At 42.2% G+C, this 72089-nt stretch overlaps 2 protein-coding genes across 2 annotated transcripts; both read left to right on the forward strand.

The window, feature by feature from the left end:
- Positions 1 to 18977: 18977 nt before the first annotated feature.
- On the forward strand, positions 18978 to 23698 carry LOC135573892 (uncharacterized). Its single transcript, XM_065024098.1, has 6 exons — positions 18978 to 18988; positions 19138 to 19608; positions 19983 to 20069; positions 20214 to 20782; positions 21064 to 22637; positions 22703 to 23698. Exons 1-6 carry the CDS (start codon positions 18978 to 18980, stop codon positions 23696 to 23698), a joined length of 3708 nt encoding a protein of 1235 aa, XP_064880170.1.
- Positions 23162 to 32477, forward strand: LOC115120231 (mucin-5AC-like). Its single transcript, XM_065024729.1, has 10 exons — positions 23162 to 23792; positions 23995 to 24059; positions 24256 to 24410; positions 24823 to 25454; positions 25624 to 25688; positions 25848 to 26002; positions 28732 to 29126; positions 31191 to 31249; positions 31339 to 31472; positions 31602 to 32477. The coding sequence occupies exons 4-10, from the start codon at positions 24894 to 24896 to the stop codon at positions 31703 to 31705; spliced, it is 1473 nt and encodes a 490-aa protein (XP_064880801.1). The 5' UTR covers positions 23162 to 23792; positions 23995 to 24059; positions 24256 to 24410; positions 24823 to 24893; the 3' UTR covers positions 31706 to 32477.
- The last annotated feature ends 39612 nt before the right edge of the window (positions 32478 to 72089 follow it).

Below are 72089 nucleotides of genomic sequence, written 5' to 3' on the forward strand. Positions count from 1 at the left end.
CATCACCATCGTAGACAATATTTTGAAATGCATTTATGAATTAGTTCTTGCCATGTTTATCATATTACCCACACCTTAATGCATACTTTTAAATTACGTTACACAAACATTTTCCTTAAAGTATAATTTTTTGAGATGTCTAATGTTACTCACCCCACTACAAAAAAAGAATAATAATTTTGTCCTTGAAACATTTATTTGAAATACAGAAGAAACCCATTAATTCCTATGAGGAATTGCTCCGATGGTAAATGGGAATAATATGGCCGAACGGTGGCTTCAAAGCCTCTCAATGGCCAATACATAGCAATTAGCAATCAAGGGTTTATATGCATCATTGATTGATACCTGTTCTGAAAATTGCACTGTCTGGAAAATAAGTTATTGTATATTGCATTATGTGATAATGAAGGATCCAACACCAAATGTTTGCAGTTCTATTGTGACATTGAACGTGATCTGAGGATATCGAGGGTTCTATTGTGGTTAAATACACATCGTGTTCTTTGGAGGAGGTGGGGTTTTATAGTCTTTAAAGATATAACAACTTGGGCTGCATTTCCAAAGAGGTCAACTGTAACCGTGAAGGCAAAATTTGTGAGCGGCAAATATTATTCTTCTGTAAAAATGTCAATTTACTTCCTGATTGACTGGGATCATTTGAGACACCATTTATACAATAACATGTCCTTCAGCAGCGCAACGTGTACTGGCCAGCAAGTTTGTCAATATGGGGGAAAATTCTAGTACAGAGAAGGATGACGCTCATTACCTTAGCAAGAATTAGTTTCACCAATAATTTGTACAAAGTCTGCCCCAAATATCCTGCCCCCAGGTTTGACACAGCTAGTGACTTGACTGTTTTCTGATCGAAAGTAAAGAAACAGACACCTTAAACAGACACCTACACTAATGAGGTCATTTTGTTGAGTAATGTGAGTCATTCAGGATGTTCTCAACTTGTTCATTGAGTTTTTACTTCAGTTGTTCAGAATTAGCTCAGTGTTTGTATTATTTATTTGATATAGTATTTTTTGCTGATCTTTATCAGTGGTGCCAATAGTTTTGGACCTGACTGTATCTATCAAGGTTTAAAGATGATAGGTTGATAGCACAGATAAGACCGGCAATATTTGATGCATAGTTTAGTTGCTTTGATATCAAATTAACCATCTTGTCATGAGAGAGTGAGAGAGAGTTGGCATTATCACTCATCCTCTCCAAGACTGGTTCTGTCAGCTTTGTTCGATTGCCACACATTTCCACCCAACAGGTTTTAATGTGTGGCTATAAATGGTTCTCATCTTTCAGCAGCACTGGGTGTTTGATAGTCCAGATATAGATGACAGGGGCAGATGACCTAGAAATGCAAAGTAGGCCGATGTTGAGCTGAGATAAAACAGTAATGGTTTTGGTCCATCTCTCTCATCTGTTTTAGAGTCTACCAAATATAGGAGTTGTAACAGCCTTCAGAACACTCACTAAAATAGGATCTACAAAGATTACACAGTAACAAAGAATGGGATTGTGCAGGTTTGGATGTTGTGTTTTGAAGTTCTGATCTGGTTGGATAAACTCATAACTGTGTGTGTATATTACAGTATGTACTGTCAGTGAAATACCAACCTACGGTTTGTCATCGTAGGTTTGGACATACTTGACGATAACTGACAACTGCAAGCAGGCTGGTGTCACCATAGGTCCCAGAGCAGTGGGGCAATTTTTACCTCTTAGCACCTGGAGTTTTTCCTTATATGTTAACCTAACTAGGAAAACTCTGGACCCTATATGGTATGACAGTGATTAATCAGTTGTAAAAAGGTTTTATATGGGCTATGATGGGACCAGTGTTCCTAATCTTGTCACATGGTTTAAAAAAAAACTCCTGGCCCTGGGGGGAATGAAAGCCCTGTCAAACTGCAGATACCTTATATTGTTCATATACATTATATTTAGACCAGATTATGAGGGGGATTTCCTCTACCCAGACACATAGACAACAACTGATAGACAATATAACTCAGAGGGCTGAGATTGCTTTAAACATGTTTGTATCATGCAGGACTATGCGACTGTATTATTTAAAAAAAATACTTACATCTGCCATCACTATTATATCGATTGATTAATTCCAGGTAATAATTTTGGATTAAAAACGTATAGGCAGCCTAGCCTGCCCAAATTTGTATATAATCTAAATTTGATCACATTCACATTTTCTCCTGACACACATAAATACATAATGTTACCAATTAGTTTACCCTGACCATAGGCTGTATGCAGCTGCTCTTATTACTAGCCTACAGTTGATCAGACTGAAAAATGGTCTTGTTTTCATCCCATACATCATGTCAGATTTCTAATATTTAGGTGTAGCCTAGGCTACTGCAACATTCATGTCGTGAGTTCTGCTTGTGTCTGTCCGGAGTGATTATGTGTTTTCATCTTTGCTCAATAAATACCGGAGGAAAGTGCAAAGCCTACTTGAGCGCACGTGATTTTTTTTTTGCGTCAACCTCTCTCTTTAATCAAACTTTTAATGGATGATGCGGTGGAAGCTATCAAATCATTCGGAATTGTTTTCGACAGAAAAGATGATCAGCGTGTAAAGTATCGTAACGTGCAATTACAGGCGGCTCGATGATAGTTAACCAGCTATACATTTGATACCTGTTGGTATTGAAAGCTCTCACCTTTTCATCCTTCTTCATGAAACTGATCTCAGGCAGAGGTCGACCCTCGCTTTTAATTCGCACCTTTTCCGTGTACCCCAGAGAATGAAAGGGGTTCTTCAACATAGAACCCCCATAATGCTCTGTGGCATAATCCCAATACAACACACTTGGTTCGTTCTCTCATCCTACATCTATGATTGGATGGACAACATGTCAGTTCATAATGCAATAGCTCTGATTGGTTGGAGGATGGTGGGGCCTACCAGCCTCCTAGGTTTTGTATTGAAGTCAATGTAGCCAGAGGAGGACTGAAGCTAGCTGTCCTCCGGCTACACCACGGTGTTAGCCCAGACAGTGCTGTTGAAGATACTGTAGACCTTCATTGCAAAACAGTATATTTTAACCAATTGTTTGGTGACATAGGAATATATATACTATAGTTTAATCTAAAAATGCTAACTTTTTTATGTTTTCCCTTCCTTCTCTGAGGAGCCTCAGAATATGTGTAATGAATTTCCTTGAATTTCCGGCGCCGACAGAGATGGCCGCCTCGCTTCGCGTTCCTAGGAAACTATGCAGTTTTTTGTTTTTTTACGTGTTATTTCTTACATTAGTACCCCAGGTCATCTTAGGTTTCATTACATACAGTCGAGAAGAACTACTGAATATAAGATCAGCGTCAACTCACCATCAGTACGACCAAGAATATGTTTTCCGCGACGCGGATCCTGTGTTCTGCCTTACAAACAGGACAACGGAATGGATCGCATGCAGCGACCCAAGAAAACGACTCCGAAAAAGAGGGAAACGTAGCGGTCTTCTGGTCAGACTCCGGACAAGGGCACATCACGCACCACTCCCGAGCATTCTTCTTGCCAATGTCCAGTCTCTTGACAACAAGGTTGATGAAATCCGAGCAAGGGTAGCATTCCAGAGGGACATCAGAGACTGCAATGTTCTCTTGCTTCACGGAAACATGGCTTACTGGGAAGACGCTATCCGATGCGGTGCAGCCAACGGGTTTCTCCACGCATCGCGCCGACAGAAACAAACATCTTTCTGGTAAGAAGAGCGGCGGGGGCGTATGCCTCATGACTAACAAGACATGGTGTGATGAAGGAAACATACAGGAACTCAAATCCTTCTGTTCACCTGATTTAGAATTCCTCACAATCAAATGTAGACCGCATTATCTTCCAAGAGAATTCTCTTCGATTATAATCACAGCCGTATATATCCCCCCCAAGCAGACACATCGATGGCTCTGAACGAACTTTATTTAACTCTTTGCAAACTGGAAACCATTTATCCGGAGGCTGCATTCATTGTAGCTGGGGATTTTAACAAAGCAAATCTGAAAACAAGACTCCCTAAATTTTATCAGCATATCGATTGCGCAACCAGGGGTGGTAAAACCTTGGATCATTGTTACTCTAACTTCCGCGACGCATATAAGGCCCTGCCCCCCTTTCGGAAAAGCTGACCACGACTCCATTTTGTTGATCCCTGCCTACAGGCAGAAACTTAAACAAGAGGCTCCCACGCTGAGGTCTGTCCAACGCTGGTCAGACCAAGCTGACTCCACACTCCAAGACTGCTTCCATCACGTGGACTGGGACATGTTTCGTATTGCGTCAGATGAAAATATTGACGAATACGCTGATTCGGTGTGCGAGTTCATTAGAACGTGCGTCGAAGATGTCGTTCCCATAGCAACGATAAAAACATTCCCAAACCAGAAACCGTGGATTGATGGCAGCATTCGCGTGAAACTGAAAGCGCGAACCACTGCTTTTAATCAGGGCAAGGTGTCTGGTAACATGTCCGAATATAAACAATGCAGCTATTCCCTCCGCAAGGCTATTAAACAAGCTAAGCGTCAGTACAGGGACAAAGTGGAATCTCAATTCAATGGCTCAGACACAAGAGGCATGTGGCAGGGTCTACAGTCAATCACGGACTACAAGAAGAAACCCAGCCCAGTCACGGACCAGGATGTCTTGCTCCCAGGCAGACTAAATAACTTTTTGCCCGCTTTGAGGACAATACAGTGCCACTGACACGGCCTGCAACGAAAACATGCGGTCTCTCCTTCACTGCAGCCGAGGTGAGTAAGACATTTAAACGTGTTAACCCTCGCAAGGCTGCAGGCCCAGACGGCATCCCCAGCCGCGCCCTCAGAGCATGCGCAGACCAGCTGGCCGGTGTGTTTACGGACATATTCAATCAATCCCTATACCAGTCTGCTGTTCCCACATGCTTCAAGAGGGCCACCATTGTTCCTGTTCCCAAGAAAGCTAAGGTAACTGAGCTAAACGACTACCGCCCGTAGCACTCACTTCCGTCATCATGAAGTGCTTTGAGAGACTAGTCAAGGACCATATCACCTCCACCCTACCTGACACCCTAGACCCACTCCAATTTGCTTACCGCCCAAATAGGTCCACAGACGATGCAATCTCAACCACACTGCACACTGCCCTAACCCACCTGGACAAGAGGAATACCTATGTGAGAATGCTGTTCATCGACTACAGCTCGGCATTCAACACCATAGTACCCTCCAAGCTCGTCATCAAGCTCGAGACCCTGGGTCTCGACCCGCCCTGTGCAACTGGGTACTGGACTTCCTGACGGGCCGCCCCCAGGTGGTGAGGGTAGGCAACAACATCTCCTCCCCGCTGATCCTCAACACGGGGCCCCACAAGGGTGCGTTCTGAGCCCTCTCCTGTACTCCCTGTTCACCCACGACTGCGTGGCCACGCACGCTCCAACTCAATCATCAAGTTTGCGGACGACACAACAGTGGTAGGCTTGATTACCAACAACGACGAGACGGCCTACAGGGAGGAGGTGAGGGCCCTCGGAGTGTGGTGTCAGGAAAATAACCTCACACTCAACGTCAACAAAACTAAGGAGATGATTGTGGACTTCAGGAAACAGCAGAGGGAACACCCCCTATCCACATCGATGGAACAGTAGTGGAGAGGGTAGCAAGTTTAAGTTCCTCGGCATACACATCACAGACAAACTGAATTGGTCCACTCACACTGACAGCGTCGTGAAGAAGGCGCAGCAGCGCCTCTTCAACCTCAGGAGGCTGAAGAAATTCGGCTTGTCACCAAAAGCACTCACGAACTTCTACAGATGCACAATCGAGAGCATCCTGGCGGGCTGTATCACCGCCTGGTACGGCAACTGCTCCGCCCTCAACCGTAAGGCTCTCCAGAGGGTAGTGAGGTCTGCACAACGCATCACCGGGGGCAAACTACCTGCCCTCCAGGACACCTACACCACCCGATGTTACAGGAAGGCCATAAAGATCATCAAGGACATCAACCACCCGAACCACTGCCTGTTCACCCCGCTATCATCCAGAAGGCGAGGTCAGTACAGGTGCATCAAAGCTGGGACTGAGAGACTGAAAAACAGCTTCTATCTCAAGGCTATCAGACTGTTAAACAGCCACCATTGAGTGGCTGCTGCCAACACACTGTCATTGACACTGACCCAACTCCAGCCACTTTAATAATGGGAATTGATGGGAAATGATGTAAATATATCACTAGCCACTTTAAACAATGCTACCTTATATAATGTTACTTACCCTACATTATTCATCTCATATGCATACGTATATACTGTACTCTACATCATCGACTGCATCCTTATGTAATACATGTATCACTAGCCACTTTAACTATGCCACTTTGTTTACTTTGTCTACATACTCATCTCATATGTATATACTGTACTCGATACCATCTACTGTATGCTGCTCTGTACCATCACTCACTCATATATCCTTATGTACATATTCTTTATCCCCTAACACTGTGTATAAGACAGTAGTTTTAGAATTGTTAGTTAGATTACTTGTTGGTTATCACTGCATTGTCGGAACTAGAAGCACAAGCATTTCGCTACACTCGCATTAACATCTGCTAACCATGTGTATGTGACAAATAAAATTTGATTTGATTTGATTTGATTTGATTTGATGAATATAAATAAGCATTACACAGCTTTATCTAAATATCTTCATTCAAAGACTCAATCATGGACTCTTACTGACAGTTGTGGCTGTTTTGCATGATGTATTGTTGTCTCTACCTCCTTGCCCTTTGTGCTGTTGTCTGTGCCCAATAATGTTAGTACCATGTTTTATGCTTTTACCATGTTGTGTTGCTACCATGTTGATGTTATGTTGTGTTGCTACCATGCTGTGTTGTCATGTGTTGCTGCCTTGCTATGTTGTTTTCATAGGTCTCTCTTTATGTAGTGTTGTCTCTCTTGTTGTTATGTGTATTTTGTCATATATATATATTGTATTTATTTAATCATTTTAATCCCAGGCCCCCGTCCCTGCAGGTGTCACGTTCGTTTGTAGAGACGGAAGAATGTTGAGATCCACATCATTTATTAATAGTGAAACTTAGCAAAGCAAAACAATAAACTAACAACAAACTGTGACTACAGAGGTGCTATGTGCAGTTACTCAAAACAATATCCCATAATACACAGGTGGAAAAAAGGCTACATAAGTATGATCCCCAATTAGAGACAACGATAGCCAGCTGCCTCTAATTGCAAATCATACCAAAACACCAACATAAAAAAAACTAGAACCCCACATTGAAAATACAAGCAAGACTAAACCCCTAGTCACGCCCTGACCTACTCTACCATAGAAAATAAAGGCTTTCTGTGGTCAGGACGTGACAGCAGAAGACATTTAGCCTTTTGGTTGGCCTTGCCTAGTTAAATAAAGGTAAAATAAAAATAAAAATAAAAAAATAAATCCAATATATACGATTTTGGAATATTGACTGATCTCACATATTGTTAATGTTAGTCCATATGATATGAACATTTCTTCAACATTGGTTAATGTAAGATCTAATTGGGTTCATTGATGATTGACATAAGTTAACATATTATGGAACAATTAATTATTATTTTTTAATTTTACTAGGCAAGTCAGTTAAGAACAATTTCTTATTTTCAATGACGACCTAGGAACAGTGGGTTGTGCCTGTTCAGGGGCAGAACGACATATTTGTACCTTGTCAGCTCGGGGATTCGATCTTGTAACCTTCCGGTTACTAGTCCAATGCTCTAACGACTAGGCTACCCTGCCGCCCCTAATATTAGTCTATATCATGGATCATCAACTAGATTCAGCTGCGGGACGATATTTTCTTGAGCAGATGGTCAGGGGGCCGGAAACATAATTACAAATAATTAGTTGACTGCAAATTGATAGCAATAATTGAACACAATAAATTGAACGCAGTAAATTGACTGCAAATTCACACCAAACAGATATAATATTTGAAAAAACAACACCTTAAAACTTCTTTACATTTGTATACGGTCACATATATCTCTATATTATCGTAGGTAATACTTCGGAATAGATTTCCAAAATAAAAATCTATTTAAAAAATATATATTTAAGACTGTTTTTACAGTCTTTTATGAAATGTATAAAATTGAATCAGAAAACTTAGGGGGACCCTGGTCTATATCCTAAGTATTTCAATGTGGGTTAATGTGAGATGTAATGGGCTTAATTAAATATTTGATGTGCATGGATTGATGTTGTATACCTCTACAGGGACATGGCAGATATGGAGCCTCTGATCATTCTCCTTCTGCTAGCAGGTAAAACACTTGGTGTGTGTGTTTTGTGTGTATGTGTGGGTAGTTATATGTGTGTGTGTGTGTGTTTTGTGTGTGTGGGGGGGTGGTTGTGTGTGTGTGTGTGTGTATCTGTGCATGTTCTTTTGTGTGTGGGGGGGGTGGTTGTGTGTGGGTGTGTTCCTCGGATTAACCTGACATGTTCCTCAGGGGTTGCAAAGCAACCTTTTACCACTATAGTTGGAAATAATAATTATGACTTTATTAGCCTACTTGGTGTTTCTTGTACAGTGTATAAGGCGGATGTATATATTGGACTGGAATGTATCGGCTTGTCTTACATTTTTAGAAATTGTTTTCTAACAGGACTAGCAGGGAAGACATCAGCGACAGACACAACAGCAATAGGTAATATACCTTCATATGAATCAACATTCCAACGACTTCAACACAATCCATTGAAACAAACCCCAATGTTAATTGATGCGGTCAAAATCCCTGCCTCATAACATTTAGAATGACAATATGCAGTTATCAACACAGCTACTGAACAATGCCACAAACAGATGCTACCAAATGGTTAGGGTAAACGTACCAAAACAATCTATTCTATATGTCAGATATACAGGCGACTTTGACACTGACAAACTGAGCATCTGAGATCAACAAAAATGACCCTGTTTTGAATCCGTCAATGGCCTAGGTGTGTGAAAACACATATTGTACAACATTAAGATCAAATTATAGTCCTCAAAAAGCTTTCCAGTTTCACTGACTCACCAAATGATGTGCAGCTCACTCACCAATGCACTGGTGAAACAAAAGCCCATCTCTCTTGTTTTACTTTCTAAAATAATGTTCTTCACTCAATAGACTTTTTGGAAGTTGATTACATATTTGGTAGCCTACAGACAGATTAGTCTTCTCTTTTCAGCAGGAGCCATTTGCTTTCCAACCTGTGTTTTCCTTCTATTTTATTTCAAATATTGTGAAAGGCTTGTTTTGACTTCATGCTGTTCACTGACGTCCCAACTTTAGCTAAATAAGCTTTTGATCCTCTGTGGCTAAGTCATAGGTCTACTCCTGGTGTAGTATTCTGAGTAATTCATTTTCTTTCTGGACAGCTGTAATTCTATAACTATGGTAAATACATTTCTATTCATCAGAGGTGTTCAGCACTTTCAGGACCCTTCCAGCAGCTATGATTCTATGAGGAAATAAATTAAGTACAATGCTGGACAGATGAGAGTTGCAGGCTCATGTCCTTAAGAGCAAGGAGAGAGACGTCATGGAAACCATAAACCCGGGCCGGACCAAAACAAATACATTCTTAGAATATCAGGAACATTTTTAAATTACATTTATTTTACTGTCCCCAGTGAAAGATGCGCCCCTGCCTATAGGGCGCAACATATCTAGGACCATGGCTGGCAAGTGAGCTGCATCACATACGCCTAAAATAATATTGCGGGACTGCAGTTGGGTTTGGGACCACATCTTGTGGTAGTGGGTGGGAGTCGGACAGAAAGAAAGCGGGTGCTGGTGGAGTGGGGTATGAAAACCTACTGGTGTGGGCGGTAGTGGGATGAAGAAATCAGTCCCTCACAGACCCCTACCTCTAACTACACATATCATTGCAATGACGTCATATGCTAATGCTACATCGACAATAAAAGCAACACTTTCTCCACAACCAGGCAACAACTCTACTTCCACAACAACAGCCTCTCCACCACCAGAGGTTAATCTGGAGTTCAAATTGGAGCAAAACTTCACCGCAGACTTGAATAATGCATCATCACCACATTTTCAAGCATTAGCAGCAAGTGTGGCTACAGTGGTAAATTTGATTTAATATTCCATCCTTTTCAAGCAACGCCTTTACTTTTCCTCACCAACAGCCTTTAAAGGAGCAGATATTACATCCATTTTTTGTTTTTACTTATAAATTAATTATAATATATTTTGTTACCTAGTGTTACCTATTGTAGCAAAAATAAATGTAAACAATCATGTATAGCCTCAAAACATGGTTAAAACTATTATTTTTGATATATTGGATGGTCAGTCCTTGCATCCCTAGCTCTGGTCTATGAACTTGAGAGTGACGCCATTTCTCCCGCCCCACCCCTCAGCTTCCTATTGAAACTGTGGCGGGAAGTCGCTTTGTTATTGTTTCAAACTGCTGATTGGTCCTTTTTGAAGTCACTTTCAGTTAATTCAATTAAGTAAAAGTATTTCAAATTGTATTATTAATTCAATGAATAAAAGGCCACTCATTATTTGAAGGTACTACTTTCTGTGAACAAATATGGGAGCATATTCTATATGATTTATAAATAGTATTTTATCATGATAAGCAGTTAATAAGCAGACCTTCAAATAAAGTCAATGATTTTGATTAATGATTAGTTATGCCAATTTTTTTTTAATGTTATACTATTTATCTTCAGCTGTACCTTCTGATAGATTTTCAATGTTTTAGGATCTATTCATGACTAAATATTATATATACCACTTATATTTACAGCTGGACAGTGATTACAAACACAAATATGGATCCAGTTTCAATCGCACAGTGGTTCTTGGTTTCAGGTAGGTAGTTAGTTATTGACATTGGAACATTCTTGGGTTTCATTTGTAGATTCACATTATATTCATCAATTCATTTAGAGGTTATTAAGTCATGTATTTGAATGTATATAATTCCAACAATAATAATAATATGAACATGATTTGCTGATGGACTAATAAAAAAGGTTTTGTTTTGCAGTGAACGTTCGGTTGTGGTATATACTGTGCTAGTATTCAATAATAACACAGCTGCTCCCACAACAACCACAGCTGCTCCAGCAACAACCACAGCTGCTCCAGCAACAACCACAGCTGCTCAAGCAACAACCACATTTGCTGCCACAACAACCACTTCTGCTCCCACAACAACCACAGCTGCTCCAGCAACAACCACAGCTGCTGCCACAACAACCACAGCTGCTCCAAGAACAACAACAGCTGCTCTGACCACAGTTACAACTGGTTCTTCAACCACTATCACAACACCGGCCCCTCCACCACCAGAGGTTAAGTTGGAGTTCAAATTGGAGCAAAACTTCACAGCAGATTTGAATAATGTTTCTTCACCAGAGTTCAAAGAATTAGCAAATACTGTGGCTGCAGCGGTAAATACTGTTTTACTTTCATTTTCAACCCTTTTAATATCATACTTTTAGATTCCTTAACAAAAAAGGCTTAGTCTAGTCAATTCAGGAAACAAAATATCATGTTATTAAATCAGAGAATAAAATCTAAAACTTTTCTGCTCAATGATTGCTTCGACTGAATTTAAATGATTGATTGATATATTGATTTAAAAGTAGTTTACAAGTAATGAAGAAAACATTTCATAATGATATGCAAACCTTTAAATTAGGGTTAGGGTGAGTTGTAAAGTATATTTCAATGTAAAACCTTCGCAATGTCTCAGGACATCTTCATGTATAAAATATGATATATTCATATTATTTTTTTACAGCTGGAAAATGTGTACAAAAGTAAATATGGATCCAATTTCGTTCGCATAGAAGTTATAGGTTTCAGGTAAGAAGTAATTCTAAGTAATTCTATGTTTTTCTGACATTGTGTTTGGGGTTCTATTTAAGGTAGAAGTCATTTGTTTAATTGTTCATATTTATCATAGCATTTTAACATGAATCTGATCTGTTGATGAAATCATAATTTAAAATAATAATTGTGGTTGTTTTCCAGTCAAGGTTCAGTTGTGGTAATCACTAAGCTGGTATTTAACGATACCAGCGTAGTCCCTGCGAACAGTGATGTGGCTGCCACGATGACAGAGGCAGTTTCAAGCAACAGCTCTAATTTCTCTCTCCCAGTGAACACAGCCTCCATTGTGGCAACAAGTAAGACTCACATATTATTTGCACTAGTTGTTCATCACAGATTTCCTGTTACTAATTTGTTATAACATGTCAGTTGATTATAACTTGCATATGCAAGGAATGGTTCATTCAAGACTGTGCAATTCTATTAAAATAAATCACAACGTAGGTGGTATGATCCGGTCCCAAACAGGTGACGAAGGTCATTTACATTTAACTACGCAGCCTGGAGTTGATTATCTGTCTTTTATTATTGATACTTGACATAGAAAACAAACTAACAAATGTGGTTGTAAAAAAATTATATTCTGAAGAGAAAACACATTACCTTCTTATTAACTTATGCTCAATAACAAGAAGCAAAACTGAGTAACCCTATGTCCTCAACATTGTTGATGAAACTTCTGTAACTTAGTTGACTGTAAGAACTTGTTTAGAGTTGTACACAATGTTTAGCCACTGTACAGTTAATAAACATTGGGTATAATTAAATCCTATAAAACACCCTTTGATCAATCAGAATATAATACCTAACAATCCATTTTATAATTACAGAGGTCATCGAAACAACACAACCCCCAGCAGCCACAACACCAACTTCAGCTGTGGATGCAACAACCACAGCTGCTCCCACATCAATCACAGATGCTCCCACAACAACCACAGATGCTCCCACATCAACCACAGCTGCTCCCACAACAACCCCAGATGTTCCAAAAACAACCACAACTGCTCCCATAACAACCACAGCTTCTCCAGCAACAACCATATCTGTTCTAACAACAGTCACACCTTCTCCCACAACAACCACAGCTTCTCCCACAACAACCACAGCTGCTCCAACAACAACCCCAGCTACTCCCACAACAACCACAGCTGCTCTGACAACAACCACAGCTGCTCTAACAACAACCACAGATGCTCCCACAACAACCACAGGTTCCCACATAACAACCACAGCTGATGCTACGACAACAACAGTTGCAGCTATAACAACCATAACTGCTCCAACAACAACCACAGCTGTTCCAATAACAACAATAGCTGCTCTTACAACAACCACAGCTGCTCCAACAACAACCACAGCTGCTCTAACAACAACCACAGCTGCTCTAACAACAACCACAACTGCCCCCACAACAACCACAGGTTCCCCCACAACAACCACAGCTTCCCTCATAACAACCTCAGCTGATGCTACGACGACAACAGCTGCAGCGACAACAACCATAACTGCTCCAACAACAACCACATCTGCTGCCCTAATAACAACAGCTGGTCTCACAACAACCACAGTTGCTCCCACAACAACCACAGCTGCTCCCACAACAACCACAGCTGCTCCCACAACAACCACAGCTGCTCCCACAACTACCTTAGCTGTACCTACAACAACCATAACTGCTCCGACGACAACCACAGCTGCTCCAATAACAACCATACATGCTCTTACAACAACCACAGCTGCTCCAACAACAACCACAGCTGCTCCAACAACAACCACAGCTGCTCCCCTAACAACCACAGCTGGTCTCACAACAACCACAGCTGCTCCAACAACAACCACAGCTGCTCCAACAACAACCACAGCTGCTCTAACAACAACCACAGCTGCTCTAACAACAACCACAGCTGCTCTAACAACAACCACAGCTGCCCCCACAACAACCACAGGTTCCCTCATAACAACCTCAGCTGCTGCTACGACGACAACAGCTGCAGCTATAACAACCATAACTGCTCCAACAACAACCACAGATAGTCCCCTAACAACCACCGCTGGTCTCACAACAACCACAGTTTCTCCCGCAACAACCACAGTTGCTCCCACAATAACCACAGCTGCTCCAACAACAACCACAGCTGCTCCAACAACAACCACAGCTGCTCCCACAACTACCTTAGCTGTACCTACAACAACCATAACTGCTCCAACAACAACCACAGCTGCTCCCACAACAACCACAGCTGCTCCCACAACTACCTTAGCTGTACCTACAACAACCATAACTGCTCCGACGACAACCACAGCTGCTCCAATAACAACCATACATGCTCTTACAACAACCACAGCTGCTCCAACAACAACCACAGCTGCTCCAACAACAACCACAGCTGCTCCCCTAACAACCACAGCTGGTCTCACAACAACCACAGCTGCTCCAACAACAACCACAGCTGCTCCAACAACAACCACAGCTGCTCTAACAACAACCACAGCTGCTCTAACAACAACCACAGCTGCTCTAACAACAACCACAGCTGCCCCCACAACAACCACAGGTTCCCTCATAACAACCTCAGCTGCTGCTACGACGACAACAGCTGCAGCTATAACAACCATAACTGCTCCAACAACAACCACAGATAGTCCCCTAACAACCACCGCTGGTCTCACAACAACCACAGTTTCTCCCGCAACAACCACAGTTGCTCCCACAATAACCACAGCTGCTCCAACAACAACCACAGCTGCTCCCACAACAACCACAGCTGCTCCCACAACTACCTTAGCTGTACCTACAACAACCATAACTGCTCCAACAACAACCACAGCTGCTCCAACAACAACCACAGCTGCTCCAACAACAACCACAGCTGCTCCAACAACAACCACAGCTGCTCCCCTAACAACCACAGCTGGTCTCACAACAACCACAGCTGCTCCAACAACAACCACAGCTGTTCCAACAACAACCACAGCTGCTCTAACAACAACCACAGCTGCTCTAACAACAAACACAGTTGCTCTAACAACAACCACAGCTGCTCTAACAACAACCACAGCTGCTCTAACAACAACCACAGCTGCCCCCACAACAACCACAGGTTCCCTCATAACAACCTCAGCTCCTGCTACGACGACAACAGCTGCAGCTATAACAACCATAACTGCTCCAACAACAACCACATCTGCTCCTCTAACAACCACAGCTGGTCTGACAACAACCACAGCTGCTCCAACAACAACCACAGCTGCTCCAACAACAACCACAGCTGCTCCCCTAACAACCACAGCTGGTCTCACAACAACCACAGCTGCTCCAACAACAACCACAGCTGCTCCAACAACAACCACAGCTGCTCTAACAACAGCCACAGCTGCTCTAACAACAACCACAGCTGCCCCCACAACATCCACGGGTTCCCTCATAACAACCACAGGTTCCCTCATAACGACCTCAGCTGCTGCTATGACGACAACAGCTGCAGCTACAACAACCATAACTGCTCCAACAACAACCACATATGCTCCCCTAACAACCACAGCTGGTCTCACAACAACCACAGCTGCTCCGACAACAACCACAGCTGCTCCAACAACAACCACAGCTGCTCTAACAACAACCACAGCTGCTCTAACAACAACCACAGCTGCTCTAACAACAACCACAGCTGCCCCCACAACAACCACAGGTTCCCTCATAACAACCTCAGCTGCTACTACGACGACAACAGCTGCAGCTATAACAACCATAACTACTCCAACAACAACCACAGCTGCTCCCCTAACAACCACCGCTGGTCTCACAACAACCACAGTTGCTCCCACAACAACCACAGTTGCTCCCACAACAACCACAGCTGCTCAAACAACAACCACAGCTGCTCCCACAACAACCACAGCTGCTCCCACAACTACCTTAGGAGTTCCTACAACAACCACAGTTGCTCCAACAACAACCACAGCTGCTCCCAAAACAACCATAGCTGTTCTCACAACAACCACAGCGGCCCCAACAACAACCACAGCTGCTCTAACAACAACCACAGCTGCTCCCACAACTACCTTAGCTGTACCTACAACAATCATAACTGCTCCAACAACAACCACAGCTGCTCCAATAACAACCATAGCTGCTCTTACAACAACCACAGCTGCTCCAACAACAACCACAGCTGCTCCAACAACAACCACAGCTGCTCCCCTAACAACCACAGCTGGTCTCACAACAACCACAGCTGCTCCAACAACAACCACAGCTGCTCCAACAACAACCACAGCTGCTCTAACAACAACCACAGCTGCTCCAACAACAACCACAGCTGCTCTAACAACAACCACAGCTGCTCTAACAACAACCACAGCTGCCCCCACAACAACCACAGGTTCCCTCATAACAACCTCAGCTCCTGCTACGACGACAACAGCTGCAGCTATAACAACCATAACTGCTCCAACAACAACCACATCTGCTCCCCTAACAACCACAGCTGGTCTCACAACAACCACAGCTGCTCCAACAACAACCAAAGCTGCTCCAACAACAACCACAGTTGCTCCCCTAACAACCACAGCTGGTCTCACAACAACCACAGCTGCTCCAACAACAACCACAGCTGCTCCAACAACAACCACAGCTGCTCTAACAACAACCACAGCTGCTCTAACAACAACCACAGCTGCTCTAACAACAACCACAGCTGCCCCCACAACAACCACAGGTTCCCTCATAACGACCTCAGCTGCTGCTACGACGACAACAGCTGCAGCTACAACAACCATAACTGCTCCAACAACAACCACATCTGCTCCCCTAACAACCACAGCTGGTCTCACAACAACCACAGCTGCTCCAACAACAACCACAGCTGCTCCAACAACAACCACAGCTGCTCTAACAACAACCACAGCTGCTCTAACAACAACCACAGCTGCCCCCACAACAACCACAGGTTCCCTCATAACAACCTCAGCTGCTACTACGACGACAACAGCTGCAGCTATAACAACCATAACTACTCCAACAACAACCACATCTGTTCCCCTAACAACAACAGCTGGTCTCACAACAACCACAGCTGCTCCAACAACAACCACAGCTGCTCCAACAACAACCACAGCTGCTCTAACAACAACCACAGCTGCTCTAACAACAACCACAGCTTCTCCAACAACACCCACAGCTGCTCTAACAACAACCACAGCTGCTCTAACAACAACCATAACTGCTCCAACAACAACCACAGCTGCTCCCCTAACAACCACAGCTGCTCTAACAACAACCACAGCTGCTCCAACAACAACCACAGCTGCTCTAACAACAACCACAGTTGCTCCCACAACAACCACAGTTGCTCCCACAACAACCACAGCTGCTCCAACAACAACCACAGCTGCTCCCACAACAACCACAGCTGCTCCCACAACTACCTTAGCTGTTCCTACAACAACCACAGTTGCTCCAACAACAACCACAGCTGCTCCCAAAACAACCATAGCTGTTCTCACAACAACCACAACGGCCCCAACAACAACCACAGCTGCTCTAACAACAACCACAGCTGCTCCCACAACTACCTTAGCTGTACCTACAACAACCATAACTGCTCCAACAACAACCACAGCTGCTCCAATAACAACCATAGCTGCTCTTACAACAACCACAGCTGCTCCAACAACAACCACAGCTGCTCCTAAAACAACCATATATGCTCTCACAACAACCACAGCGGCCCCAACAACAACCACAGCTGCTCCAAGAACAACAGCTGCTCTGACCACAGTTACATCTGGTTCTTCAACCACTATCACAACACCGGCACCTCCACCACCAGAGGTTAAGTTGGAGTTCAAATTGGAGCAAAATTTCACAGCAGATTTGAAGAATGTTTCTTCACCAGAGTTCAAAAAATTAGCAAATACTGTGGCTGCAGCGGTAAATACTGTTTTACTTTCATTTTCAACCCTTTTAATATCATACTTTTAGATTCCTTAACAAAAAAGGCTTAGTCTAGTCAATTCAGGAAACAAAATATCATGTTATTAAATCAGAGAATAAAATGTAAACTTTTCTGCTCAATGATTGCTTCGACTGAATTTAAATGATTGATTGATATATTGATTTAAAAGTAGTTTACAAGTAATTAAGAAAACATTTCATAATGATACGCAAACCTTTAAATTAGGGTTAGGGTGAGTTGTAAAAGTATATTTCAATGTAAAACCTTTGCAATGTCTCAGGACATCTTCATGTATAAGATATGATATATTCATATTATTTTTTTACAGCTGGAAAATGTGTACAAAAGTAAATATGGATCCAGTTTCATTCGCATAGAAGTTATAGGTTTCAGGTAAGAAGTAATTCTAAGTAATTCTATGTTTTTCTGACATTGTGTTTGGGGTTCTATTTAAGGTAGAAATAATTTGTTTAATTGTTCAAAATTATCATAGAATTTAAACATGAATCTGATCTGTTGATGAAATCATAATTTAAAATAATAATTGTGGTTGTTTTCCAGTCAAGGTTCAGTTGTGGTAATCAGTAAGCTGGTATTTAACGATACCAGCTTAGTCCCTGCGAACAGTGATGTGGCTGCCACGATGACAGAGGCAGTTTCAAGCAACAGCTCTAATTTCTCTCTCCCAGTGAACACAGCCTCCATTGTGGCAACAAGTAAGACACACATATTATTTGCACTAGTTGTTCATCAAAGATTTCCTGTTACTAATTTGTTATAACATATCAGTTAATTATAACTTGCATATGCAAGGAATGGTTCATTCAAGACTGTGCAATTCTATTAAAATAAATCACAACGTAGGTGGTGTGATCCGGTCCCAAACAGGTGATGAAGGTCATTTACATTTAACTACGCAGCCTGGAGTTGATTATCTGTCTTTTATTATTGATACTTGACATTGAAAACAAAGCAACAAATGTGGTTGTAAAAAAAAAATATTCTGAAGAGAAAACACATTACCTTCTTATTTTATGCTCAATAACAAGAAGCAAAACTGAGTAACCCTATGTTGATGAAACTTCTGTAACTTAGTTGACTGTAAGAACTTGTTTAGAGTTGTACACAATGTTTAGCCACTGTACAGTTAATAAACATTGGGTATAATTAAATCCTATAAAACACCCTTTGATTAATCAGAATATAATACCTAACAATCCATTTTATAATTACAGAGTTCATCGAAACAACACAACCCCCAGCAGCCACAACACCAACTTCAGCTGTGGATGCAACAACCACAGCTGCTCCCACATCAACCACAGATGCTCCCACAACAACCACAGATGCTCCCACAACAACCCCAGATGTTCCAAAAACAACCACAACTGCTCCCATAACAACCATAGCTGCTCTGACAACAACCACAGCGGCCCCAACAACAACCACAGCTGCTCTAACAACAACCACAGCTGCTCCCACAACTACCTTAGCTGTACCTACAACAACCATAACTGCTCAAACAACAACCACAGCTGCTCCAATAACAACCATAGCTGGTCTCACAACAACCACAGCTGCTCCAACAACAACCACAGCTGCTCTAACAACAACCACAGCTGCTCCCACAACTACCTTAGCTGTACCTACAACAACCATAACTGCTCCAACAACAACCACAGCTGCTCCCCTAACAACAACAGCTGGTCTCACAACAACCACAGCTGCTCCAACAACAACCACAGCTGCTCCAACAACAACCACATCTGCTCTAACAACAACCACAGCTGCTCTAACAACAACCACATCTGCCCCCACAACAACCACAGGTTCCCTCATAACAACCTCAGCTGCTGCTACGACGACAACAGCTGCAGCTACAACAACCATAACTGCTCCAACAACAACCACATCTGTTCCCTAACAACAACAGCTGGTCTCACAACAACCACAGCTGCTCCAACAACAACCACAGCTGCTCCAACAACAACCACAGCTGCTCTAACAACAACCACAGCTGACCCCACAACAACCACAGGTTCCCTCATAACAACCACAGGTTCCCTCATAACAACCTCAGCTGCCTCTACGACGACAACAGCTGCAGCCACAACAACCATAACTGCTCCAACAACAACCACATCTGCTCCCCTAACAACAACAGCTGGTCTCACAACAACCACAGCTGCTCCAACAACAACCACAGCTGCTCCAACAACAACCACAGCTGTTCTAACAACAACCACAGCTGATCTAACAACAACCACAGCTGCCCCCACAACAACCACAGGTTTCCTCATAACAACCTCAGCTGCTGCTACGACGACAACAGCTGCAGCTACAACAACCATAACTGCTCCAACAACAACCACATCTGTTCCCCTAACAACAACAGCTGGTCTAACAACAACCACAGCTGCTCCAACAACAACCACAGCTGCTTCAACAACAACCGCAGCTGCTCCAACAACAACCACAGCTGCTCCAACAACAACCACAGCTGCTCTAACAACAACCACAGCTGCTCTAACAACAACCACAGCTGCCCCCACAACAACCACAGGTTCCCTCATAACAACCTCAGCTGCTGCTACGACGACAACAGCTGCAGCTACAACAACCATAACTGCTCCAACAACAACCACATCTGTTCCCCTAACAACAACAGCTGGTCTCACAACAACCACAGCTGCTCCAACAACAACCACAGCTGCTCCAACAACAACCACAGCTGCTCCAACAACAACCACAGCTGCTCTAACAACAACCACAGCTGCCCCCACAACAACCACAGGTTTCCTCATAACAACCTCAGCTGCTGCTACGACGACAACAGCTGCAGCTACAACAACCATAACTGCTCCAACAACAACCACATCTGTTCCCCTAACAACAACAGCTGGTCTAACAACAACCACAGCTGCTCCAACAACAACCAACAACAACAGCAGCTGCTTCAACAACAACCACAGCTGCTCCAACAACAACCACAGCTGCTCTAACAACAACCACAGCTGCTCTAACAACAACCACAGCTGCCCCCACAACAACCACAGGTTCCCTCATAACAACCTCAGCTGCTGCTACGACGACAACAGCTGCAGCTACAACAACCATAACTGCTCCAACAACAACCACATCTGTTCCCCTAACAACAACAGCTGGTCTCACAACAACCACAGCTGCTCCAACAACAACCACAGCTGCTCCAACAACAACCACAGCTGCTCCAACAACAACCACAGCTGCTCTAACAACAACCACAGCTGCTCTAACAACAACCACAGCTGCCCCCACAACAACCACAAGTTCCCTCATAACAACCTCAGCTGCTGCTACGGCGACAACAGCTGCAGCTACAACAACCATAACTGCTCCAACAACAACCACATCTGTTCCCCTAACAACAACAGCTGGTCTCACAACAACCACAGCTGCTCCAACAACAACCACAGCTGCTCTAATAACAACCTCAGCTGCCTCTACGACGACAACAGCTGCAGCCACAACAACCACAGCTGCTCCAACAACAACCACATCTGCTCCCCTAACAACCACAGCTGGTCTCACAACAACCACAGCTGCCCCCACAACAACCACAGGTTCCCTCATAACAACCTCAGCTGCTGCTACGACGACAACAGCTGCAGCTACAACAACCATAACTGCTCCAACAACAACCACATCTGCTCCCCTAACAACCACAAATGGTCTCACAACAACCACAGCTGCTCCAACAACAACCACAGCTGCTCTGACAACAACCACAGCTGCTCTAACAACAACCACATCTGCCCCCACAACAACCACAGGTTCCCTCATAACAACCTCAGCTGCTGCTACGACGACAACAGCTGCAGCTACAACAACCATAACTGCTCCAACAACAACCACATCTGTTCCCCTAACAACAACAGCTGGTCTCACAACAACCACAGCTGCTCCAACAACAACCACAGCTGCTCCAACAACAACCACAGCTGCTCTAACAACAACCACAGCTGACCCCACAACAACCACAGGTTCCCTCATAACAACCACAGGTTCCCTCATAACAACCTCAGCTGCCTCTACGACGACAACAGCTGCAGCCACAACAACCATAACTGCTCCAACAACAACCACATCTGCTCCCCTAACAACAACAGCTGGTCTCACAACAACCACAGCTGCTCCAACAACAACCACAGCTGCTCCAACAACAACCACAGCTGTTCTAACAACAACCACAGCTGATCTAACAACAACCACAGCTGCCCCCACAACAACCACAGGTTTCCTCATAACAACCTCAGCTGCTGCTACGACGACAACAGCTGCAGCTACAACAACCATAACTGCTCCAACAACAACCACATCTGTTCCCCTAACAACAACAGCTGGTCTAACAACAACCACAGCTGCTCCAACAACAACCACAGCTGCTTCAACAACAACCGCAGCTGCTCCAACAACAACCACAGCTGCTCCAACAACAACCACAGCTGCTCTAACAACAACCACAGCTGCTCTAACAACAACCACAGCTGCCCCCACAACAACCACAGCTGCCCCCACAACAACCACAGGTTCCCTCATAACAACCTCAGCTGCTGCTACGACGACAACAGCTGCAGCTACAACAACCATAACTGCTCCAACAACAACCACATCTGTTCCCCTAACAACAACAGCTGGTCTCACAACAACCACAGCTGCTCCAACAACAACCACAGCTGCTCCAACAACAACCACAGCTGCTCTAACAACAACCACAGCTGCTCTAACAACAACCACAGCTGCCCCCACAACAACCACAAGTTCCCTCATAACAACCTCAGCTGCTGCTACGGCGACAACAGCTGCAGCTACAACAACCATAACTGCTCCAACAACAACCACATCTGTTCCCCTAACAACAACAGCTGGTCTCACAACAACCACAGCTGCTCCAACAACAACCACAGCTGCTCTAACAACAACCACAGCTGCTCTAACAACAACCACAGCTGCCCCCACAACAACCACAGGTTCCCTCATAACAACCACAGGTTCCCTCATAACAACCTCAGCTGCTGCTACGACGACAACAGCTGCAGCTATAACAACCATAACCGCTCCAACAACAACCACATCTGCTCCCCTAACAACCACAGCTGGTCTCACAACAACCACAGCTGGTCTCACAACAACCACAGCTGCTCCAACAACAACCACAGCTGCTCTAACAACAACCACAGCTGCTCTAACAACAACCACAGCTGCTCTAACAACAACCACAGCTGCCCCCACAACAACCACAGGTTCCCTCATAACAACCTCAGCTGCTGCTACGACGACAACAGCTGCAGCTATAACAACCATAACCGCTCCAACAACAACCACAGCTGCTCCCCTAACAACCACAGCTGGTCTCACAACAACCACAGTTGCTCCCACAACAACCACAATTTCTCTCACAACGACCACAGCTGCTCCCACAACAACCACAGCTGCTCCCACAACTACCTTAGCTGTTCCTACAACAACCACAACTGCTCCAACAACAACCACAGTTGCTCCCACAACAACCACAATTTCTCTCACAACGACCACAGCTGCTCCCACAACAACCACAGCTGCTCCCACAACTACCTTAGCTGTTCCTACAACAACCACAACTGCTCCAACAACAACCACAGCTGCTGCCAAAACAACCATAGCTGCTCTCACAACAACCACAGCTGCCCCAACAACAACCACAGCTGCTCTGACCACAGTTACAACTGGTTCCTCAACTACTATCAGAACACCTGCCCCTCCACCACCAGAGGTTAAGTTGGGCTTCAAATTGGAGCAAAACTTCAAAGCAGATTTGAAAAATGTTTCTTCACCAGCGTTCAAAGAATTAGCAAGTACTGTGGCTACAGCGGTAAATTTATTTTTTACTTTCCACTCTTTTAATAATACTGTTCATCTTCAGTTGTACAGCTGTCAGGTTCTTAAAGGGGCATTTCATCCCCCAAATAGGTTTTTATATTTGTCATTATGTCAAACACATTCGCTCAAATTGTTTATGTCAACGTTTCAGTTCTCAAGATAAATTGCTAAAATTGCTTATATTACTTTTACAGCTGGACAGAGTTTATCGAAACAAATATGGATCCAGTTTTAATTGCACAGAGGTTCTAGGTTTCAGGTACGTAGTTATTCTTGAGTTTTTATTTAGATTTTGGGCCATTATTGGAATACATTTTAAGATAATTGTATTCATCAATTAATTTAAAGGGAAATCATTAAATTGTGGTAGTGTTCATATTTGTCATAGCATTTAAATATGAATTTGCTTTACTGATGGTATCATATTAATTGTTTTTCATTTTTTCATTTTCCAGTCAAGGTTCGGTTGTGGTAGATGCTAAGCTGATATTTAACAATGCCAGCTCAGTCCCTGAGTCCAGTGCAGTGGTTGAAACCTTGATAGAGAATGTCTCAAGCAACAGCTCTGATTTCTCTCTCCCAGTGAACACAACTTCTATCGTGGCAACAAGTACGACACCTTAATATTCTGAACTCTAAATGACTTAGTATTTCCCTGTACTCTCTCTACGTCAAGTGTTTTAAATATCAAGTTACAATACAGCTGCACTTTCTTTATATATCTGCATTTTACTTTCCTATGTTTGAGTATACTCAATTAATTATATTAATCTGGTCTCTATATTAGTTAACTCTTTAACATTCTAAGAATATTATAACTGAAACAAATTCCTATAAACGATTATTGATTGGACATCAAGTAATCTATTCTATCTTGTCATGTCACAATACAATTCTGATCGTTAACAGTGATCAGATGTTGTCAAAGCTGTGTGCGATGCTTAATGTTGATTTTTTCTTTAAGATCAATACATCTTCTGTTATACACACATAATGATATCTGATGATTTGCTGTCTTCCAGGAGTCGTTTCAACCACAGCTACAACTACTACTTCTACTCCAGATCCTCCAATATCAACACCATATACGGTCATGAACGCAACTTCGGCCCCCTCAAACAGGTCAACTACAAATATGGTCGTCAATGCAACATCGGATCCTGTGAACCTGTCAACAACACACATTGTGCCCAATGGAACATCAGTGCCCATAAATGTGTTAACATCAGCCCAAAGTTCTGTCAATGTCACATCAGGACCTGTAACACAAAGCAATACAACTTCAACACTATCAACTACAACCCCATCTTTGTCAACTACCCCAATAGTCAACACAACAGCTCCTTCAACTACCCCCATAGTCAGCATAACAGTTCCTCCAACTACTGCAGTAGTAAAAACATCTCTAGCTCCAACCACTCCGATAACCAATTTGACCGAAGTACTAACTACCCCATTACCAACTACGCTGGTAGCAACTACCCCAGTAACAACTACCCAAGTACCAACTACAACGGCATCCCGTGCAACAGAGGCGCCACTGACCAGCCCACAACTGTCACTGAGGTTCAGCCTGACATCTACCTTCAATAGCTCTCTGAGCAACAGCACGTCACCAGAGTTCCTGGCTTTGGCAAATCATGTGACTACACAGGTAACTTTCATTCAATTTAATAGAGTGTCGTTAGTTGTTTGAAAGACGCATGACAAAAAAATCATAATCATGATCATCTTCGTCATAATTCATCATATGGCATCTTGATACCAGCCTTACATTGTTGAATTGTTATTATAATATAACTTTTGGATACATTTTTTTTCAGCTGGATAATTTGTTCAAGGCTCTATTTGGAGTCAGATTCCTTCGAACTGTTGTCAATAGTTTCAGGTGGGTACATAATTATCATCTGAATGACTTTGAAACAGTGTGGATGATGGAGAAAAATAACATTTCAATGAGCATTCTTATTTAGTATGCCTTGGGAATGGGTTGTTACCGAAGTAACGCTTGTAAAAGTTCTTAACATTTTTCTCATATTATTTTCAGGTCAGGGTCAATTGTGGTGGATTCTACGTTGATATTCAACAACATCAGCTCAGTGCCTAACGATAGCCTGGTAGCACAAACTTTACAAACTGCCATTACTTCCAACACGTCTGGCCTGACCTTACCTATCAATTCATCCTCCATTGTGGTCACACGTAAGACAATTCATCAACACATCGCTTTACCTATTCTCACACACTCAAAACACTAGATGGCGCCGAAAGATAGGGCTGCCTCGCTTCTAGTTCTTAGGAGACTTTGTAGTGTTTCGTTTTTTTATGTATTTTTTCTCACATTGTTTGCCCAGAAAATATTTGTGTTATTTATTACAGCTGGGAAGCACTATTAGATATCAGAGCAACGGTAACTCACCAGCACTACCAGCATTATGACCAGCAATATGACTTTTCCCAAGCAGCTCCTTTGTTTGCACCACCGAGGGCAATTGAACTGATTCCAGAGGCTGACCCAAAACAACGCCGGCAAAAAAGGGGTACTTGGAGAGTTCTTCTAGTCCAACTTAGAAGGCGCGCACATGACACACCTCTCCAGAGAATATTATTTGCTAATGTTCAGTCCCTGATTAACAACGTTGACGAGATTAGGGCAAGGGTTTCTTTCCAGAGAGACATCACGGATTGCAACATACTCTGTTTCACGGAAACATGGCTCTGTCGGAGTTGGTCCAGCAATCTGCATTATCAGTTCATCGCACCGACAGTAATAAACATCTCGCTGGGAAGAAGCAGGAGATGTATGTTTGATGATTAACAACAAGTTATGTTATTGTGATAACATAGAGGAACATACAAGTCCTTTTGTTCACCTGACCTAGAATACCTCACAATCAAATGTATATCCCCCCTCAAGCTGATACCATGATGGCCCTTAAGGAACTTCAATGGACTTTATGCAAACTGGAAACCATATATCCTGAAGATGCATTTATTTTAGCTGGAGATTTGAACGAATCAAATTTGAGAAAGAGGCTGCCTAAATTCTATCAGCAATTTGAGTGTAGTACTCATGCTGCTAAAACACTAGACCACTGTTACTCCAACTTCCGGGATGCATACCAGTCCCTCCCCCGCCCTCCTTTCGGCAAATCTGACCACAACTACATTTTTCTGCTCCCTTCCTATAGGCAGAAACTCAAACTGTTAGTACCTGTGCTGAGGACTATTCAACGCTGGTCTGACCAATTGGAATCCATGCTTCAAGACTGTTTTGATCACGTGGACTGGGATATATTCCGGAGAGCTTCCGAGAATAATATGGACGAATTCACTGAAACGATAACTGAGTTTATCAGGAAGTGTATAGGAATTTTGTACCCACTGTGACTATTAAAACCAACCCTAACCAGAGACCGTGGATAGATGGATGTATTCGCGTAAAACAGAAAACACGAACCACCGCATTTAAACATGGAAGGTGACTGGGAATATGGAAGAATACAAACAGAGTAGTCATTCCCTCCGACAAGGCAATCAAACAGGCAAAACGTCAGTATAGAGACAAAGTGGATTCACAATTCAACAGCTCAATACGTATATGGCAGAGTCTACAGACAATCATGGACTACAAAAGGAAAACCAGAGGAAACAAAAGGAAAACCAGCCATGTTGCGGACTCCGACGTCTTGCTTCTTGGTTACTTAAACAATGCAATAAAGGGTCCCTAGTGGACTAAACCGATATGACGGCTTGGTAGACAATGGACAGGGGTGGGGACAGATAAAGAGTGGGAAAGACATAATGGGACCCACTACACACAGTTGATAAAAGGCTCATTGAAATGATAATACTTTTCACATGAACAGCCGCTCATTTGAAAATAATTGCAATATATATATTCATGCCTGTATGTCTTGTTGTCTCTTTGACGAAATCATCGGTCTGTCTGCTGGAGAGTCGGTCGACAGATATTCTCTGGCTGTGTCCACCAGAGATCAAAGTCTTTCATAGTTGTAGCTCTGTTACAATGGATACGTCAGATGTACCAATGGTCGTTCTATAGGGGAATGTTCTCCAGAATGGATCTTTCAGAGTACAATTCGGTCGTTTGATTGTGAAATGTTCTCCTCTCCTCTTCGGTCGAGTTTCCTAGACTATTTCACATAGACAGCTGCAGACTGTGAATGTGTGCATCTTTAGTTTTGTAGATTTCCTAACCATTCGCAACGTCCGGTTCAACACTGTCCGTCTGCTTGTTCTGTAGAGTAGTTGCCATTTCAACATGGGGACTCCCGTCCCTGCGTTTTCTTGACTAATTGTATATTTTCTCACAAGTGAGATTTTTTGCACTCGGGGGAAAAGGGGTGTTCCCTCCTTTTGTTGTAATGTCTGTGCTTACACTGACTTGGTTAAGACTTCATATGAAAAACAATTCTCTAATTTAGAAGTCTAAAATCACATTACATCTTCTCACAAATGGTTTCAATTTTAATTATATCAGTTCCCCAAAATTTGGGTGTCACCCTGACAACTGGGAAATATATACATTCAAAGATACAGTTATGTTGTTATTCTGTCCTTCATGAGATCCCAAAACACAATGGATCAGACACTTCATCTCATATGTTTATTAAGGTATTCTATAATATTATACTGTATCTTAGTCTATGCCAATCTGATATTCCTCTCCCATATATTTATATATTCTTAAATCCATTCGTTACTTAGATTTGTGTGTTTTCGGCATATGTTGTGGAATTGTTAGATATTAATTGTTAGATATTGCTGCACTGTCGGAACCAGAAGCACAAGCATTTCGCTACACACACAGTAACATCTGCAAAACACGTGTATGTGACCAATATTTTATTTTTATTTTTTATTAATTGCAAAATGTAAACATTGCATTGAATGTTGCATTTTTGCAGGCGCTACTACAATGACTAATGCAACCACCACCACCGCTGTTCCGGCAGCAACCACCACCACCGCTGTTCCGGCAGCAACCACCACCACCGCTGTTCCGGCAGCAACCACCACCACTGCTATTCCGGCAGCAACCACCACCACCACCTCTGTTCCGGCAGCAACCACCACCACCGCTGGTCCGGCAGCAACCACCACCACCGCTGGTCCGGCAGCAACCACCACCACCGCTGTTCCGGCAGCAACCACCACCACTGCAGTCGCACTAACTAACCCTCCATCCTCTAGTGAAGGAACCCTGATTCTTCGGTTCAGTCTCGATGAGATATTCACCTCGGATCTTGCCAACCCGTCCTCTTCAGCATTCAAGGCTCTGGCTGGCAAAGTGGTCTCAGAGGTAAGTATCCAAATGCCTTTTCATCAATACACACCACACCAAAGAGACTGGATATCAGTGGGCATCTTATTGTTAGATAGAACCAAAGATTATTCAGTACAAAGTTATCGTACTCTTGGACCTCCCCGTTGAGAACAATGTCCAGACTTTTTTTTACGGTCTTCTTAGTGGTCATGAACCCATGTGCCTGCCTATGAACCCTTGTACCTGCCTAACAGCTGTTATGGGCAACAGAAAGTACAATGTGCACAGCATGGGAAATATTTACAGTTTTGCATGTCAGTAGTCAAGTCATTAAGATATTAAACAACTTTTTATTTGCAGAAATACAGCCAGTGTGATGAATTTAGCATCATATGAAGCAAACGCAGCATCTTATGATGCAAAATGGTTCATACCTGCTGTGTTTCTGTATTTTGAATGTTAACTCTTGGAACTACCGCTCCCGGATCCGAGAGAATTGTCATCAACTGACACTAATTAGCATAACGCAACGGACAAAGATATTACTAGAAAATATTCATATCCATGAAATCACAAGTGAAATATATTGAAACACAGCATAGCCTTTTGTTAATCACCCTGTCATCTCAGATTTTGAAATTATGCTTTACAGCCAAAGCAAGACAACCATTTGTGTAAGTTTATCGATCGCCTAGCATAGCATTATGCCTAGCTAGCAGCAGGCAGCTTGGCCACGAAAATCAGAAAAGTAATCAAATTAAATCGTTTACCTATAATGAGCTTTCACTCAGGAGACTCCCAGTTAGATAGCAAATGTTCCTTTTTTTCATAAAAATTATTTCTGTAGCCAAATAGCTCTGTTTGTTCTTCACGTTTGGCTGAGAAATCGACCGGAAATTGCGGTCCAAATTAGATCCATAATATCGACAGAAACATGTCAAACGTTTTTTATAATCAATCCTCAAGGTGTTTTTCAAATATCTATTCGATAATATATCAACCGGGTCAGTTGGCTTATTAGTAGGAGCGAGAGAAACATATTACTCTGAGAGCCACCAGCTGACCACTGACGCAATGTTGTCGCTCACGCTCATTTTTCAAAATAAAAGCCTGAAACTATGTCTTGTGACACTAGACACATTAGGGAAGCCATAGAAAAAGGAATCTGGTTGATATCCCTTTCACTGCTCAATAGGGACGCATAGGAACGCAGAGATTTCTAAATAAGAGCCACTTCCTGATTGGATTTTTCTCAGGCTTTCGCCTGCAATATCAGTTCCGTTATACTCACAGACAATATTTTAACAGTTTTGGAAGCTTTAGAGTGTTTTCTATCCTAAGCTGTCAATTATATGCATATTCTATTATCTGGTCCTGAAAAATAGCCCATTTACTTTGAGAACATTATTCTTCCAAAAATGCCCCCTAGTTTCAAGAGGTTTATATCTTGAAAATGTGATTGCTGACATGCAAACATTTTGAGGATTATATCAACAATTGACTGATGAAACAAATAATAAAAGTCCGTTTTTGAGTGGCGTATTCCTAACTTTGAAATTTGAAGTTTGGAGCAACTTCGAAATTTGACGTTGTATTGCATGTCAGTATTCATGTATGACACATTTTCCGTTAATGGTTAAGGTTTTGGATAGGGTTAAAACAGTATGTTTAGGCATTCATTCCGAAAGGTATGACACATTTTCCGTTAACGGTTAATGTTTGGGATAGAGTTGAAACAAAAACATAATAAACTAGTGTCTACAGCTGGTATTGAACCTGCAACCTTTGTATCTGTTGTTATGGGATTATGGGATTTCCCGATGTCTTTACGACATGGACAGGCATCCAATTTCAAGGTCAATCTTGAGCAGTCTGGGCTTTGTTCTATGACATCAAAGTGTTATTTATTATAATCCTCAACATCTCATTTTCAGAACACATGAAGTCCTCTTGATTTACACCATTTCCCTCTCTCAGAAAAAAAACAGCTAAAGTATCCCATTTAGCAGAAGAGTCTAGGGCACCTTCTTATAGCGCTTGGTGTTTTGACTCTTTGACTCTGTTAAGCTTTGGTTAACATATTTTAATATTTCAATGCAGGTGAACAAGATTTTTGCTAGAACCCCAAGCTTCCTTCGTTCCATTGTCAACTCATTCAAGTAAGTATGAATTCTCATTACCGACTTGAATACTTTGATTATGACAGTGATGATAATGATTTCTGTGGGTTGTCCATTTTCTTTCCTAGGAGTGGATCTGTAGTTACCAACATGACTCTCGTGTTCAGTAACAAATCTTCGGTTCCCAGCGCATGCAGCGCACAGGCAACTTTCACCATCAGTTCCACCTCCCTGAACATCCTACCGGGCAGCGTCAATGTTGGTATGTATTAATTGTCACAATACACCTACACATCTGTAAGAGCAAAGTCAACATTTGAACAGAAACATGAAAAGACAATCTACTTTCATCATTCACTGAACCATATCTTTATTTTTCCTACTTTTTCAGAGTCATCAGTCAATTCAGGAAGTGCTCCCCGACCCACTGCCTTCTGTCTGGCTTTCTTGCCTCTCACTTTGGCACTGCTAATGGTACAGTTGCTGGCTAACTAATAGCCTGTGTCATAGCTCCTATGGCATTTTTTTCACCAATGAACGGTTTTCCAGCTCTCATAGAGACAGCCTTATGATTAAGGACCTGCTTTGGCAGAAGAATGCACAATGGATTGTGCCTGTGTTAATAGGCAAAACATATATGTATTTCATGTACATTCCCCCAAGTACATACACAAACAAAAACACACCTAAGTGTACCTTTTGATGTCAAGTATGATATTTTTGACATTCCTTAAAGAAATCATATAGTTTTTTTTCTGCTTATGAATATTAAATGCATATACCTTTTCTTTCAAGTGACTGTATTTATACTTAACCATATAGGCTCCAAAGACATTACTTATTTATTTGTATCTTGCACACAGCAGCTTGCACATGTTTTATCTGTTAGATTAATATGGAAAATAACTGAAAGATTAGAAAACCTTTCCTACAACTTGTGACATCCAAATCCTATTGTATACTTTTTTTTATTGTGCTATTTGATCATAGTTGCATTTTTAGTTATTAACTGATTGTAACTACTTTATATCTGTTTTTAAATTCACCAAGACCAAATACCAAATACCTTCATAATATTTACTTTTAGTTATTTTGGGCAAATCACTGAAGTGTGTCAAAGGGGCCGATGAAGTAATGCTGAGCACTGCACTGTTTTAAAAACATTGTAACTTCTTATCGTGTTAATATTCAATCCAATATGTAAAACACGTAGAAGTACATGTTCTTCATTACTGTTTTAATATAATTCTTTTTTTGGGTCATGTAATTGGGTTGAATAATTTATTCATAAAACATTTACAGTATGAGTTACCATGTGAGTAACAATTTACAAACCTGCACCCCAAATTACATTTATTAACAGTAATCTTATATTTATACTGAACAAAAATATAAACACAACATGTAAAATGTTAGCCCCATGTTTCATGAGCTGAAATTTTAAGATCCCAGAAATGTGCCATAAGCAAAAAAAAGCTTATTTTTCTCAAATGTTGTGCACAAATTTGTTTTCATCTCTGTTAGTGAGTATATATCCTTTGCCAAAATAATCCACCCCCCATAACAGTTTTGGCATATGAACACGTTACATGTTGCATGTATATGTTTGTTCAGTATTCCTGTAAATCTATCTATTTATCTTTCTATCTGTCATTAAATACACGTTTTGAATGAAACATTAAATCTTGTTTTTTTTCATTGAGAAAGTAGTTTTCCAATTTATAAACGCAGTAGAAAATGGTGACTCGCACTTGTTGATAATGGGATATGATAAAGGGTGAGTCGGTCAAGGATCGATGCAGACAAGGTGGTAGATTGTACGACAAGCGACAGGTTTATTTCAAAGTGGAGATATCTGGTACAGCGTATATACGGGCCCCTCTGTTAGCTCATCAGAGACTAGCAAAAAAAGACCCTAGCTAACAATGGGTACAAGCTTCATATACAGAACAGAAAGTAGGTTGATATCTAGGAGATCGGATCTTCGGATTGGATCAGGCTGGGGTGTAGTCATCCGGCATTGGCTCTGTTGTCTGTCCGTCATCGTAGAATCCTGCCATGCCTGTTCTTGGTCGTCACACCCCGTTCAGCTGAAAAGGAGATCTGGTGTGTGCGCTATCTTCAGTCACACAATGTTCGGCTGGGAGGGAGATTATGTGTGTGTGTTAGTTTGTCTCTAAGTCTAGGCTTTCTGCCAATCTGTGGGTGTCTTATCTGGGTGTCCTCGGCAGCTATGTGTGTACTGTATGTGCGTCGTCCCTGTCTTCTGGGGTCAGTGTGTAAGAGCGTATGCGTCCCTATCTTCAGGGGAGTTGTGGCCGAACTGCCGGCTAGCACCTGTGGCTAGGAGTATCCTGTTGTGACAGTGTTCTGGATGATTACAGTGAGTGTGTGTGTGTGAGAGATATCCTGTATGGGGCCCAACCTGTTTTACTATGTGTCTCAGCTATAGTAGTGTAATGTCACCTACATAGGAATTAGCAGTAATGTAATGTCACCTACATAGGAATTAGCAGTCCTCTACACACTCAACATTGAAAAATACCAGTTCATATTCTGAGCGATACCATCAATACGAATAATACCTCAAGTTAGTTTAAAAAATGTGTGAGATGTTTTTGCAATATGGTAATTCAAATTATACAACATCTAATTTAACATATGGAGTACAAAACTATATGGGGATATCAACGACAGCAGGGGAAAGTGTGTAGATAGATCCATATATCCAAGATGGGAAAATGCAAAGGAAGAAATGAGAAGCACATTGCATCATACACCGCTCACACACTGCATGAGCACTATATAGCTTCTGAACACTAAAGATATAGATCTCTCTTATTCAAAACCAAAAACGCAATACATATATATATATTTTGCAAACCTCCATCAAGCTCCTTAATTAATGGCATGAAATTGTCTCTTTTTAAGTTTCATTCTGTCCTTTAGTAGTATCAATCACTCCACAAAAGAAGTTTCTTCAACTGAAAATAAAGTTGAGTTTAGAAATCTCCTACAACGTTGTATGCTTGTTTTTGTAGTATGGAAAGTATATTTATATATTATTACTAAGTAGCATAATATGGGGTGTAATGGATTATGATGAACATATATCAAAACTGTTGGGCAAATTAACGTTCAATGATGAAACCACCAATTCTCACCATCAGTAAACCCCTTGATCCTTGCCTCCTCCTCCCAGCCAAGAGAAGTATACGGACAGTTAGGAGCAGAAGCTCTGAGCTGTCACATCAGGCCCATGTGTACAACTTCTAACTAGGCAATTGTGGCATCCTGTAGTGGAGCGGGTCGATAGCTTCAAGTTCCTCGAAGTCCACATCACTAAGGACCTTTCATGGTCCAAACTCATCAACACAGTTGTGAAGAGGGCATTACAATGCCTCTTACCCCTCAGGAGGCTGATAAGATTTGGCACGGGCCCTCAGATCCTCAAAAGGTTATAAAGCTCCACCGCTGAGAGTATCTTGACTGGCTGCATTACTGTTTGGTATGGTAACTGCTTGGCATCCGACGGTAAAGGCACTATAGAGGGTAATGCGTTAGGCCCAGTAGATCACTGGGGCCGAGCTTTCTTGACCTCTATAACAGGCGGTGTCAGAAGAAATTTCTAGCCGACTGTAGCTCAGGACCTGAAGCAAGGATACAGTATGCATATCCATTTGAAAGGAAACACTTGGACGTTTGTTAAAATGTGAAATTTATCTAGGATAATATAACACATTAGATCTGGTAAAAGATAGTACAAACAAAAAAATATGCGTTTTCTGTATTTTTTAAATGCCATCACCTTTGAGAAGCAAGAGAAAGGCCATACATTATTAAGACAGGAACCTATGTGTAATTTAGATGTTGTCCACAAGATGGCAGCAGTGTGTCTGTGCAACATTTCAGACTGATCCAGTGAAGTATTACCTCCTACACAATATTTTGCATCAAGTCTGCCAGGAGTTTGCTCAAATGTGCTGAATTGGTCAACTTATACATTTTCAAGTACATAACTATAGAGAACATATACAAGTCCTATGGTAATAAAGGTTTTAAATTTACACACTCCCAGGAATGTCAAACATGATGAATTATTAGCTTCACTACAGAAAAGACACTAAACTTCACACATCTAGATGGCTGGGCGGGAAGGGTGTGGAGCCAGAGACAGGAGTGGGGTCAAACTGTACTGCCTAGCTCCTACATTTTAATATAAACATGAATTTGGGACCCTCAGGATGACAAATCAGAGCAAGAATACTGAGTGTAAGTACATTATTTACCTTCACATGTGAATGTATCAAACCAGTTGCCTTGATGAAAGTGTTTTGTTGTTTTGCACTATCCTCAAACAATAGCATGGTCTTTTTTCTGTAATAGCTACTGTAAATTGGACACTGCAGTTAGATTAATAAGAATATACGCTTTCTGCCCATATAAGACATGTCCATGTTCCGGAAATTTGGCTGTTGTACACAACCTTTTCTAGTCACATTATCGAATATTTAGCAACAACCGTCCCGGTTTAGGGACACCGATGCCGTAGAGGTTAAAATCCCCATTGGCCTCATGGTGAAAATCCTGAGCAGTTTCCTTACCTGTTTGGGCTATTGGGCAGCATTTTCACTTCTGGATGAAAAGCATGCCCAGAGTAAACTGCCTGCTACTCAGTCCCAGATGCTAATATATGCATATTATTAGTAGTATTGGATAGAAAACACTCTGAAGTTTCTATAATGATGATGTGTGTGAGTATAACATAACTCATACGGCAGGCAAAAACCTGAGAAAAAAATCCAACCAGGAAGTGGCAAATCTGAGGTTTGTAGTTTTTCAACTCAGCCCCTATTGAAGATACAGTGGGATATTGGTCATCTTGCACTTCCTAAGGCTTCGACTAGACGTCAACAGGCTTTAGAATGTTGTTTGATGCTTCTACTGTGAAGTGGGGCCGGATGAGATCATTTAGAATAACTGTCTTCAAAGTAATGACTCGGGACGTCGGGTTTGATATGAAAGCTTATTTTAGTAATAATACTTGTTCATGTTACATTTAACAACTTTAGATTCTACAGAGCAATGAAAGTAAGATGCTAGCGAAAAGGTCAGCTTAACACTTTACACCTGCACATAACTGGCACGTTATCTCTCTCATTCCTGTCGCAAGGCATTCTGGAACTTGCAGTCAAAAGCGTAATTCAATACTAACCAATACAATTACATATCTAAATAACTGTAAAGAAATGTCTTTAGATACAGCTCAATGAATTAACGTAAACATTAACTCTGTAACACATGAACGTTACAACATCCCCCCACGATGAACAACTGTGTTCATCTAGATCTCTAGGCAGTATATCAACTGACTAGGTTTATTGATACCCAATCCAAAGCCTAATTAATAACTTCATCATGCTCAAAGGGATACCAATCGTTGCCCTTCTTTTAAAAAATTGCTATTTTTCTTGATATCCAATTGGTACTAACGATATTGTGTCATTGCTGCAAGTTCACTACGGACTCTGGAGAGGCAAAGGTAGCCCTTCGAAAAACACAATCCTGCAAGGCCACACTGCTTCTTGTTATACCACTCGCTTAACCCGGAAGCCAGCCGCACCAATGTGTTAGAGGAAATACTTTGCAACAGGTCAGCTCAAAGGCACCTGGTCCACCACTAGTAGCCATAGACCACGATGACACAAGTAAATCCCAGCCGGCCAAACCCTGCCCTAACGTCACCCAATGGATCTCCTGGTCACGGCCGGCTGTGGCATAGTCTGGGATCGAACCCACGGCTCTAGTGGTACCTCAGCATTGTGATTTCAGTGCCTTAGACCGCTGCACCACTCGGGAGACCAATTGGTGTCCTTCTTTGCAGGTGTTGAAAAACCTCCTTGGTCTTTGTGGTTGAATCTGTGCGTGAACTCCACTACTTGAATAAAGGACCTTACAGATAATTGTATGTGTGGGGTACATAGATGGCGTAGTCATTAAGTAATCATGTTAACCACTAGTATCACAGTCCATGAGATTTATGTGATTTGTAATGCACATTTTTACTCCTGAACTTATTTAGTTTTTCCATATAAAAATGGGTTAATAAATACTTGTTGACTCCAAACATTTCAGCTTTAAATGTTTATTAATTTAGGACATTTTCGACAAAACAAAATTCCACTTTGACATTATTGGCTATTGTGTGTAGATCTAAATCTAAATTGTATCAATTTTAAGCTGTAACAGTGACTGCCCAATGACACAAAGCAAAAGACACAGACTTTTTGAAGAAGACATAAGTCGGCTGCAGGGCCATTTGTAGTACAATTGCTTTTAAAATGGAGCTCGGTAAATACAAAGGTGTACATCTGGGCTGCATTGTGTATGTCTGTTAACCTAATCCCATATTGTGTGGCATAAATACATGACTGAGAATTGAAGAGAGAGTTAGAACCACATCAGTTAAAGAGAGTGATAGAACCACATCAGTTAAAGAGAGGGTTAGAACCACATCAGTTAAAGAGAGGATTAGAACCATATCAGTTAAATAGAAGGATAGAACCAGAACAGTTAAAGAAAGGGATAGAACTAGATCAGTTGAAGACAGAGATAGAACCAGAGAGAGATTTAGAACCACATCAGTGAAAGGGAGGGTTAGAACCACATCATTTCACGGATAATTTGTGTGTAGCAAATGCTTTCTTTCTTTCTGTCTGTCTGTCTGTCTGTCTCTCTGTCTCTCTCTCTCTCTCTGTCTCTGTCTCTCTCTCTCTCTCTCTCGCTCTCTCGGAACAGGTTGTACTGCAGACAAGATTAGAAAACAGGACGAATGACTGTTAATAAAAAAAAAAAGGTTATTCCATTCTCAGGTCACATGCTACGTCTGCTACGTTACATGCTACGTCTGCTACGTCACATGCTACACATGCTATGTCTGGAAGTTCATGGGGAAGGGCTGGTTTCTCAACAACCAAGGTGTGACAGACACACAGACTACGCCTTGAGGTGACCACATCTTCCGTCTCTCTCTTTCTCTCTCTCAATATCCAATACAGAAATGGTCAACGTTCAGAATGTAATTCAACAAACAAAAATGGCTGGTGGTACTGATGTTGCGTATTACCTTTAATACTGTATATAGATTAAATAGTACATAGAGACATATAAAATTAATCTCAATAGTTGTCTGTCTCTCATTTTCTGAAAAGTTGCAGAACTAACATTACTGGTTGATCATTGTAACAATAACCACAGTAACCTGAATAACATCCACTTGCTACCAGGAAGCCACTACTGTCTTGAATTCTTTGAATGAGACAAATATTTTACCTGCAGAAGCTGTGTAGCTCTCTGGAGTCACGCAGGCTTCAGAAACAAATCACAATCCTTGACTCTTTCCACATTTTGTTGTGTTAAAGCCTGAATTGAAAATGGATTAAATTGAGATTTGTTGTCACTGGCCTACACACAATACCCCATAATGTTTTTACTTTTTTACAAATGAATTGAAAATGAAAAGCTGAAATGTCTTGAGTCAAGAGTTCAACCCCTTCATTCTGGCAAGTCTAAATTAGTTCAAAAGTACACATTTGCTTTAACAAGTCACATAATAAGTTGCATGGACTCACTCTGTGAGCAACAATAGTGTCTAACATGATTTTTGAATGACTACCTCATCTCTGTTTTTCACACATACAATTATCTGTAAGGTCCCTCAGTCGAGCAGTGAATTTCAGACTCAACCACAAAGACCAGGGAGGTTTTCCAATGCCTCACAAAGAAGGGACCTATTGGTAGTAAAAATTCCTGCGAGGATGGTGAAGTTATTGATTACACTGTATGGTGTATCAATACACCCAGTCACTACAAAGATACAGGCATCCTTCCTAACTAATTTGGCGGAGAGGAAGGAAACCGCTCAGGGATTTCACCATGAGGCCAATAGTGACATTAAAAAAGTTACGGTGTTTAATGGTAGTGACAGGAGAAAAACTGAGGATGGATCAACAACATTGTAGTTACTCCACAATACTAACCTAATTGACATAGTGAAAAGAAGGATGTCTGTACAGAGTAATTGCTTTCCAAAACATGCATCCTGTTAACAACAAGGCACTAAATTAATACTGCAGAAAATGTGGCAAAGCAATAGTGGTGGCTGCATCATGTTATGGGTATTTGTTGTTCAACTAGGCAAGTCAGTTAAGAACAAGCTCTTATTCACAGTGACGGCCTAGGAACAGTGGGTTAACTGCCTTTTTCAGAACGACAGATTTATACTTTGTCAGCTCAGGGATTCTATCTAGCAACCTTTCGGTTACTGGCCGAAAGAAAGAAACAGACTGGAGCTAAGCACAGGCAAAATCCTAGAGGCGAACCTGGGATAGTCTGCTTTCCACCAGACACTGGGAAATCATTTCCCTTTCAGCAGGACAATAACCTAAAACACAAGGCCAAATCTACACTGGAGTTGCTGACAAAAAAAGATGGCGAAGGTTCCTAAATGTCAGAGTTACAGTTTTGACTTAATATCTACTTGAAAATCTAAGGCAAAACTTGAAAATGGTTGTCTAGCAATGACCAACAATCAATTTGACAGCGCCTGCAGAATTTAGAAAATAATAATGGGCAAGAATTGTACAATCCATGTTCAAAGCTCTTAGGGTTTTTTTCTGGTCTCCACTAGCTTTTTGGTCTCCACTAGCTTCCTGCAGTTAGTGTGGGGGGCACACCATGCAAATAGTCTGGGTAGCCATTTGATTACCTGTTCAGGAGTCTTTTGGCTTGGGGGTAAAAACTGTTGAAAAGCCTTTTTGTCCTAGACTTGGCACTCCAGTACCGCTTGTCATGCGGTAGTAGAGAGAACAGTCTATGACTGGCATGGCTGCGGTCTTTGACAATTTTTAGGGTCTTCCTCTGACACCGCCTGGTGTAGAGGTCCTAGATGGCAGGCAGCTTAGCCCCAGTGATGTACTGGACCGTACGCACTACCCTCTGTAGTGCCTTGTGGTCAGAGGCCAAGCAATTGCCGTACCAGGCAGTGATGCAACCAGTCAGGATGCTCTCGATGTTGCAGCTGTAGAACCCTTTGAGGATCTCAGGACCCATGCCAAATCTTTTTAGTTTCCTGAGAGGGAATAGGCTTTGTCGTGCCCTCTTCACGACTGTCTTGGTGAGTTTGGATCATTCTAGTTTGTTGTTGATGTGGACACCAAGGAACTTGAAGCTCTCAACCTGTTCCACTACAGCCCCATCGGTGAGAATGGGGGCGTGCTCGGTCCTCCTCTTCCTGTAGTCCACAATCATCTCCTTAGTCTTGGTTATGTTGAGGGATAGGTTGTCATTCTGCCACCACCTGGCCAGGTCTCTAACCTCCTCCCTATAGGCTGTCTCGTCATTGTCGGTGATCAGGCCTACCACTGTTGTGTCGTCTGCAAACTTAATGATGGTGTTGGTGTCGTGCCTGGCCGTGCAGTTATGGGTGAACAGGGAGTACAGGAGGGGACTGTCAGGAAGTCAAGGATCCAGTTGCAGAGGGAGGTGTTTAGTCCCAGGATCCTTAGCTTGGTGATGAGCTTTGAGGGTACTATGGTGTTGAACGCTGAGCTGTAGTCAATGAATTGCATTCTCACATTCTCTTTTGTCCAGGTGGGAAAGGGAATAGATGCAATAGAGATTGCATCATCTGTGGATCTGTTTGGGTGGAATGCAAATTGGAGTGGGTCTAGGGTTTCTGGGATAATGGTGTTGATGTGAGCCATTACCAACCTTTCAAAGCACTTCATGGCTACGGACGTGAGTGCTAAGGGTCTGTAGTCATTTAGGAAAGTTGCCTTTGTGTTCTTGGGCACAGGGACTATATTGGTCTGCTTGAAACATTACAGACTCAATCATGGACATGTTGAAAATGTCAGTGATAGGGCATTACAGACAGTGGTAGCGTGTCACCTGGTTCCAGCGCCCAGTGAAGGAAAGGTTACTATAGCACACATTCATGACAGATCCCCACCGAAGCCTGGCACTGACACCTGTCACACAGAGTGGTGGGAACCACCTGTAGATGTACAGCACTTGAGCCAAGAACAACAAGCATTAGTCAAATAGATGCTCAGAGAGGAATCAGCCATTTTGGCTAGATGACATGAACATAGGGTGCATTAAAAATCTCCAAATCGAGTTAACATTAACTTATAACATACCAGTAGAAAAGAAACACAATAGCCCCTTCAGTATGCCGAGGTGAAATGTCACCTTCAGAGGCTCCTGAATAAAAATGAATTACCACTGCATCACCTCTGGTCTGTGTATGGAAAAATGGGTGTTTAAGACTTTGTGTTGATTACAGGGGATTGAACAAGAAGACTGTTCTGGAAAGGCATCCCATCCCCAAATACAGGAAATACTTGATGGTTTGGTTTGAAACTCATGGTTTACAGTTTTAGATCAATGAAAGGCAAACCACCAAGGCTTTGTGGGAGAAGGCAAACCACCAAGGCTTTGTGGGAGAGGAGTCCAGCAAATACACTGCCTTCAGCCCTCCTTGGGCCTTACATGAATGGAACAGAATAACGTTTGACTTATCAAAACAGCCCCTCTGCCTTGCAATGAAGCATGGAGGAAAGTTTAGAGGGTATAAGAGATTGAATCTGTATAACATATTTGGATGATGTGCTTATTTTTAGTCATTCATTTGATTTGATTTGATTCGATTTGATAACATGTGGAAGATGTCCGTCAGGTAGTCAGGCAGCAAAATAAATGGGGTAAAATAACGGACCCCTATTTCAGAATGAGGTCCATTATTTTGTAAAAATGATTTATTCTGAAGATTACAGAATGATTGTTAAAGAAATTGTAGCAGTGCAAGAACAGGTAACAGGCCACCAACAAGTGAGAGAGCTGAGGAAACTACTGGGGTTTCTAGGGTACTACAGGGGTTATGTACAGAACTTCTCACAACATGCAAAATGTCTCTATGACTTACTAGCAGTGAAGTCTGGGACCCCAGCATCCGGGAAGCGAAGGCCCATGGTAGCTATGCAGCTGTCCCACCAGAAGGTTATATGGGAGGATTCTCACCAGATAGCATTAGAATAGTTGGTGAGTGCTTCATTACCCAGATTTTATGGACCCTTATCTTGCACGTTGATGCCTCCGAAGAGGGGTTGGGAGGTGGCGAACTGGGAGTCATTGGATATGTCTCCCTCACCCTGGCACAAGCAGAGAGAAACTATCACCCTCACTTGGGGAAACTGGAATTCTTGGCCCTCAAATGGGCAGTGGCTGAACGGTTCTGAGATTAGCTCTTTTATGCTCCCTCTGTGACAGTGTACAGTGAAAATAGCCCCTTGACATACAGTGCATCTGGAAAGTATTCAGACCGCTTGACTGTTTCCATATTTTGTTACGTTACACCCTTATTATAAAATTAAATAAATAAAACATTTTCCTCAAAAATCTACACACAATACCCCTAAAATGACAAATCGAAAACAGGTTTTTAGTACGTTTTGCAAATTGAGCTCAGGTGCATCTTGTTTCCATTGATCATCCTTGAGATGTTTCTACAACTTGATTGGAGTCCACCTGTGGAAATTCAATTGACTGGACATGATTTGGAAAGGCACACACCTGTCTATACAAGGTCCCACAGTTGACAGGACCTGTCAGAGCAAAAACCAAGCCATGAGGTCAAAGGAATTGTCTGTAGAGCCCTGAGACAGGATTGTGTGGAGACACAGATCTGGGGAAGGGTACCAAAAAATTTCTGCAGCATTGAATGTCCCCAAAAACATAGTGGCCTCCGTCATTCTTAAATGGATGAAGTTTGGAACCACAAAGACTCTTCTTAGAAGTGCCGCCCGGCCAAACTGAGTAATCGGGGGAGAAAGGCCTTTGTCAGAGAGGGGACGAAGAACCCAATGGTCACTCTGACAGAACTCCTGAGTTCCTCTGTGGAGATGGCAAAACCTCCCAGAAGGACAACCATCTCTGCAGTACTCCACCAGTCAGGCCTTTATGGCAGAGTGGCCAGATGGAAGCCACTCCTCCGAAAAAGGCACATGACAGCCCGCGTGGAGTTTGCCAAAAGGCACCTAAAGGACTCTCAGACCATTGGGAAAAAGATTCTCTGGTCTGATGAAACTAAGACTGAACTCTTTAGCCTGAATGCCAAGCGTCACGTCTGGAGGAAACCTGGCACCATCCCTTCGGTGAAGCATGGTGGTGGCAGCATCAAGCTGTGGGCATGTTTTTCTGCGGAAGGGACTGGGAGACAAGTCAGGATTGAGGGAAAGATGAACAGAGCAAAGTACAGAGAGATCCTTGATGAAAATCTTCCCTGTGAACTCAGACTGGGGCGAAGGTTCACCTTCCAACAGGGCAACGAGCACACAGCCAAGATAACGCAAGAGTGGCTTTGGGACTCTCTGAATGTCCTTGAGTGGCAAAGCCAGAGCCCAGACTTGAACCCAATCAAACGTCGTTGGAGGACATGAAAATAGCTGGAGAGTGACGCTCCCCATTCAACCTGACAGAGCTTGAGAGGATCTGCAGAGAATGGGAGATACTCCCCAAATACAAGTGTGCAAGCTTGTAGCCTCAAACCCAAGAAGACTTGAGGCTGTAATCGCTGCCAAAGGTACTTCATCAACGTACCTAGTAAAGGGTCTGAATACTTATGTACAGTTGACGTCGGAAGTTTACATACACTTAGGTTGGAGTCATTAAAACTAGTTTTTCAACCCCACCACAAATTTCTTGTTATCAAACTATAGTTGTGTTAATTGGCAAAATATATATGTATTTCATGTACATTCCCCCAAGTACATACACAAACAAAAACACACCTAAGTGTACCTTTTGATGTCAAGTATGATATTTTTGACATTCCTTAAAGAAATCATATAGTTTTTTTTCTGCTTATGAATATTAAATGCATATACCTTTTCTTTCAAGTGACTGTATTTATACTTAAACCATATATGCTCCAAAGACATTACTTATTTATTTGTATCTTGCACACAGCAGCTTGCACATGTTTTATCTGTTAGATTAATATGGAAAATAACTGAAAGATTAGAAAACCTTTCCTACAACTTGTGACATCCAAATCCTATTGTATACTTTTTTTTATTGTGCTATTTGATCATAGTTGCATTTTTAGTTATTAACTGATCGTAACTACTTTATATCTGTTTTTAAATTCACCAAGACCAAATACCAAATCACTGAAGTGTGTCAAATGAAGTAATGCTGAACACTGCACTGTTTTAAAAACATTGTAACTTCTTATCGTGTTAATATTCAATCCAATATGTAAAACACGTAGAAGTACATGTTCTTCATTACTGTTTTAATATAATTCTTTTTTTGGGTCATGTAATTGGGTTGAATAATTTATTCATAAAACATTTACAGTATGAGTTACCATGTGAGTAACAATTTACAAACCTGCACCCCAAATTACATTTATAAACAGTAATCTTATATTTATACTGAACAAAAATATAAACACAACATGTAAAATGTTAGCCCCATGTTTCATGAGCTGAAATTTTAAGATCCCAGAAATGTGCCATAAGCAAAAAAAAGCTTATTTTTTCTCAAATGTTGTGCACAAATTTGTTTTCATCTCTGTTAGTGAGTATATATCCTTTGCCAAAATAATCCACCCCCCATAACAGTTTTGGCATATGAACACGTTACATGTTGCATGTATATGTTTGTTCAGTATTCCTGTAAATCTATCTATTTATCTTTCTATCTGTCATTAAATACACGTTTTGAATGAAACATTAAATCTTGTTTTTTTTCTTTGAGAAAGTAGTTTTCCAATTTATAAACGCAGTAGAAAATGGTGACTCGCACTCAACATTGAAAAATACCAGTTCATATTCTGAGCGATACCATCAATACGAATAATACCTCAAGTTAGTTTAAAAAATGTGTGAGATGTTTTTGCAATATGGTAATTCAAATTATACAACATCTAATTTAACATATGGAGTACAAAACTATATGGGGATATCAACGACAGCAGGGGAAAGTGTGTAGATAGATCCATATATCCAAGATGGGAAAATGCAAAGGAAGAAATGAGAAGCACATTGCATCATACACCGCTCACACACTGCATGAGCACTATATAGCTTCTGAACATTAAAGATATAGATCTCTCTTATTCAAAACCAAAAACGCAATACATATATATATATTTTGCAAACCTCCATCAAGCTCCTTAATTAATGGCATGAAATTGTCTCTTTTTAAGTTTCATTCTGTCCTTTAGTAGTATCAATCACTCCACAAAAGAAGTTTCTTCAACTGAAAATAAAGTTGAGTTTAGAAATCTCCTACAACGTTGTATGCTTGTTTTTGTAGTATGGAAAGTATATTTATATATTATTACTAAGTAGCATAATATGGGGTGTAATGGATTATGATGAACATATATCAAAACTGTTGGGCAAATTAACGTTCAATGATGAAACCACCAATTCTCACCATCAGTAAACCCCTTGATCCTTGCCTCCTCCTCCCAGCCAAGAGAAGTATACGGACAGTTAGGAGCAGAAGCTCTGAGCTGTCACATCAGGCCCATGTGTACAACTTCTAACTAGGCAATTGTGGCATCCTGTAGTGGAGCGGGTCGATAGCTTCAAGTTCCTCGAAGTCCACATCACTAAGGACCTTTCATGGTCCAAACTCATCAACACAGTTGTGAAGAGGGCATTACAATGCCTCTTACCCCTCAGGAGGCTGATAAGATTTGGCACGGGCCCTCAGATCCTCAAAAGGTTATAAAGCTGCACCGCTGAGAGTATCTTGACTGGCTGCATTACTGTTTGGTATGGTAACTGCTTGGCATCCGACGGTAAAGGCACTATAGAGGGTAATGCGTTAGGCCCAGTAGATCACTGGGGCCGAGCTTTCTTGACCTCTATAACAGGCGGTGTCAGAAGAAAGTTCTAGCCGACTGTAGCTCAGGACCTGAAGCAAGGATACAGTATGCATATCCATTTGAAAGGAAACACTTGGACGTTTGTTAAAATGTGAAATTTATCTAGGAGAATATAACACATTAGATCTGGTAAAAGATAGTACAAACAAAAAAATATGCGTTTTCTGTATTTTTTAAATGCCATCATCTTTGAGAAGCAAGAGAAAGGCCATACATTATTAAGACAGGAACCTATGTGTAATTTAGATGTTGTCCACAAGATGGCAGCAGTGTGTCTGTGCAACATTTCAGACTGATCCAGTGAAGTATTACCTCCTACACAATATTTTGCATCAAGTCTGCCAGGAGTTTGCCCAAATGTGCTGAATTGGTCAACTTATACATTTTCAAGTACATAACTATAGAGAACATATACAAGTCCTATGGTAATAAAGGTTTTAAATTTACACACTCCCAGGAATGTCATACATGATGAATTATTAGCTTCACTACAGAAAAGACACTAACCTTCACACATCTAGATGGCCGGGCGGGAAGGGTGTGGAGCCAGAGACAGGAGTGGGGTCAAACTGTACTGCCTAGTTCCTACATTTTAATATAAACATGAATTTGGGACCCTCAGGATGACAAATCAGAGCAAGAATACTGAGTGTAAGTACATTATTTACCTTCAGATGTGAATGTATCAAACCAGTTGCCTTGATGAAAGTGTTTTGTTGTTTTGCACTATCCTCAAACAATAGCATGGTATTTTTTCTGTAGTTAGATTAACAAGAATATACGCTTTCTGCCCATATAAGACATGTCCATGTTCCGGAAATTTGGCTGTTGTACACAACGTTTTCTAGTCACATTATCGAATATTTAGCAACAACCGTCCCGGTTTAGGGACACCGATGCCGTAGAGGTTAAAATCACCATTGGCCTCATGGTGAAATTCCTGAGCAGTTTCCTTACCTGTTTGGGCTATTGGGCAGCATTTTCACTTTTGGATGAAAAGCATGCCCAGAGTAAACTGCCTGCTACTCAGTCCCAGATGCTAATATATGCATATTATTAATAGTATTGGATATAAAACACTCTGAAGTTTCTATAACTGTTTGAATGATGTCTGTGAGTATAACATAACTCATACGGCAGGCAAAAACCTGAGAAAAAAATCCAACCAGGAAGTGGCAAATCTGAGGTTTGTAGTTTTTCAACTCAGCCCCTATTGAAGATACAGTGGGATATTGGTCATCTTGCACTTCCTAAGGCTTTGACTAGACGTCAACAGGCTTTAGAACGTTGTTTGATGCTTCTACTGTGAAGTGGGGCCGAATGAGATCATTTAGAATAACTGTCTTCAAAGTAATGACTCGGGACGTCGGGTTTGATATGAAAGCTTATTTTAGTAATAATACTTGTTCATGTTACATTTAACAACTTTAGATTCGACAGAGCAATGAAAGTAAGATGCTAGCGAAAAGGTCAGCTTAACACTTTACACCTGCACATAACTGGCGCGTTATCTCTCTCATTCATGTCGCAAGGCATTCTGGAACTTGCAGTCAAAAGCGTAATTCAATACTAACCAATACAATTACATATCTAAATAACTGTAAAGAAATGTCTTTAGATACAGCTCAATGAATTAACTTAAACATTAACTCTGTAACACATGAACGTTACAACACCCCCCCCGATGAACAACTGTGTTCATCTAGATCTCTAGGCAGTATATCAACTGAATAGGTCTCCTCAACTAAGTCCCTGAAGCAGTACAAACTGAACATGACCTAACTAGGCCACCTCGGCCTGGAAACAGTTCCTCAATCTTTCCTAGTGTCTGGGTGTGTTTCCAGGTTTGTCCGCTAGCGTTCCCAGACAGGTTAATCTACGGTAACTAGGTAAGAAAGGACGCCTGTGTCTTTGTAGTGACTAGGTTTATTGATACCCAATCCAAAGCCTAATTAATAACTTCATCATGCTCAAAGGGATACCAATCGTTGCCCTTCTTTTAAAAAATGGCTATTTTTCTTGATATCCAATTGGTACTAACGATATTGTGTCATTGCTGCAAGTTCACTACGGACTCTGGAGAGGCAAAGGTAGCCCTTCGAAAAACACAATCCTGCAAGGCCACACTGCTTCTTGTCATACCACTCGCTTAACCCGGAAGCCAGCCGCACCAATGTGTTAAAGGAAATACTTTGCAACAGGTCAGCTCAAAGGCACCTGGTCCACCACTAGTAGCCACAGACCACGATGACACAAGTAAATCCCAGCCGGCCAAACCCTGCCCTAACGTCACCCAATGGATCTCCTGGTCACGGCCGGCTGTGGCATAGTCTGGGATCGAACCCACGGCTCTAGTGGTACCTCAGTATTGTGATTTCAGTGCCTTAGACCGCTGCACCACTCGGGAGACCAATTGGTGCCCTTCTTTGCGAGGTGTTGAAAAATCTCCTTGGTCTTTGTGGTTGAATCTGTGCGTGAACTTCACTACTTGAATAAAGGACCTTACTGATAATTGTATGTGTGGGGTACATAGATGGCGTAGTCATTAAGTAATCATGTTAACCACTAGTATCACAGTCCATGAGATTTATGTGATTTGTAATGCACATTTTTACTCCTGAACTTATTTAGTTTTTCCATATAAAAATGGGTTAATAAATACTTGTTGACTCCAAACATTTCAGCTTTAAATGTTTATTAATTTAGGACATTTTCGACAAAACAAAATTCCACTTTGACATTATTGGCTATTGTGTGTAGATCTAAATCTAAATTGTATCAATTTTAAGCTGTAACAGTGACTGCCCAATGACACAAAGCAAAAGACACAGACTTTTTGAAGAAGACATAAGTCGGCTGCAGGGCCATTTGTAGTACAATTGCTTTTAAAATGGAGCTCGGTAAATACAAAGGTGTACATCTGGGCTGCATTGTATATGTCTGTGTGGCATAAATACATGACTGAGAATTGAAGAGAGAGTTAGAACCACATCAGTTAAAGAGAGTGATAGAACCACATCAGTTAAAGAGAGGGTTAGAACCACATCAGTTAAAGAGAGGATTAGAACCATATCAGTTAAATAGAAGGATAGAACCAGAACAGTTAAAGAAAGGGATAGAACTAGATCAGTTGAAGACAGAGATAGAACCAGAGAGAGGTTTAGAACCACATCAGTGAAAGGGAGGGTTAGAACCACATCAGTTCACGGATAATTTGTGTGTAGCAAATGCTTTCTTTCTTTCTTTCTGTCTGTCTGTCTGTCTGTCTCTCTGTCTCTCTCTCTGTCTGTCTCTCTCTCTCTCTCTCTCTCTCTCTCTCTCTCTCTCTCTCTCTCTCTCTCTCTCTCTCTCTCGGAACAGGTTGTACTGCAGACAAGATTAGAAAACAGGACGAATGACTGTTAATTAAAAAAAAAAAGGTTATTCCATTCTCAGGTCACATGCTACGTCTGCTACGTTACATGCTACGTCTGCTATGTCACATGCTACACATGCTATGTCTGGAAGTTCATGGGGAAGGGCTGGTTTCTCAACAACCAAGGTGTGACAGACACACAGACTACGCCTTGAGGTGACCACATCTTCCGTCTCTCTCTTTCTCTCTCTCAATATCCAATACAGAAATGGTCAACGTTCAGAATGTAATTCAACAAACAAAAATGGCTGGTGGTACTGATGTTGTGTATTACCTTTAATACTGTATATAGATTAAATAGTACATAGAGACATAAAATTAATCTCAATAGTTGTCTGTCTCTCATTTTCTGAAAAGTTGCAGAACTAACATTACTGGTTGATCATTGTAACAATAACCACAGTAACCTGAATAACATCCACTTGCTACCAGGAAGCCACTACTGTCTTGAATTCTTTGAATGAGACAAATATTTTACCTGCAGAAGCTGTGTGGCTCTCTGGAGTCACGCAGGCTTCAGAAACAAATCACAATCCTTGACTCTTTCCACATTTTGTTGTGTTAAAGCCTGATTTGAAAATGGATTAAATTGAGATTTGTTGTCACTGGCCTACACACAATACCCCATAATGTTTTTACTTTTTTACAAATGAATTGAAAATGAAAAGCTGAAATGTCTTGAGTCAAGAGTTCAACCCCTTCATTCTGGCAAGTCTAAATTAGTTCAAAAGTACACATTTGCTTTAACAAGTCACATAATAAGTTGCATGGACTCACTCTGTGAGCAACAATAGTGTCTAACATGATTTTTGAATGACTACCTCATCTCTGTATTTCACACATACAATTATCTGTAAGGTCCCTCAGTCGAGCAGGGAATTTCAGACTCAACCACAAAGACCAGGGAGGTTTTCCAATGCCTCACAAAGAAGGGACCTATTGGTAGTAAAAATTCCTGTGAGGATGGTGAAGTTATTGATTACACTGTATGGTGTATCAATACACCCAGTCACTACAAAGATACAGGCATCCTTCCTAACTAATTTGGCGGAGAGGAAGGAAACCGCTCAGGGATTTCACCATGAGGCCAATAGTGACATTAAAAAAGTTACGGTGTTTAATGGTAGTGACAGGAGAAAAACTGAGGATGGATCAACAACATTGTAGTTACTCCACAATACAAACCTAATTGACATAGTGAAAAGAAGGATGTCTGTACAGAGTATTTGCTTTCCAAAACATGCATCCCGTTAACAACAAGGCACTAAATTAATACTGCAGAAAATGTGGCAAAGCAATTCCCTTTTTGTCCTGAATACAAAGTGTTATGTTTAGGGCAAATCCAATGCAACACATTATCTAGTACCACTCTCCATATTTTGAAGCATAGTGGTGGCTGCATCATGTTATGGGTAATTGTTGTTGAACTAGGCAAGTCAGTTAAGAACAAGCTCTTATTCACAGTGACGGCCTAGGAACAGTGGGTTAACTGCCTTTTTCAGAACGACAGATTTATACTTTGTCAGCTCAGGGATTCAATCTAGCAACCTTTCGGTTACTGGCCCAACACTCTAACCTCAAGGCTATCTGCCGCCTCAGGTATGCTTGTAATTGTTAAGGACTGGGGAGTTTTTCAGAAAAAAAAGAAACAGACGAGCTAAGCACAGGCAAAATCCTAGAGGCGAACCTGGGATAGTCTGCTTTCCACCAGACACTGGGAAATCATTTCCCTTTCAGCAGGACAATAACCTAAAACACAAGGCCAAATCTACACTGGAGTTGCTGACAAAAAAAGATGGCGAAGGTTCCTAAATGTCAGAGTTACAGTTTTGACTTAATATCTACTTGAAAATCTAAGGCAAGACTTGAAAATGGTTGTCTAGCAATGACCAACAATCAATTTGACAGCGCCTGCAGAATTTAGAAAATAATAATGGGCAAGAATTGTACAATCCATGTTCAAAGCTCTTAGGGACTTGCAAGAAAAATGCACAGCTGTAATCACTGCCAAAAATTACTCAGGGGTGTGAATATTATGTAAATGAGATATTTCTGTATTTCCTTTTCAATACATTTCCAAAATGTTTAAAATTTTGTTTCAAATGTTTAAAAACATGTTGTAATTTTGTCATTATGGGTTATTGTGTGTAGATGGTTGAGGGGAAACAATCTATTTAATTAATTTTGAATTCAGTCTGCAACACAACAATATGTGAAATTAGTCAAGGGGTATGACTATGTAAGGAGTGTGATAGAAAAAGTATGTATTTACCTGATTTATTTAATGTTAAAGGTTAACAACTAATATTTAACTAACAGTAACATATTTCTGTCCTACTGATGCTGTGTTTTTTTTGGTCTCCACTAGCTTTTTTTGGTCTCCACAAGCTTCCTGCAATTAGTGTGGGGGGGAGGCACACCGTGCAAATAGTCTGGGTAGCCATTTGATTACCTGTTCAGGAGTCTTTTGGCTTGGGGGTAAAAACTGTTGAAAAGCCTTTTTGTCCTAGACTTGGCACTCCAGTACCGCTTGTCATGCGGTAGTAGAGAGAACAGTCTATGACTGGCATGGCTGCGGTCTTTGACAATTTTTAGGGTCTTCCTCTGACACCGCCTGGTGTAGAGGTCCTAGATGGCAGGCAGCTTAGCCCCAGTGATGTACTGGACCGTACGCACTACCCTCTGTAGTGCCTTGCGGTCAGAGGCCAAGCAATTGCCGTACCAGGCAGTGATGCAACCAGTCAGGATGCTCTCGATGTTGCAGCTGTAGAACCCTTTGAGGATCTCAGGACCCATGCCAAATCTTTTTAGTTTCCTGAGAGGGAATAGGCTTTGTCGTGCCCTCTTCACGACTGTCTTGGTGAGTTTGGATCATTCTAGTTTGTTGTTGATGTGGACACCAAGGAACTTGAAGCTCTCAACCTGTTCCACTACAGCCCCATCGGTGAGAATGGGGCGTGCTCGGTCCTCCTCTTCCTGTAGTCCACAATCATCTCCTTAGTCTTGGTTATGTTGAGGGATAGGTTGTCATTCTGCCACCACCTGGCCAGGTCTCTAACCTCCTCCCTATAGGCTGTCTCGTCATTGTCGGTGATCAGGCCTACCACTGTTGTGTCGTCTGCAAACTTAATGATGGTGTTGGTGTCGTGCCTGGCCGTGCAGTTATGGGTGAACAGGGAGTACAGGAGGGGACTGTCAGGAAGTCAAGGATCCAGTTGCAGAGGGAGGTGTTTAGTCCCAGGATCCTTAGCTTGGTGATGAGCTTTGAGGGTACTATGGTGTTGAACGCTGAGCTGTAGTCAATGAATTGCATTCTCACATTCTCTTTTGTCCAGGTGGGAAAGGGAATAGATGCAATAGAGATTGCATCATCTGTGGATCTGTTTGGGTGGAATGCAAATTGGAGTGGGTCTAGGGTTTCTGGGATAATGGTGTTGATGTGAGCCATTACCAACCTTTCAAAGCACTTCATGGCTACGGACGTGAGTGCTAAGGGTCTGTAGTCATTTAGGAAAGTTGCCTTTGTGTTCTTGGGCACAGGGACTATATTGGTCTGCTTGAAACATTACAGACTCAATCATGGACATGTTGAAAATGTCAGTGATAGGGGCATTACAGACAGTGGTAGCGTGTCACCTGGTTCCAGCGCCCAGTGAAGGAAAGGTTACTATAGCACACATTCATGACAGATCCCCACCGAAGCCTGGCACTGACACCTGTCACACAGAGTGGTGGGAACCACCTGTAGATGTACAGCACTTGAGCCAAGAACAACAAGCATTAGTCAAATAGATGCTCAGAGAGGAATCAGCCATTTTTGGCTAGATGACATGAACATAGGGTGCATTAAAAATCTCCAAATCGAGTTAACATTAACTTATAACATACCAGTAGAAAAGAAACACAATAGCCCCTTCAGTATGCCGAGGTGAAATGTCACCTTCAGAGGCTCCTGAATAAAAAATTAATTACCACTGCATCACCTCTGGTCTGTGTATGGAAAAATGGGTGTTTAAGACTTTGTGTTGATTACAGGGGATTGAACAAGAAGACTGTTCTGGAAAGGCATCCCATCCCCCAAATACAGGAAATACTTGATGGTTTGGTTTGAAACTCATGGTTTACAGTTTTAGATCAATGAAAGGCAAACCACCAAGGCTTTGTGGGAGAAGGCAAACCACCAAGGCTTTGTGGGAGAGGAGTCCAGCAAATACACTGCCTTCAGCCCTCCTTGGGCCTTACATGAATGGAACAGAATAACGTTTGACTTATCAAAACAGCCCCTCTGCCTTGCAATGAAGCATGGAGGAAAGTTTAGAGGGTATAAGAGATCGAATCTGTATAACATATTTGGATGATGTGCTTATTTTTAGTCATTCATTTGATTTGATTTGATTCGATTTGATAACATGTGGAAGATGTCCGTCAGGTAGTCAGGCAGCAAAATAAATGGGGTAAAATAACGGACCCCTATTTCAGAATGAGGTCCATTATTTTGTAAAAATGATTTATTCTGAAGATTACAGAATGATTGTTAAAGAAATTGTAGCAGTGCAAGAACAGGTAACAGGCCACCAACAAGTGAGAGAGCTGAGGAAACTACTGGGGTTTCTAGGGTACTACAGGGGTTATGTACAGAACTTCCCACAACATGCAAAATGTCTCTATGACTTACTAGCAGTGAAGTCTGGGACCCCAGCATCCGGGAAGCGAAGGCCCATGGTAGCTATGCAGCTGTCCCACCAGAAGGTTATATGGGAGGATTCTCACCAGATAGCATTAGAATAGTTGGTGAGTGCTTCATTACCCAGATTTTATGGACCCTTATCTTGCACGTTGATGCCTCCGAAGAGGGGTTGGGAGGTGGCGAACTGGGAGTCATTGGATATGTCTCCCTCACCCTGGCACAAGCAGAGAGAAACTATCACCCTCACTTGGGGAAACTGGAATTCTTGGCCCTCAAATGGGCAGTGGCTGAACGGTTCTGAGATTAGCTCTTTTATGCTCCCTCTGTGACAGTGTACAGTGAAAATAGCCCCTTGACATACAGTGCATCTGGAAAGTATTCAGACCGCTTGACTGTTTCCATATTTTGTTACGTTACACCCTTATTATAAAATTAAATAAATAAAACATTTTCCTCAAAAATCTACACACAATACCCCTAAAATGACAAATCGAAAACAGGTTTTTAGTACGTTTTGCAAATTGAGCTCAGGTGCATCTTGTTTCCATTGATCATCCTTGAGATGTTTCTACAACTTGATTGGAGTCCACCTGTGGAAATTCAATTGACTGGACATGATTTGGAAAGGCACACACCTGTCTATACAAGGTCCCACAGTTGACAGGACCTGTCAGAGCAAAAACCAAGCCATGAGGTCAAAGGAATTGTCTGTAGAGCCCTGAGACAGGATTGTGTGGAGACACAGATCTGGGGAAGGGTACCAAAAAAATTTCTGCAGCATTGAATGTCCCCAAAAACATAGTGGCCTCCGTCATTCTTAAATGGATGAAGTTTGGAACCACAAAGACTCTTCTTAGAAGTGCCGCCCGGCCAAACTGAGTAATCGGGGGAGAAAGGCCTTTGTCAGAGAGGGGACGAAGAACCCAATGGTCACTCTGACAGAACTCCTGAGTTCCTCTGTGGAGATGGCAAAACCTCCCAGAAGGACAACCATCTCTGCAGTACTCCACCAGTCAGGCCTTTATGGCAGAGTGGCCAGATGGAAGCCACTCCTCCGAAAAAGGCACATGACAGCCCGCGTGGAGTTTGCCAAAAGGCACCTAAAGGACTCTCAGACCATTGGGAAAAAAGATTCTCTGGTCTGATGAAACTAAGACTGAACTCTTTAGCCTGAATGCCAAGCGTCACGTCTGGAGGAAACCTGGCACCATCCCTTCGGTGAAGCATGGTGGTGGCAGCATCAAGCTGTGGGCATGTTTTTCTGCGGAAGGGACTGGGAGACAAGTCAGGATTGAGGGAAAGATGAACAGAGCAAAGTACAGAGAGATCCTTGATGAAAATCTTCCCTGTGAACTCAGACTGGGGCGAAGGTTCACCTTCCAACAGGGCAACGAGCACACAGCCAAGATAACGCAAGAGTGGCTTTGGGACTCTCTGAATGTCCTTGAGTGGCAAAGCCAGAGCCCAGACTTGAACCCAATCAAACGTCGTTGGAGGACATGAAAATAGCTGGAGAGTGACGCTCCCCATTCAACCTGACAGAGCTTGAGAGGATCTGCAGAGAATGGGAGATACTCCCCAAATACAAGTGTGCAAGCTTGTAGCCTCAAACCCAAGAAGACTTGAGGCTGTAATCGCTGCCAAAGGTACTTCATCAACGTACCTAGTAAAGGGTCTGAATACTTATGTACAGTTGACGTCGGAAGTTTACATACACTTAGGTTGGAGTCATTAAAACTAGTTTTTCAACCCCACCACAAATTTCTTGTTATCAAACTATAGTTTTGGCAAGTCGGTTAGGACATCTACTTTGTGTATGACACAAGTAATTTTTCCAGCAATTGTTTACAGACATATTATTTCACTTACAATTCACTGCATCACAATTCCAGTGGGTCAGAAGTTTACATACACTAAGTTTACTGTGCCATTAATTAAACAGCTTGGAAAATTCCATAAAATTATTTCATGTCTTTAGAAGCTTCTGATGGGCTAATTGAAATCATTTGAGTCAATTGGAGGTGTCCCTGTGGATGTATTTCAAGGCCTATATTCAAACTCAGTGCCTCTTTGCTTGACATCATGGGAAAATCAAAATAAATCAGCCAAGACCTTAGAAAAGAAATGTACAACTCCACAAGTCTGGTTCATCCTTGGGAGCAATTTCCAAATGCCTGAAAGTGCCACGTTCATCTGTACAAACAATAGTACGAAAGTATAAATACCATGGGACTACGCAGCCGGCACACTGCTCAGGAAGGAGACGCATTCTGTCTCCTAGAGACGAACGTACTTTGGTGCGAAAAGTGCAAATCATTCCCAGAACAACAGCAAAGGACCTTGTGAAGATGCTGGAGGAAACAGGCACAAAAGTATCTATATCCACAGTAAAACAAGTCCTATATCAACATAACCTGAAATGTCGCTCAGCAAGGAAGAAGCCACTGCTCCAAAACCGCCATAAAAAAAGCCAGACTACGGTTTGCAACTGCACGTGGGGACAAATATCATACTTTTTGGAGAAATGTCCTCTGCTCTGATGAAACAAAAATAACTGTTTGGCCATAATGACCATCATTACGTTCGGAGGAAAAAGGGGGAGACTTGCAAGCCGAAGAATACCATCCCAACCGTGAAGCACGGGGGTGGCAGCATCATGTTGTGGGGGTGCTTTGCTGCAGGAGGGACTGGTGCACTTCACAAAATAGATGGCATCATGAGGATGGAACATTTTGTGGATATATTGAAGCAACATCTCAAGACATCAGTCAGGAAGTTACAGCTTGGTCGAAAATGGGTCTTCCAAATGGACAATGACCCCAAGCATACTTCCAAAGTTGTGGCAAAATGGCTTAAGGACAACAAAGTCAAGGTATTGGAGTGGCCATCACAAAGCCCTGACTTCAATCCTATAGAACATTTGTGGGCAGAACTGAAAAAGCGTGTGCGAGCAAGGAGGCCTACAAACCTGACTCAGTTACACCAGCTCTGTCAGGGGGAATGGGCCAAAATTCACCCAACGTATTGTGAAACGTTTGACCCAAGTTAAACAATTTAAAGGCAATGCTACCAAATACTAATTCAGTGTATGTAAACTTCTGTGATGAAAGAAATACAAGCTGAAATAAATCATTCTCTATACTATTATTCTGACATTTCACATTCTTAAAATTAAGTGGTGTTCCGGAGTTCCAAATTGAGCAGCTGCTGAAAAATGAGCTCCTGTATATATTGAGATTTAAATGTTTTTTTAGAGTGAAGTACATCGAAAAAATCAAGAGAAAACTGCAAGACTCAATAGAAGACAAAACAAGGAACAAACCAAAAAGACAGGCTTTTGAAGAAGTAACTATTTTTCATAAAATTGTACAGTTATCTTAGCTAGCTGAATTGCTAGCTGAATTGTTTACTTGTTGCTAAGCAGTTGCTAGGGACTCTCCTGGAAGAAGCTAGCTAGCTTACAAAGAATAACAACAAAAAATATCTAGTTAACAGAAGAAAGGAAGACAAAATAAGGACAGAAGAAAAAGGAAAAGAAAAAGGACAACAAAGTGAAACCTCTAAAGAAACAAGAGACCATAATACAAGAAACAGCATTATAGAGAGATAGAACAACAACAACGCAGCCACTGCCAGCTAGCCTACTTCAGCAGTACTGTATCATTTGAATTATTTTAGTCAATAAGATTCCTGCTACGTAAGCTTAACTTTCTGAACATTCGAGACGTGTAGTCCATTTGTCATTCCAATCTCCTTTGCATTAGCGTAGCCTCTTCTGTAGCCTGTCAACTATGTGTCTGTCTATCCCTGTTCTCTCCTCTCTGCACAGACCATACAAACGCTCCACACCGCGTGGCCGCGGCCACTCTAATCTGGTGGTCCCAGCGCGCACGACCCACGTGGAGTTCCAGGTCTCCGGTAGCCTCTGGAACTGCCGATCTGCGGCCAACAAGGCAGAGTTCATCTCAGCCTATGCCTCCCTCCAGTCCCTCGACTTCTTGGCACTGACGGAAACATGGATCACCACAGATAACACTGCTACTCCTACTGCTCTCTCTTCGTCCGCCCACGTGTTCTCGCACACCCCGAGAGCTTCTGGTCAGCGGGGTGGTGGCACCGGGATCCTCATCTCTCCCAAGTGGTCATTCTCTCTTTCTCCCCTTACCCATTTGTCTATCGCCTCCTTTGAATTCCATGCTGTCACAGTTACCAGCCCTTTCAAGCTTAACATCCTTATCATTTATCGCCCTCCAGGTTCCCTCGGAGAGTTCATCAATGAGCTTGATGCCTTGATAAGCTCCTTTCCTGAGGATGGCTCACCTCTCACAGTTCTGGGCGACTTTAACCTCCCCACGTCTACCTTTGACTCATTCCTCTCTGCCTCCTTCTTTCCACTCCTCTCCTCTTTTGACCTCACCCTCTCACCTTCCCCTCTACTCACAAGGCAGGCAATACGCTCGACCTCATCTTTACTAGATGCTGTTCTTCCAATAACCTCACTGCAACTCCCTCCAAGTCTCCGACCACTACCTTGTATCCTTTTCCCTCTTGCTCTCATCCAACACTTCCCACACTGCCCCTATTCGGATGGTATCGCGCCGTCCCAATCTTCGCTCTCTCTCCCCCGCTACTCTCTCCTCTTCCATCCTATCATCTCTTCCCTCTGCTCAAACCTTCTCCAACCTATCTCCTGATTCTGCCTCCTCAACCCTCCTCTCCTCCCTTTCTGCATCCCTTGATTCTCTATGTCCCCTATCCTCCAGGCCGGCTCGGTCCTCCCCTCCTGCTCCGTGGCTCGACGACTCATTGCGAGCTCACAGAACAGGGCTCCGGGCAGCCGAGCGGAAATGGAGGAAAACTCGCCTCCCTGCGGACCTGGCATCCTTTCACTCCCTCCTCTCTACATTTTCCTCTTCTGTCTCTGCTGCTAAAGCCACTTTCTACCACTCTAAAGTCCAAGCATCTGCCTCTAACCCTAGGAAGCTCTTTGCCACCTTCTCCTCCCTCCTGAATCCTCCTCCCCCTCCCCCTCCTCCCTCTCTGCAGATGACTTCGTCAACCATTTTGAAAAGAAGGTCGACGACATCCGATCCTCGTTTGATAAGTCAAACGACAACGCTGGTTCTGCTCACACTGCCCTACCCTGTGCTCTGACCTCTTTCTCCCCTCTCTCTCCAGATGAAATCTCGCGTCTTGTGACGGCCGGCCGCCCAACATCCTGCCCGCTTGACCCTATTCCCTCCTCTCTTCTCCAGACCATTTCCGGAGACCTTCTCCCTTACCTCACCTCGCTCATCAACTCATCCCTGACCGCTGGCTACGTCCCTTCTGTCTTCAAGAGAGCGAGAGTTGCACCCCTTCTGAAAAAACCTACACTCGATCCCTCCGATGTCAACAACTACAGACCAGTATCCCTTCTTTCTTTTCTCTCCAAAACTCTTGAACGTGCCGTCCTTGGCCAGCTCTCCCGCTATCTCTCTCAGAATGACCTTCTTGATCCAAATCAGTCAGGTTTCAAGACTAGTCATTCAACTGAGACTGCTCTTCTCTGTATCACGGAGGCCCTCCGCACTGCTAAAGCTAACTCTCTCTCCTCTGCTCTCATCCTTCTAGACCTATCGGCTGCCTTCGATACTGTGAACCATCAGATCCTCCTCTCCACCCTCTCCGAGTTGGGCATCTCCGGCGCGGCCCACGCTTGATTGCGTCCTACCTGACAGGTCGCTCCTACCAGGTGGCGTGGCGAGAATCTGTCTCCTCACCACGCGCTCTCACCACTGGCGTCCCCCAGGGCTCTGTTCTAGGCCCTCTCCTATTCTCGCTATACACCAAGTCACTTGGCTCTGTCATAACCTCACATGGTCTCTCCTATCATTGCTATGCAGACGACACACAATTAATCTTCTCCTTTCCCCCTTCTGATGACCAGGTGGCGAATCGAATCTCTGCATGTCTGGCAGACATATCAGTGTGGATGACGGATCACCACCTCAAACTGAACCTCGGCAAGACGGAGCTGCTCTTCCTCCCGGGGAAGGACTGCCCGTTCCATGATCTCGCCATCACGGTTGACAACTCCATTGTGTCCTCCTCCCAGAGCGCTAAGAACCTTGGCGTGATCCTGGACAACACCCTGTCGTTCTCAACTAACATCAAGGCGGTGGCCCGTTCTTGTAGGTTCATGCTCTACAACATCCGCAGAGTACGACCCTGCCTCACACAGGAAGCAGCGCAGGTCCTAATCCAGGCACTTGTCATCTCCCGTCTGGATTACTGCAACTCGCTGTTGGCTGGGCTCCTGCCTGTGCCATTAAACCCCTACAACTCATCCAGAACGCCGCAGCCCGTCTGGTGTTCAACCTTCCCAAGTTCTCTCACGTCACCCCGCTCCTCCGCTCTCTCCACTGGCTTCCAGTTGAAGCTCGCATCCGCTACAAGACCATGGTGCTTGCCTACGGAGCTGTGAGGGGAACGGCACCTCAGTACCTCCAGGCTCTGATCAGGCCCTACACCCAAACAAGGGCACTGCGTTCATCCACCTCTGGCCTGCTCGCCTCCCTACCACTGAGGAAGTACAGTTCCGCGCAGCCCAGTCAAAACTGTTCGCTGCTCTGGCCCCCCAATGGTGGAACAAACTCCCTCACGACGCCAGGACAGCGGAGTCAATCACCACCTTCCGGAGACACCTGAAACCCCACCTCTTTCAGGAATACCTAGGATAGGATAAAGTAATCCTTCTCACCCCCCCCCCTTAAAAGATTTAGATGCACTATTGTAAAGTGGCTGTTCCACTGGATGTCTTAAGGTGAACGCACCAATTTGTCGCTCTGGATAAGAGCGTCTGCTAAATGACTTAAATGTAAATGTAAAATCCTAACGGACCTAAGACAGGGAATGTTTACAAAGGAAAACAGAAACAACAAAAAGGACAAAAGTTGTGGTACCAAGTCAATACAGATCACTTACTTACAAGTACTTACACAGTGAAATGGCCCATCTAGGAACAGAAAGAGTGTTGAATTTAGCGCGAGAACACTTTTTTTGGCAGCGCATGCAGCATGACATCGAACACTTCATCACTAAAGTGTGTAAGTGAATCAAACAAATGAAATCCAGTGTAAGAACTATGACCCCAATGCAACAGGTACGGTCTACAGCTCCTTTCCAGATGATTTCAATTGACAATGTGCATTTGGAGAAAAGCAGAGGGGGCTACGAGTACATTTGAGTTATTTTAGATAACTTTACAAAATTTGCACAAGCCTACGTCAACAGAAATAAGTAATGGAAAACTGCAGCCCAAATAGTTTTTGAGGACTTTTTACCAAAGATGGGCATTGTATAAAAAATCGATCACGATCAGGGAAGAAAGTTTGAAAATCTGTTATTTAGAATCCTGGAAAACTTCACAGGTATAGCCAATTCCAGAACCTCTCCAAGTTCTTCACATTTATACTCTGATGTGCCTTGCAAGAAATAGGCTACAACAACTGTCCTATTACCAGTGTAATCATATAAATAACTTGAGACTCATGTTTCGAAATATAACAGTCTCTACGCTACAGTTGAAGTCGGAAGTTTTACATACACTTGGAGTCATCAATATGATTCTCTCGGCTCTCTTAGTGTTAAATAGTTACATTTGTGACCTTCTAGCCTAGCCTACTATTTCCTGATCGCTAAGCTTAGTCTACTATGTCCTGGTCACCGATCCTAGCCTAGCCTACTATCTCCTGGTCGCTGAGCCTAGCCTACTATCTCCTGGTCACTGATCCTAGCCTACTAGCTCATGGTCGCTGAGCCTAGCCTACTATCTCCTGGACACCGATCCTAGCCTAGCCTACTATCTCCTGGTCGGTGAGCCTAGCCTACTATCTCCTGGTCACTGATCCTAGCCTAGCCTACTATCTCCTGGTCGCTGAGCCTAGCCTACTATCTCTTGGTCACGGATCCTAGCCTAGCCTACTATCTCCTGGTCGCTGAGCCTAGCCTACTATCTCCTGGTCACCGATCCTAGCCTAGCCTACTATCTCCTGGTCGCTGAGCCTAGCCTACTATCTCCTGGTCACCGATCCTAGCCTAGCCTACTATCTCCTGGTCGCTGAGCCTAGCCTACTATCTCCTGGTCACTGATCCTAGCCTAGCCTACTATCTCCTGGTCGCTGAGCCTAGCATACTATCTCCTGGTCACGGATCCTAGCCTAGCCTACTATCTCCTGGTCGCTGAGCCTAGCCTACTATCTCCTGGTCACGGATCCTAGCCTAGCCTACTATCTCCTGGTCGCTGAGCCTAGCCTACTATCTCCTGGTCACCGATCCTAGCCTAGCCTACTATCTCCTGGTCGCTGAGCCTAGCCTACTATCTCCTGGTCACTGATCCTAGCCTAGCCTACTAGCTCCTTGTCGAGGAGCCAGTTAGATGTTGCCAAGACTATTGTGATAATTACTGTTACATCAGGCCATTATGTTCTAGTCTCACAGCCTATTAATTGTAGGCCTATGATTTATTATGTGTCGGTCTATTTGAGTCAAATGTGAAATGCAAGAGTCATGGATTTACATAGGCCTAAAAGGCTATTTGGTCTGTAATGCGAAATCACATGTTACATGGTTTGTTGTGTGTGATCGATTACAGTATGGTATTGGGTAAGCTATGAGTTTATGATAATTTTATGATGATTTGAGTGCCCACCAAGGGATTTCTGCCTACGCCATTGGCCCCAAGTGTAATGATCTAAGAGGATTGAAGAAGTAAATTCAGGTACGGGCAGATGCGTGTATCTGTGTATCTGTTTTCTGTTTGACTGTCATAATTTCCAACATGTTATGATTAGAAACCGTCAAAATGCTGACATCTTGGTATTTTATCTTTATGTAACCTATAAACTGGCATATGGGTCTGTAGTTCTACTTCATATAAGGGCTTTGCTCTACAGTTGTACATCACATCAACGGACGTATCAGCTATATGTCAAATATCGTATGTTAAATACGTCAGTTACATACAGTATGTAACATACATTTCAACCAGTTTTTCACACTGGATGTCTACATACTGCCGTGTCTTCGGCTATGCCGGATTAAGTGATATGACATGGTATTCTGTAAAATAATTTCTCCATAATTAATATTACTTGATTGAGATAATCATGTAAATGTAATTAACTAGAGATGAGCACCATGAAATAATATTTATAGAGATGTTATCTTCCGAATAAACTGTTAAAGACCTAGTAATATTTTACATCATTAGCAGTCAATATTAATCGTCACCTTAAATCAGTCTCATCTGAAAGTTGTAAATCCTTGGCTATCTTCACGAACCCTGGCTAACAAGTTGAATCAGCAATACAAAATTGGGTTTAATTATTTATTTACAAAATACCTAACTAATCACACAGAATTACACATACACATAATTAATCACAACTTGATTACAAATTACGTCATAAAGGAAAACGTCCCTAGCGGGCGGAACAGATATGACAGCGTGTTACACAAAAGAAAAGGGCTGGGTTTGAGTGAAAGAGCGGGAAGACTGAGTAACAAAGAAAGAAGCTGTGCTATCGTAAATACAGTATCTTATGCATTCTAAATTACCGCCCATTTGGAAAAGGAAAATGCAATAAATATTTACTCTGAGCTATGCTTCGGTAGGTTGGTGGTAGATGGAAGGCCGTGTTGCCAAACGGAGTCCTTTGTCCTTTGAAGAATGTCTCTGGTGGTCAATTGAATAATTTGTAGTAACGTCGTTGTGTGGTAGACGGGATACTCTGTCTGTTCCTTCCTAACCTGCATTTGCAGCTGCTGTTGCTAACTCAACTGCTAGGAGGTATCACTTCTGTAGTGAATAAGAGTTCAAAGTTCATACCAAAGCTCACGCTGATGTTGGCTTCGTTCTGTAGTTATTATCTGAACCATTCTGACATCGGACCGTCGTCCTCACATCCTCGGAACAGGAGGTTATATTGTCGTCAAGGCTTTATAGAGGAGGGCGTGTTTGAAAAGTTTTATAGCCCATGTCCCTTCACAGGGGAGGGCCACTGATTGAGCAGGGCCCTAACCTTATGAGAACCCAAATCTCACATTTTAGAAGCTAAAATCACATTTCATCCCATCACGAATCATTTCATATTCAAACATTTAAATTGAACAACAATTCCATGTGAATCCGATAACTCTGATGTGTAGACTTTTCAATGTAGAGTTTATGTCATCTTATCATTGATGAGAATGTCTCAGATGACAACCGAACTGACATCATATTCATTAAGTAACACCGCATATGTTCAATTGGTCGGATTCCCAGAATATAGTTCATTTCCCCCCACCTTCTGATGTTCCCAGAATCTCTATGTTAACCAAGGTGTTTGCAAATGTAACATCAGTAGGGTGGAGAGAGGAAAAAGAGAAGAGGTATTTATGACTGTCATAAACCTACCTCCAGGCCAACGCCATGACAATACTATCACATACAGTATCTATTCATATAATATTGTAATTTAAAAGCTACAATCTGTAATTCAAACAACATAAAAACGGCATCCCCACCACTTTTTGGTTAACAGCTGAGCGATGGGGATAAAGACATGAAATCACTGTCTAATTCATAGACAGAACTATGAAGACAAGAACCGACCATCCATGAGATCAGAATTATGCTAGAAAGCTATACAGTGTTTGTTTCCAAACTAAAACAAGCCTATTTGGCGCTCATGAGGCATTTATAAGTTATATTCATCAGATGTCGATGACTATATTAATAAAATACTCTGATACTATATAGATAAATACAAAATTGATGTACAAATCACTTTAAGGAAAGATGCATACGATCAAAGTGAAAAGTGATGACATGGACATGTGTAAAACAGGATTTATCGATCTCAGTTCATTGAGTACATTTTTAAGGGATAGTTCTGGAAGTTTCTGAGAAGTCATATGACTTATGAGAAATGATTAAGTTGTCAGATAACACAACATGTTTGTTCCAAATGATCGTACGCGTTAATTTTGAAGCTTTTCTATGTAACTATTGATAAACGAGGGGCCTGGAAATAGCACCGTTTCTGCTGCTCTACTTGTTTTAGATGATGTGTTAAATTGCCTGGATGATAAAATGTATAGACCTTTCCAACGCCTTTGACACCATTAACCATCACATTCTTAATCAACGGTTGACTGAAATCGGCCTGGATCAGGCTTCTTGCAAGTGGCTTGACAATTATCTGTCAGACAGGACTCAATGTGTGATCTCTGATGGTGTTAAATCTAGTTTCCTGGATATTACAAAAGGTGTACCGTAGGGGACGGTACAAGGACCTGTTCTCTTTACTATTTATATAACTATATATCTGTTAAAACGTGTAATATTAATCTGGATGGAGATTTCCCCAACTGTTGACCAGGCTTTGTTAGATCTGCAATCTGACCGTATTACCTTACAGAAAGCTCTGGTTGATTTAAACCTTGTACTTAATGCAGACAAGAAAAATATATATTGTTCTTTAGTTCTCACAAAAATGTTTCAGATGGACTACATAGTTATTCATTGGCTGGGTCTCCCATTGATCGGGTTCCTGCCTACAAATATCTGGGCATTTGGATAACAAAGACTTAATGTTTAAAAAACATGGTTGAGCTAGTTAGGAAGCTAAGACTTAAAGAGGCTTCTTTTTTAGAAATAGATCTTCTTGCCTCCCCCTAATAGCAGGAAGCAGATTGTACGGTCAACTTCTTGACAGTTCTTGATAATGGTGACACCATTTACCAGATTGCAGCAATCACTACTCTAAATCTTTGGATGCCGTCTACCATAACGCCATTCGTTTGATCACTGGTGACAGTTTCAATACTTAATACCACTGCATCCGTATCAAAAGGTTGGCTGGTCCTCATTAAAGTCTGGTAGATCAATTAATTATTCCCTTTTTGTTTACAAAACCCTACGACACAAGCTTCCAACTTACCTTAGTGTGTTGTTAAAGTATAAAACATGAGATACTAATCCCGATCACTGAATTAGGTCCTAATTTTAATATACCTCATTGCTAGAACCAACTGCAAAATGCAATTCAAATAAAATAATCATTTTTAGAATGTGGCTGTTTTTCTTAATTGTTTGTTGTGTTTTATTTCAGATTTATTAAACAGGACTTTGCAAAAGAGAACATATAACAACTTCCGGTGAAACTGGAGGGCGCGCAATTCAAATAAATAATCATTAGAATTATGGATATTAAACATTTAGGAACATATAAGTGTCTTATATCGGTTAAAAGCTTAAATTCTTGTTAATCTAACTGCACTGTCCGATTTACAATAGGCTTTACAGCGAAAGCATGCTGTGCGATTGTTTGAGGACGGCGCCCCACATCAAAATATTTTTCCACCGGCACAAGTTTCATAAATTCACAAATAGCGATAAAAAATTCAATTACTGTTTGAAAATCTTCCTCTGATTTGTCATCCAAAGGGTCCCAGCTATAACATGTAGTGTCGTTCTGTTAGTTAAAATCCTTCTTAGCATCCCAAAAATTCAGTTTAGTTGGAGCCATCAATTTGAGTAATCCACTCGTTCAACATGCCCAGATAGGAATCTGAAAATCTTCCCCTAAACATTGTTTCATCAAGTCAAAATACGTTTCTATTTAATCCTCAGATACTCTAAAATGTCATTAATACGTTTCTATTTAATCCTCAGATACTCTCAAATGTCATTAAACTATAATAATTCATAAAATAAGTATGTTCAATAGGAAAACGATATTAGCAAGTGCGTGTCCTCTTCCTCGCTCGCGCATCCACAAATGTTCCTTGAAAAAACCTTGAACATTGAGTGCTGACACCCAGTGGAAGCTATAGGAATTGCATCTTGAGAGCTAGATTTCAGAATGACCCGATACTTTCCATTGTAAGAGCATGGGCTCTGAATTTCTTTGGATTTCCCTCAACCATATCTATTGTGTTACAGTCTTCTACATTATTTTAAGATTTCTACAAACATCAAAGTGTCTTCTTTCCAATGGTACCAATTATATGCATATCCTGGCTTCAGGGCCTGAGCAACAGGCAGTTTACTTTGGGCACATCAGTCAGGCGGAAATTGAAAAAAAAGACCCTAGCCCTAACAAGAAAGGAGCTTGTGTCTTTTTAAGCTTGTGATAAACATCAAGAAAGCTAGATTCCCTTAGCTACAGGATATGGTAAAGTTAACTAGCTAGCAGCTCGTACACAGTGGCCTCAATGTATTCACTTACATTAATAAGTTATCCAACTGCCTCTGTTTTTTTTGGTACTTAAAAAACGAAATACTCTGCAATCATGTGTTTTTTTGGCTCTCTATTTCAGCCAATGGAAAACCTAATTATTGTGAATGAAAGAGTGCAAGTGTGAGGAGAAGTGAAGCTTGACTAGAGCAAGGGTGATAACTGACCAAGGCAGGGGTGAGGGTTGAGGAGGAGGGGTGACATTTGACTAGTGTAGGGTTGATACTTGACTAGGGGAGGGTGAGGATGGAGGAGGAGGTGTGACACTTGAGTACTTCAGGGTTAATACTTGACTTGGGTTGACTTGTGCAGGAAAGAGCTGTAACGAGGGGTTCCGAAAGTGGATTCTCAATCCTTGTAACCTATGGTGATTTCAAATATTAGCGAAATTACTGTGCAGCATAGACATTCTATTTTCTACTGAGACAGTAAAACAATTAATATATTATTGTAGTGCCCATCGGTAATGGACGTTTCACATCTGTGTTGAGAAAGAGCAATAAAACCTCCACTAACCATAATCCTCGCGGTCTGTATTGTCCAATCACACATGATGTGCCATCACTTGTTCGCTAAAAGTTCACTTGACTTGCATCTGCTCTGTGATTGGATGATACTGCTGCTATCGAGTGCCATCATGTGATCGCTAACAGATCATTGACTTGTATCTACTCTCTAATTTGATGATACAGACTGCAATGTTGTATGGAATGAGTAGGTTGTTTGACCCCTAACTCTGGTATGTACACAGCGTTGTACCCTTGGCTTTTTTTCTTCATAGGGATCTTAGTTTTTTAAAAGGGATTTCTAATATTTTAAATTAATGGTTCACCCCAGACATTTGTTTTACTATGGAATATTTACACCACGATAACCAGAATGTTGTTGAAATGTGTATACTAAATTTGTGGCCGTGTCAGTTCCTGGAACCATAACCGCGGAAAGAGGGTGCGGCCCATTACATCCACATTGATACTTGACTAGGGAAGAGTTGAGATCTGAGGAGGAGGAATGAGGAAGTTCCTCATATATATTCTGTATCATCGTTGCCACTGCATCTTTGCCCCTATCTTGAGTATAGTAGGCTACACAGTTGGATACACTTTTTGACAGGCATGAATGAGGCTCAACAATGTCAGCTGCCAAACGGGTCCCGCAAGTTTGAACCACCTACCCTTTAAATGGGTTAGAACCACACTGGTTGGCCAAATTTCACGTCTCATTCTTTCCATCATATATAACACATCTGCCCAAGAGTAGTTCATCTTCAGTTTTCAGAAAGCGAGGAAGAGAAGGTATTTGTGCATCATTTCTCATCTGAGCAGGATACAATCCGCAGGTCCTAGCTGACAACGTCTCGGATAAAGGACAATTTATTCTCAGGTAATATGCAGCTGTAGTGAATTTGACGGCCATGATTGCTTGATCAAATTTCACAGCAATTTTTCTTCTTATTTCAAGACCTTGTAGGCTTACCTATTCAATTGAAAGCTGGCACATCTGCACCAATTGTTATTAACGGGACAACTTCCAAAGACAATACAGCCAATTAATTCTGAAGTTGTTTAGAACTCTTTGGTGGCAATTAAAGGAAAACCCATGGATGTACAACTGCTGAGTGATTGCTTAACAGGATATGTGAGTGGCCTTTTACAGTCCCCAGCACAAGGTGCACCTGTGTACTGATCACCTGTCAGGTGGATGGATTATCTTGGCAAAGGAGAAATGCTCACCTACAGGGATGTGCAAAACATTTGAGTGAAATAAGCTTTTTGTGCATATGGAACATTTCTGGGATCAACACATGAAACATGGTACTAACACATTACATGTTGCATTCATATTTTTGTTCAGTGTAGTATGGAAATAGTCATTTAAACACCTTACTCTGCTTATCTTAATCGGCATCAGGTTAAAATTTAAGTAAGCATATGCTGAATAAAACGCCTGGTTTCCTGAGCAATCTTTTGAATCATTAGGACATGTAAACAGCCTAATTGGGCAGCGGTTAATTTGATCAGCGCATGTGCTAGCACCAATAGAGCAAGCCTCGTTCTTCCAGCCGAGATCTTTTTAACATGTAAATACGGATAGCCAAGCTTGCTTTGCCTTCATGTTGGTGCTAGCAAGCTATCAAGCAGGCTACGTAGCGCTACGTATCAACATCCAATCTAGTAGGGGCTGGAAACTATTGTGAGCTTCCATTATTTTGAGCCACCGTTCCACCAACAGCCTCCTGTGCATCTTAGAAGTAGTTTTCACATACACACTTTATATGTCCGAACTCAGAATCAAAAAGGCTTCACAAAAATAACATGGTCACTGTGATAGAAAGTCTATTTTGATTGTCGATTTTCTGCATTCATCAAATGTCCCATCAGGTAGCCTGATTTCTGATTTCCATGTACGCTGGAATTTTTGGGAAATCTTCTTCTTTCAAAGCATATATGCGTTTTAAACAAACTTTTATATTAATCTGACTTTCCACAGTAATTGTATTATTGTGTGCATTCAACCGTGCTCACTTAAAATAATGTCAGACTTGAGCATCTCCACAGAATGCATATCTCTACCTTAAATTCTCTGAATAACCTTCATAAGTATATGAATGACTCAATATGAATGATTGTCCTAAACCACTAAATGGTAGCCATTCTAATGTGACGATGGGGCTGCCAAACATGCTACCCTGCAAAGAAATGTAATTTCTCTCACTGCAAAGACTAGAAGTGCTACTTTGATTGACGTTGTCATTGACAAAGGATTCTGTATTTTATTGACTTTATTATGCATGTGAAATATTCTACTCTGAAAGTGTGCAGGCTTTGAAAAATGATAAAGACCTGATCCTCCACATTGATACCAATGACTTATATATAGACTAGATGATTCATAGGGAGGGCTGTGTTGGAGCCACTGGGCCTCCATCTTGGCACTCCATCACCATTGTAGAAAATATTTTGGAAGCTTTAGAAATGCATTTATGAATGTCTACATTCGTTTTTGCCATGTTTATTATATTACAGACACCTTAATGCATACTTTTAAATGACATTTTATATATCTATATATAAACTCTGCAAAACAACGTCCTCTCACTATCAACTGTGTACATTTTCAGCAAACTTAACATGTGTAAATATTTGTATGAACATAACATTCAACAACTGAGACATAAACTGAACAAGTTCCACAGACATGTGACTAACAGAAATGAAATTATTTCTGTTAGTGTGGCCACCAGTTGTTACACGTGGTCTGCCACTGTGAGGATGATCAGTTGTCCATCCTGTCTCCCTGTAGTGCTTTCTAATGTTACACTACGAAAATACTTAAATACATGTCATTTTGTCCTCTAAACATTTAATTGAAATACAGAAGAAACCCATTAATTCCTATGGAGGACTGCTCCTATGGGGAGTGGCAATATTATGGCCGAACGGTGGCTTCAAAGCCTCTCAATGGCCAATACATAGCAATTAGCAATCAAGGGTTTATATGCATCATTGATTGATACATTACATTTACATTTAAGTCATTTAGCAGACGCTCTTATCCAGAGCGACTTACAAATTGGTGCGTTCACCTTAAGACATCCAGTGGAACAGCCACTTTACAATAGTGCATCTAAATCTTTTAAGGGGGGTGAGAAGGATTACTTTATCCTATCCTAGGTATTCCTGAAAGAGGTGGGGTTTCAGGTGTCTCCGGAAGGTGGTGATTGACTCCGCTGTCCTGGCGTCGTGAGGGAGTTTGTTCCACCATTGGGGGGCCAGAGCAGCGAACAGTTTTGACTGGGCTGCGCGGGAACTGTACTTCCTCAGTGGTAGGGAGGCGAGCAGGCCAGAGGTGGATGAACGCAGTGCCCTTGTTTGGGTGTAGGGCCTGATCAGAGCCTGGAGGTACTGAGGTGCCGTTCCCCTCACAGCTCCGTAGGCAAGCACCATGGTCTTGTAGCGGATGCGAGCTTCAACTGGAAGCCAGTGGAGAGAGCGGAGGAGCGGGGTGACGTGAGAGAACTTGGGAAGGTTGAACACCAGATGGGCTGCGGCGTTCTGGATGAGTTGTAGGGGTTTAATGGCACAGGCAGGGAGCCCAGCCAACAGCGAGTTGCAGTAATCCAGACGGGAGATGACAAGTGCCTGGATTAGGACCTGCGCTGCTTCCTGTGTGAGGCAGGGTCGTACTCTGCGGATGTTGTAGAGCATGAACCTACAAGAACGGGCCACCACCTTGATGTTAGTTGAGAACGACAGGGTGTTGTCCAGGATCACGCCAAGGTTCTTAGCGCTCTGGGAGGAGGACACAATGGAGTTGTCAACCGTGATGGCGAGATCATGGAACGGGCAGTCCTTCCCCGGGAGGAAGAGCAGCTCCGTCTTGCCGAGGTTCAGCTTGAGGTGGTGATCCGTCATCCACACTGATATGTCTGCCAGACATGCAGAGATGCGATTCGCCACCTGGTCATCAGAAGGGGGAAAGGAGAAGATTAATTGTGTGTCGTCTGCATAGCAATGATAGGAGAGACCATGTGAGGTTATGAC

This window comes from Oncorhynchus nerka, linkage group LG11, assembly GCF_034236695.1.
Source record: "Oncorhynchus nerka isolate Pitt River linkage group LG11, Oner_Uvic_2.0, whole genome shotgun sequence".
In the NCBI taxonomy this organism is placed as follows: domain Eukaryota; kingdom Metazoa; phylum Chordata; class Actinopteri; order Salmoniformes; family Salmonidae; genus Oncorhynchus; species Oncorhynchus nerka.

What these genes read in the sequence shown, in the direction of transcription:
- LOC135573892 (XM_065024098.1), top strand. An exon ending in CTCCAACAACAACCACATCT is followed by an intron (nt 20,783 to 21,063) that starts GTTCCCCTAACA and finishes TAACAACAACAG; the next exon opens with CTGGTCTCACAACAACCACA. An exon ending in CTGCTCCAACAACAACCACA is followed by an intron (nt 22,638 to 22,702) that starts GCTGCTCTAACA and finishes AACAACCACAAG; the next exon opens with TTCCCTCATAACAACCTCAG.
- LOC115120231 (XM_065024729.1), top strand. Translation starts at nt 24,894, where the DNA reads ATGAACGCAACTTCGGCCCCCTCAAACAGGTCAACTACAAATATGGTC. An exon ending in ATCCTCCATTGTGGTCACAC is followed by an intron (nt 26,003 to 28,731) that starts GTAAGACAATTC and finishes GCATTTTTGCAG; the next exon opens with GCGCTACTACAATGACTAAT. An exon ending in CTGGCAAAGTGGTCTCAGAG is followed by an intron (nt 29,127 to 31,190) that starts GTAAGTATCCAA and finishes ATTTCAATGCAG; the next exon opens with GTGAACAAGATTTTTGCTAG.